The following is a 72,089-nucleotide window of genomic DNA, read 5'->3' on the forward strand; positions in this document are numbered from 1 at the left end:
AAGCAAGGAACCATCTAGAAGGGTCAAGTCCTGCTCAGGAGAGCGGTGGAGGAGGTCCAGGCTCCTGGCTCCAGTGCTTGGAACAGGAGTTGAGAGGAGTGGGACCTAGTCTGAGAGGCCCAGGAGAGAGAGTGAGAGAGGACGGGAGCAGAGGGAAGGCTCCAGAGACAGAGGGGATCCCAGAGGCACGGTGAGTGCAGGAAGCCACCTGTGCGCCCGAATCTACACAGACGTGGAGGGATCAGGCCGCAGAGGGGACCGGCCTCTAAACTAGTGGAAAACTACAAGGCTCAGCAAGCAAACAGGAGGCTGCTGTACTCGCAAGGTGCAGCTGCCAACCACCACAATTATATCGCCTAAAAGGTGGCCACAGAGGGTCCAGGGGACCGCAGGTCGCCCGACAAGATCCGAGGCCAGCGGCTTGGGACACTGATTGTGAGGCGCAGGGCAGGAGGGCGAGATCCAGTGCAGGAAAACGACCGTGGAAGGCACATAGAACGGGGTCCCGTTTAAGTACTCCTGAGTTACTTGAGAGATTGCTGAACCCCTTCCTTGGTGAACGCAGGACGACGTGGGAGGTTACTCTAGTAGTGGTAACCTGGAGTTCAACAACTGTGAGTAAACCTTAAAGACTGCACCCCACTGTGTCCTGGAATTATTATCGGCGCCATCACCTGCACTACACTGCACAGAAACATCTACCTCATCTATAACATCACTGCACCGCTCTGGAGCTAAGCTCTGCCTGTGGAGAGCTGAACCAACTCTGCTGCGTCACCATCAGCTCCAGGGGATCTGCACCGCAGCGGCAGCCCCATATAGCCACATACCATAGGTGGCATCACGATTCATGAACATTAAACTATAAAAGCTATAATCCCCTTTTTATTGACCGCCCTGGGTCACGGACCGGGTCACCGCCACTGTGACATCCCCCAGCACCGATCAGCCCGGCTACAGAGTACCCCACGGCCCAGGGTGCGCGTCATACTTAGCATCACGAACAGGATTTGAAGCCCGGTATACAGGGTCCTGTGTGCCACAAAGACTGTGTATAACTGTATAAACTGCAGCCATTACTGTAGCACATTGTGGGCGGAGCCTCAGAAACGGTGCCAAAATAGGCCCCTCCCACTTGCATAGACTGTACCAGAGTTGTCTGTTACTTAGGCTGAAAGGTGGCATCCTTCCCGTTTGCATCAGACTGAGGGGGGAGATTGTTGCCTCCCCCTGCAGAGGGCTGTGTGATCCCATCCATCCATCCATCCCAGCTGCTGCAGCCCTGTGCTGTGTGATCCCATCCATCCATCTGCTGCAGCCCTGTGCTGTGTGATCCCATCCATCCAGCTGCTGGAGCCCTGTGATGTGTGATCCCATCCATCCCATCTGCTGCAGCTCTGTGCTGTGTGATCCCATCCATCCCATCTGCTGCAGCTCTGTGCTGTGTGATCCCATCCATCCCATCTGCTGCAGCCCTGTGCTGTGTGATCCCATCCATCCAGCTGCTGCTGCCCTGTGATGTGTGATCCCATCCATCCAGCTGCTGCAGCCCTGTGCTGTGTGATCCCATCCATCCATCTGCTGCAGCTCTGTGCTGTGTGATCCCATCCATCCCATCTGCTGCAGCTCTGTGCTGTGTGATCCCATCCATCCAGCTGCTGCTGCCCTGTGATGTGTGATCCCATCCATCAAGCTGCTGGAGCCCTGTGATGTGTGATCCCATCCATCCAGCTGCTGCAACTCTGTGCTGTGTGATCCCATCCATCCCATCTGCTGCAGCTCTGTGCTGTGTGATCCCATCTATCCAGCTGCTGCAGCCCTGTGCTGTGTGATCCCATCCATCCAGCTGCTGAAGCTCTGTGCTGTGTGATCCCATCCATCCCAGCTGCTGCTGCCCTGTGCTGTGTGATCCCATCCGTCCATCTGCTGCAGCCCTGTGCGGTGTGATCCCATCCATCCAGCTGCTGGAGCCCTGTGATGTGTGATCCCATCCATCCCATCTTCTGTTGCTCTGTGCTGTGTGATCCCATCCATCCATCTGCTGCAGCCCTGTGCTGTGTGATCCCATCCATCCAGCTGCTGCAGCCCTGCGCTGTGTGATCCCATCCATCCCATCTTCTGCAGCTCTGTGCTGTGTGATCCCATTCATCCATCTGCTGCAGCCCTGTGCTGTGTGATCCCATCCATCCAGCTGCTGGAGCCCTGTGCTGTGTGATCCCATCCATCCCATCTTCTGTTGCTCTGTGCTGTGTGATCCCATCCATCCAGCTGCTGCTGCCCTGTACTGTGTGATCCCATCCATCGAGCTGCTGCAGCCCTGTGCTGTGTGATCCCATCCATCCCATCTGCTGCAGCTCTGTGCTGTGTGATCCCATTCATCCATCTGCTGCAGCCCTGTGCTGTGTGATCCCATCCATTCATCTGCTGCAGCCCTGTGCTGTGTGATCCCATCCATTCATCTGCTGCAGCCCTGTGCTGTGTGATCCCATCCATCCAGCTGCTGCAGCCCTGTGCTGTGTGATCCCATCCATCCAGCTGCTGGAGCCCTGTGCTGTGTGATCCCATCCATCCCATCTGCTGCAGCTCTGTGCTGTGTGATCCCATCCATCCAGCTGCTGCTGCCCTGTGCTGTGTGATTCCATCCATCCCATCTGCTGCAGCCCTGTGCTGTGTGATCCCATCCATCCAGCTGCTGCTGCCCTGTGCTGTGGGATTCCATCCATCCCATCTGCTGCTGCCCTGTGCTGTGGGATTCCATCCATCCCATCTGCTGCAGCTCTGTGCTGTGTGATCCCATCCATCCAGCTGCTGCAGCCCTGTGCTGTGTGATCCCATCCATCCAGCTGCTGCTGCCCTGTGCTGTGTGATCCCATCCATCCAGCTGCTGCAGCCCTGTGAATACAACACAAGTGTGAGAAGCTGTGCAGCAAGAGTGCGGCTGTACAGTGACCTGCAGAGCAGTCTCGGTGACCAGCTGTGCAAGGAGCGAACATATAAGTATCTAGAGCGGTGAGTCAAACCCCGGGAGGGTGAACTAGGGGGGAAGAAAGATGCCCTCCATAGGAGAAGCTCCAACAGCGGGTGCTGCCGCAGCCCTCATAATGCAACTGTCTATGCCATACATCCCAGGAGCGGCCTGGTTACCACAATACTCAGGAGCGAGGGGGTGGTACGCGCTTGATGTACAGAAGGCGAGCGCAGAGGACATGCCCCTGACTTCTGGTGTCGCTGACCGTGGCCGTCCACAAGCAGCTTCTGCTCCGGCTGCAGCTAAGTACCCTGGAGACAGGGTCACCTACACCCGTCACCATGGAGAACGTGGGTGGTACGCCCTGAATGTGTGCAGAATGGAGGAGGAGGAGAACGCACCCCTGCCATCTAGAGCTGACGACGCGGCTGGGCCAGCCTATGCAGGACAGGTGTCTCCCAGGAGGGAGCACCATTATTGAGCTCCCTGTTTGCTTTAAAAGTTGAAGACAGTAAATAGTTACCCGGAAGGGTACATCATTGTTGAGTGAACTGGAAAAGTTTGTGTGTGTCTACTTAGTTACCCGTTAAGGGTATAAAAACTGACAGGCTGAGGACTGTGAGCAGCAAAAACTTTAAACCGTAAATAGTTTGCACTTCTTAAGGTGCTTCTTATTGGTTTTATACAGACCACAGAATAAAAACCCGTTTGGCGTGGCCGAAGAGGTGGTCCAACTGCTGGATCACCTATGCCCTGCTGCCACGCCCAGGACCTACGTTGAGGGTTTCCGGACGGGCCCCTCATGTTGCTCATGTTGCACCTTCTTCAGTGAGATGGACACCCGGTTATGGATCTCACTGTAGTTTGCTGAAAATGTATTTATTATGAAAATGTTTGATTGGTGTGAAGAGAATTTAATTGGAAAAAGTTTTATAATGTTTTATAAGCTGATAAGAAACATGTAACGTTCAAGAGATGAGCCTCCCATAAAGGGAAGAAAAAGTTGTGTATTATTCTGCTATGTGATGCATCTAAAATTTTATGTCTAAAACACCTGTGTTTTTACTCTGTTCCAGCCCACGGACGTGCTGTGTTTTACCAGAGGGGTATGTGGCGCCCCTGCGGGTTCAGTCACCACAGAGGTACTGCATCTCATCCAGAGGTGTGGTATCCCACTCTCAGGTAAGGATGGAGTACTACCCGGGACCCACCCACTTGCATCTATTACACTCCACTTCAGAGGGAAGGGCGAGATTGCTCCTAAGGGAGAGCACAGCCCTGGTCCCTGGCTGGAGGGCGGAACCATGTAATGGGTGTGGGTGGAGGAAGTAGTTTAGGGGAGCACTTCAGTAGGAGTATAAGAAAGCTAGGAACTATCTAGAAGGGTCGAGTCCTGCTCAGGAGAGCAGTGGAGGAGGTCCAGGCTCCTGGCTCCAGTGCTTGGAACAGGAGTTGAGAGGAGTGGGGCCTAGTCTGAGAGGCCCAGGAGAGAGAGTGAGAGAGGACGGGAGCAGAGGGAAGGCTCCAGAGACAGAGGGGATCCCAGAGGCACGGTGAGTGCAGGAAGCCACCCGTGCGCCCGAATCTACACAGACGTGGAGGGATCGAGCCGCAGAGGGGACCGGCCTCTAAACTAGTGGAGAACTACAAGGCTCAGCTAGATAACCGGAGGCTGCTGTACTCGCAAGGTGCAGCTGCCAACCACCTCAATTATATCGCCGAAAAGGTGGCCACAGAGGGTCCAGGGGACTGCAGGTCGCCCCCGAAAAGATCCAAGGCCAGCGGCTTGGGACACTGATTGTGAGGCGCAGGGCAGGAGGTAGCCCAGTATCAGCATCAAGATGGAAAACTGAGAGTCATCGGTTATGGTTCTAGAACGTTGATAGATGCCGAGAAGTATTACCATCTACATTCCGGAAAATTGGAGTTCCTGGCACTGAAATGGGCTATCTGTGAATGATTTAGAGATTATCTCTACTACAAAAAGTTTGAGGTATACACTGACAACAACCCTTTGACCTATGTCCTTGCTACAGCCAAACTGAATGCAACGGGTCAGAGATGGGTCGCTGAACTAGCTGACTTCAATTTCAGCATCAAGAACAGGCCAGGAAAATGCAATGTGGATGCTGATGGATTGTCAAGAATGCCTCTAGAGCCTGAGGAGTTCATGCAAGAATGCTCGGAGGAAGTCAGTCTGGAAGTAATTGAGACCACTACCCAAGCAGTGCAAGCTTATCAGGAGGTAGACACACCATTGTAGTGTCCGTTGACGGTGGAAACCACCATAAAAGCAAGAGAACAAGATCACCCCCGGTCTATTCAACAACTACCAAAAGGAAAAATCTATAGAGCACAACAGGATGATCAGATAATTGGTACTACTTATGTGGACCAAAATCGGTTTCCAAGTAAACGGGAGAGAGACAATGAGTCACCAGCAGTATCTGTTTTAATTAAAGAATGGACAAAGCTCTACCTCAGCGAAGACGGTATCCTGTATCGTAAAGGAGGACAAAACCGGCAGTTGGTACTACCCAGAGTATCCGTAGGTTGGTCTTCAAAGAACTCCAAGAAAACATGGGACACCTGGGAGTGGAAAGGACAACAAATTTCATCCGTGAGCGTTTCTTCTGGCCGTACATGCAGAGAGATATTGAGAGGTACGTGACCAGGGAGTGTGGGTGTCTGAAAGATAAATGTCCCAACACATCAACCCGGGCACCTATGGGCAACATCCAAACTACGTATCCATTTGAGGTGGTCTCAATAGACTTTCTACATCTCGAGACGTGCAAGGGTGGTTACGAATGCATCTTGGTGGTGATGGACCATTTCACTCGATTTGCTCAAGCATATGCCACCACCAATAAATCAGGTCGAACAGCGGCAGAGAAGATCTTCAATGATTTTGCTTTGAGGTTTGGGTTCCCTAGGAGGTTACACCACGACAAATAAAAAGAATTTGAGAACCAACTCTTTGCCAAGCTAGGAAAGTACTGTAGAATTCAGAGATCCCACACAACGCCCGATCACCCAGAGGGTAATGGACAAGTGGAACGTCTTAACCGGACTGTGACGCGAGTCACTACAGAAATAACAGTCTCAGAAGAGGAGAGAAGAGACTAATATTACTGAAAGAAATATTATGTAAGTGCTACTTACTGGATAAATAGAGGGAGGTCAAACAATCCAAAGTCAAGTCCAGGAAAATGGCGCAGTACAAAGGGAGCAGACAAAAGAGTAGTCAGATAACAGGCAAATGGTCAAAATCCAGGGAAGGGAAAATAGTCAGGCTGGGTCAGGCACAGAGTACAGAGAGATCAGTCCTACACAGGCAACAGCAATTGACACTGGGTGAAGGAGCTAGCATGCTTAAGTAGAAGACTAATCAAGGGAAGTGAACACAGATGATTGCAGAAACGACCCAACAAAACCAAAACAGACTGACAGCCTCCACACAATAGTAACATAGCAGACAAGGAAAGTGTGCAGACCGTGACACGGACATTATTGTTGATATTGCACACGTTAACAGCTGACGAGAAGAAAGACTGGAAGAGTTCTGTGTCAAAAGTGGTACATGCCTATAACTGTACAAAGAGCGATGCAACGGGTTACACACCCTAATTCCTATTGTATGGACGATCGCCAAGACTGACAATCGACATCATGTTCGATACTCCGGTGTCCGAGACTTACAGAATGTATTCAGAGTACGTTCGGAAATGGAAGGAACGGATGGCAGAGGCATACAACATAGAGTCCAAAGTGGTTACGCAAGGACAGAGCAAGAGTAAGGAGTACTATGATCGAAAATGTTATGGAGCAGAATTGGCCCCGGGAAGCCGGGTGCTAGTCAAGAACGTACGAAAGAAAGGCGGTCCAGGAAAACTTTGTTCGTATTGGGAAGACAAGGTGTATGTGGTTGTAAGGAGGAAAGTCGATGACAGCCCAGTGTATGAAATCCGACTGGAAACGGGAGACAAGAAGACCAGAATAGTCCATTGGAATTTATTACTACCCTGTGATTATCTCCCACCACAACAACACTTCCCAGAAGTAGACCGACATCGACCGAGATTGACTAAGGGACCACCACAGACTGAAGCTCAGGAGGTGGATAGTGACCTTGAAAGTTCCGATGAAGAAGAACACATCGTTGTATTTCTCAGACCGGCAAGGAGAGGGATGTACCATCCTCAGGAGAGTGAACTAAGTCCTGAGGCTCCAGAGTTTGTACCAAGGAGTACAGATGAAGTCCGATTCAGATCTAATCCCTGAACACCGGTCCTTGAAGAGACCGATCGACACTCAGGAGGAGCGGAATTACCAGACCGTGTGGAAACAAGCGACAGAAGTACAGGAACTTACAGAGGCAGCTCCAAGAGCATCTGAGGAAGCACGGGAAATGAGTGCGGTGGAAGAAACTCCTGTAACCGAAGAACCCGTGGTATCTGAGGAACTACCCACCAGGAGGATCTCGACTCGAGAAGTGAGGAGGCCTGTGATGCTGACGTATGAGACACTTGGTGAACCGAGTCAAGTGCCAAGGACTGTCGACTGGAAACAGGTATCTCTGCCTGCGGACCAGGTAAGCCCACTTGAGTGGTATTCACCACCGAGAGGCAGTATGGAAGATGTTGCCTGGTGGAAAGACTTGTTTTCATGCTTTGATTTTCCTTAAAAGACTTTGTAGAAACAAAGAACTGTTAAAACCTAGAGAGAGAGAGAGCTGGTTGAAGATGTATGAAAAGCTCCAGCTGAAGAGACGCTGATTGTGTTAATTGTTTATTTCTTACATGCAACCTACAAGAAAAAGGTCGTAAGATTAGGTTGTTATCAATGTTTATGAATGTTATACCAATTTCACAATGCCAATTTGTATATAAATCTTTCCATCTTTCACTATTGTCTCACAATTGGTCAGATTGACCAATTAAGACGAATGTCGAGGACAACATTCACAAAGGAGGGAAGAGTGTGACATGCAGAAGTAGTGCTGTTGCAGAGTGTGACATGCAGAAGTAGTGCTGTTGCAGACTGTGACATGCAGAAGTAGTGCTGTTGTAGAGTGTGACATGCAGAAGTAGTGCTGTTGTAGAGTGTGACATGCAGAAGTAGTGCTGTTGTAGAGTGTGACATGCAGAAGTAGTGCTGTTGTAGAGTGTGACATGCAGAAGTAGTGCTGTTGTAGAGTGTGACATGCTGAAGTAGTGCTGTTGTAGAGTGTGACATGCTGAAGTAGTGCTGTTGTAGAGTGTGACATGCAGAAGTAGTGCTGTTGTAGAGTGTGACATGCAGAAGTAGTGCTGTTGCCGAGTGTGACATGCAGAAGTAGTGCTTTTGTAGAGTGTGACATGCAGAAGTAGTGCTATTGCTTTAAAAGCATTCAGCAACTATTAGAAGTAACACAAGCACATGAGACAGGAAGTTTTGTGCTCCAGAAGCATCCAGCAAATAGAGGGTTTAACACAGTCACAGGAGTAGGGGAGTGTTTTAGCAGAGCCCCAGGGGGATTGTGGGGAAGTTGTTTACTGTCTGGCTGGAGCCAAAGAGAGAGGTGGTGTGTGTGTTCTGTATCTCACAGAAGCCCCCAGCAAGTAAAAAAGATTCAAGTCAGGAGTGAAGCTAAGCACAGGTCAGGTAGAGTTCCTGAACTAACAGTGCAAATTATTGTCAGGCAGAAAGATAAGGACTGGAAGAAATGGTGTCACAGGGATCAACTCCCTCAGCAAACCCCCCCTCCATCTCACGGTGCTGTAAAGAATGCTGTGTTCATTAATGTGCCTTTGCATTAGAACTGTGCTGTCCTGTACTACTGGGAAGACTGTGAACTGCTGTGCTGCTAAGGAAACTGTACTGTTTGTCACTGGAGCCTGTTGCTCATAAGACTTAACTTGCACTGGCTGTGCGGCTTCATATTAAATGCTACTGTTCTACCGTTTATGAGGACTCTTGTCAAGTGTGTCTGGTCAGCAAGTGAAACAACCTACGTGTCTGTGCCTGATGGTCAATACCCCTGTGTGCCTGAGAGAAGCTGCAGCACATGGTCTATGGTCGCCCTGAGTAACGCTTCCCCCAGGATTCCAAAGAATTCATGTAACCTGTCTCGCCCTATCTGACCCTAGTGGCGTGTGTGTAACATGGATTTAAGGGGGGTCTACAATCTGGTAAGAATCAGAGAAGGGGATGAATGGAAGATGGCGTTCAATACCCCGGAAGGGCATATCGAGAGTCTGGTTATGCCTTTCGGTTTTACCAATGCTCCTGCGGTATTCCAGCATTTCATTAATGATATTTTCCATCATTTGGTGGGGAGGTTAGTGGTGGTCTACCTGGATGATATTTTGGTTTATTCACCTGATTTTGAGACCCATCGGGGGCACGTTAAGCAGGTGCTCCAGATATTAAGGGATAACAAACTTTATGCCAAACTAGAGAAATGTGTTTTCGCTGTCCCTGAGGTGCAGTTTTTGGGGTACTTGTCGTCATCTTCAAGTGTTCGGATGAATCTGGAGAAGATCCGTGCACTCCATGATTGAGAACGTCCCGAGAACCTGAAGGCTCTACAACGTTTTCTGGGTTTTACAAATTTTTGCCTGAAATTCATCCAAAATTATTCAGTAATTGTGAAACCCCTCAATGATATGACTAGAGAGGGGTCTGATTTTTCTAAATCATCGGATGCTGCCCTCCAGGCTTTTTCCTCCTTAAAGAACTGTTTTGCCGCTGCTCCTATACTCAGTCACCCCGATGTTTCCCAACCCTTTATTGTGGAGGTCGATGCTTCGGATGTCGGGGTTGGGGCTGTGTTGTCTCAGGGTTCGTCCCCTGGTAAATGGCGTCCATGCACCTTCTTTTCCAAAAAATTGTCTTCGGCTGAGAGAAATTATGATGTGGGAAGAATGGTGACATTGGTTGGAGGGGGCTGTCCACCCTATTACTGTTATCACTTACCATAAGAACCTGTCCTATCTCCAGTCAGCTAAACGTCTCAACCCTAGACGAGCCAGATGATTCCCTGTTTATTACTAGGTTCAATTTTGTTGTCACTTTTCGTCCAAGGGTCAAAAATGTCAAGGCTGATGCTTTGTCCCGGAGCTTCCCTGGTGGTGGTGACCATGAGAACCCTGCCCCGATATTACAGAAGGGGGTAGTTATTTCAGCATTGTACCTTGAACTGGACGTTGAGGAGTTGGAGGCTCAGCGGGACGCCTCTGCCTCCTGCCCTTCAGGAAGGTTACTATACCATCTAATCTGCGCCACAAAGTAATTAGGGAACATCACAACTCTGTGCCCTTTAGTTTATAGTGGGGACTGACCAGTGCTCATCCCAGCCTCCCTATCTAGGGCCTAGCGCTAGGGATTTATAGGGATTAGGTTTCCTGTTCGGCGATAGGTGCGGAACCTATATAGGGACAGTAGGAGAGGTAAGGAGAGGTAGGGTGATATTAGATCTGTCTACGGGTCTCCACTCCCCCTTTGCCTAGCATTTGGGCTACCCTCCCGTCATCCCTTCGTGTTTCACTTAGTCTTTCCCACATTGTGCATGACAGGAATATAGGAGATACATGATAAGATCCTGTCTGCAGCCACCACTAGGGGGAGCTCCCTGTATACAGAGATACATGATAAGATTCTGTCTGCAGCCACCACTAGGGGGAGCTCCCTGTATACAGCGACACATGATAAGATCCTGTCTGCAGCCACCACTAGGGGGAGCTCTCTATATACAGAGATACATGATAAGATTCTGTCTGCAGCCACCACTAGGGGGAGCTCCCTGTATACAGAGATACATGATAAGATCCTGTCTGCAGCCACCACTAGGGGGAGCTCCCTGTATACAGAGATACATGATAAGATTCTGTCTGCAGCCACCACTAGGGGGAGCTCCCTGTATACAGAGATACATGGTAAGATCCTTTCTGCAGCCTCCACTAGGGGGAGCTCCCTGTATACAGAGATAAATGATAAGATTCTGTCTGCAGCCACCACTAGGGGGAGCTCCCTGTATGCAGAGATACATGATAAGATCCTGCCTGCAGCCACCACTAGGGGGAGCTCCCTGTATACAGAGATACATGATAAGATTCTGTCTGCAGTCACCTCTAGGGGGAGCTCCCTGTATACAGAGATACATGATAAGATCCTTTCTGTGGTCACCACTAGGGGGAGCTCCCTGTGTACAGAGATACATGATAAGATCCTGTCTGCAGCCACCACTAGGGGGAGCTCCCTGTATACAGAGATACATGATAAGATCCTGTCTGCAGCCACCACTAGGGGGAGCTCCCTGTATACAGAGATACATGATAAGATTCTGTCTGCAGCCACCACTAGGGGGAGCTCCCTGTATACAGAGATACATGATACGACTCGTTCTGGAGCCACCACTAGGGGGAGCTCCCTGTATACAGAGATACATGATAAGATTCTGTCTGCAGCCACCACTAGGGGAAGCACCCTGTATACAGAGATACGTGATAAGATCCTGTCTGCAGCCACCACTAGGGGGAGCTCTCTGTATACAGAGATACATGATAACATCCTGTCTCCAGCCTCCACTAGGGGGAGCTCCCTGTATACAGAGATACATGATAACATCCTGTCTGCAGCCTCCACTAGGGGGAGCTCCCTGTATACAGAGATACATGATAAGATCCTGTCTGCAGCCACCACTAGGGGGAGCTCCCTGTATACAGAGATACATGATAAGATCCTGTCTGCAGCCACCACTAGGGGGAGCTCCCTGTATACAGAGATATATGATAAGATCCTGTCTGCAGCCTCCACTAGGGGGAGCTCCCTGTATACAGAGATATATGATAAGATCCTGTCTGCAGCCTCCACTAGGAGGAGCTCCCTATATACAGAGATATATGATAAGATCCTGTCTGCAGCCTCCACTAGGGGGAGCTCCCTGTATACAGAGATACATGATAAGATCCTGTCTGCAGCCACCACTAGGGGGAGCTCCCTGTATACAGAGATACATGATAAGATCCTGTCTGCAGCCTCCACTAGGGGGAGCTCCCTGTATACAGAGATACATGATAAGATTCTGTCTGCAGCCACCACTAGGGGGAGCTCCCTGTATACAGAGATACATGATAAGATCCTGTCTGCAGCCTCCACTAGGGGGAGCTCCCTGTATACAGAGATACATGATAAGATTCTGTCTGCAGCCTCCACTAGGGGGAGCTTCCTGTATACAGAGATACATGATAAGATCCTGTCTGCAGCCTCCACTAGGGGGAGCTCCCTGTATACAGAGATACATGATAAGATCCTGTCTGCAGCCACCACTAGGGGGAGCTCCCTGTATACAGAGATACATGATAAGATCCTCTCTGCAGCCACCACTAGGGGGAGCTCCCTGTATACAGAGATATATGATAAGATCCTCTCTGCAGCCACCACTAGGGGGAGCTCCCTGTATACAGAGATACATGATAAGATCCTGTCTGCAGTCACCACTAGGGGGAGCTTCCTGTATACAGAGATACATGATAAGATCATGTCTGCAGCCACCACTAGGGGGAGCTCCCTGTATACAGAGATACATGATAAGATCCTCTCTGCAGCCACCACTAGGGGGAGCTCCCTGTATACAGAGATACATGATAAGATCCTGTCTGCAGTCACCACTAGGGGGAGCTCCCTGTATACAGAGATACATGATAAGATCCTGTCTGCAGCCACCACTAGGGGGAGCTCCCTGTATACAGAGATACATGATAAGATCCTGTCAGCAGCCACCACTAGGGGGAACTCCCTGTATACAGAGATACAGGATAAGATCCTGTCTGCAGTCACCACTAGGGGGAGCTCCCTGTATACAGAGATACATGATAAGATCCTGTCTGCAGCCACCACTAGGGGGAACTCCCTGTAAACAGAGATACAGGATAAGATCCTGTCTGCAGTCACCACTAGGGGGAGCTCCCTGTATACAGAGATACATGATAAGATTCTGTCAGCAGCCACCACTAGGGGGAACTCCCTGTATACAGAGATACAGGATAAGATCCTGTCTGCAGTCACCACTAGGGGGAGCTCCCTGTATACAGAGATACATGATAAGATCCTGTCTGCAGCCACCACTAGGGGGAGCTCCCTGTATACAGAGATACATGATAAGATTCTGTCTGCAGCCACCACTAGGGGGAGCTCCCTGTGTACAGAGATACATGATAAGATTCTGTCCACAGTCACCACTAGAGGGAGCTCCCTGTATACAGAGATACATGATAAGATCCTGTCTTCAGCCACCACTAGGGGGAGCTCCCTGTATACAGAGATACATGATAAGATCCTGTCTGCAGCCACCACTAGGGGGAGCTCCCTGTATACAGAGATACATGATAAGATCCTGTCTGCAGTCACCACTAGGGGGAGCTCCCTGTATACAGAGATACATGATAAGATCCTGTCTGCAGCCACCACTAGGGGGAGCTCCCTGTATACAGAGATACGTGTAGCTGTCAGTAGTAGCTCCTTGTGGTGGGATTTCTCCTTGGTGCCGCGGGGTCAGAGTTTTGAGGATTTATGTTTGGATGTTTCATCTTTTCTTCCATTTGTTCCGTTTTTCTGCTCTTTATTATTGAGGAGTGATGGCGTCCCCTAGTGGTGACTTTTAGATATATCTGTCGTTTCCAGAGATGAAGGACTCTAATGATAACGATGACGATGATGAGGATTATATTTCCACTAATGATATTTATTTCCACAGACGGCGCCATGCGGTGTCATCGTATGTGCAATGCAGCGCAGCGTCCACGACCCCCGGTCAATACGTGCCACCATGTGTGCGAGCGGACCCCCGTCTGAGGGCGAGAAGGATGAAGATGCACGGGACATAGGAGACAAAGTACAAAGCCGAGGGGATCCCAATGTAGAAGAACCTGAAAAAACAGACACAAATCACCTCCAGAGCTGCACTCACTATTCTGCTGTTACATCTAGTCTTATCCCCCAGTCACCTCCAGAGCTGCAGTCACTATTCTGTTGTTACATCATGTCTTACCCTCCAGTCACCTCCAGAGCTGCACTCACTATTCTGTTGTTACATCATGTCTTACCCTCCAGTCACCTCCAGAGCTGCAGTCACTATTCTGTTGTTACATCATGTCTTACCCTCCAGTCACCTCCAGAGCTGCACTCACTATTCTGCTGTTACATCATGTCTTACCCTCCAGACACCTCCAGAGCAGCACTCACTATTCTGCTGTTACATCTAGTCTTATCCTTCAGAGCTGCAGTCACTATTCTGCTGTTACATCATGTCTTATCCTCCAGTCACCTGCAGAGCTGCGGTCACTATTCTGCTGTTACATCCTGTCTTATCCTCTAGTCACCTCCAGAGCTGCAGTCACTATTCTGCTGTTACATCATGTCTTACCCTCCAGACACGTCAAGAGCAGCACTCGCTATTCTGCTGTTACATCTAGTCTTATCCTCCAGAGCTGCAGTCACTATTCTGCTGTTACATCATGTCTTACCCTCCAGACACCTCCAGAGCAGCACTCACTATTCTGCTGTTACATCTAGTCTTATCCTCCAGTCACCTCCAGAGCTGCACTCACTATTCTGCTGTTACATCATGTCTTATCCTCCAGTCACCTCCAGAGCTGCAGTCACTATTCTGCTGTTACATCGTGTCTTGTCCTCCAGTCACCTCCAGAGCTGCAGTCACTATTCTGCTGTTACATTGTGTCTTATCCCCCAGTCACCTCCAGAGCTGCAGTCACTATCCTGCTGTTACATCGTGTCTTATCCTCTAGTCACCTCCAGAGCTGCAGTCACTATTCTGCTGTTACATCATGTCTTACCCTCCAGACACCTCCAGAGCTGCAGTCACTATTCTGCTGTTACATCATGTCTTACCCTCCAGACACCTCCAGAGCAGCACTCGCTATTCTGCTGTTACATCTAGTCTTATCCTCCAGAGCTGCAGTCACTATTCTGCTGTTACATCATGTCTTACCCTCCAGACACCTCCAGAGCAGCACTCACTATTCTGCTGTTACATCATGTCTTATCCTCCAGTCACCTCCAGAGCTGCAGTCACTATTCTGCTGTTACATTGTGGCGCCCCTGAGGGTTCAGTCACTACAGGGGTACTGCACCTCAGGCCGAGGTGTGGTATCTCCTCTCCGAGGTAAGGAAGGAGCACCTCTCAGGACTCAGCTATCCATTCAACACTACACCTCTCCCACCTGAGGGGGGCTTATAGGCAACAGGGTGCTGCCCCAGCCGGGATAAGAGGAGATGGGGGGAACTAAAGTTAGGGGGAATCATGTAGTGGGTGAGGGTGGAGGACGCACTTTAGGTTACACCACAAAATTCATATTTAACAAACGGCCATCTTGGGCTTATGGTCTTTGATTGTGATCTTCATCACTAAACGTGGCTTCCGGTGGAACCTGCAGCTGATGGGGACACGGTCCTCGTGCTCTGGCCTTGAGGCGAGGAGCGGGCGGGAGTTAACCACTGTCTCTACCCGGTCAAGGTCCCTACCTAAGAAGGCCTTGGAGGGGAGCGGAGGAGACAAGCTCCACAGGCAAAAGGATCCCAGGGGGATGCAGACGGAGCGGTATACCCCACCTGTCCTCACTATTCTGGCCTAGTCAGAGGGATTCCTGCTGCAAAAGGGGTACCGGCCCCCGATATCTGACTCTGTCACTTTAAGTCTTAGTCGGAGAAGCCCGGAGGCTCAGTGGATCCCACCGGGTAACGGAGCGGAGTCGCCACCCGTACCCTTGTTCTGTGCATAGTCCAGAGGGAGACCCGGCCTTAGTACACGCACCACATACGGGCAGGAGAGGACCTAGTGGGAGAAGTCTAGGAGCACTCTGGTGCAGGGGTCCTGATTGATGCACCTGAACTACCCGGAGTGTGCTGAACCCCTTCCTGGTGGCCGCAACGCGCCGTGAGGAGCAAGGAGAAGCCTTGAAGCTGACACCTAACAACGTGAGTAAAGCTTGGAAGACTGCATCCCTGCCTCCGGGCCCTTATTTCAGCGCGACACCGCACCGCACCACCCACTACTACCCCCCTCATCCATCTCCTCTGCCCTGAGGCCCTGCTCCGCCTGTGGGGAGTAGTACCATCTTCTGCTGCCACTACATCCCGCCTCAGAGGACTGAACGCAGAGCTGGTGGAGGATCACCAGAAACCACAGGTGGCGTAGTCATTGCATCCACTCGATTAACACCAAACCGTGAAAGCCCATTAAATCTTTTATGTCACGGCCCTGGGCAAGGAACGGGTCAAGGCCACGACTGCAACCCCCAAACATCCGACCCAGCTCCGAGTACCCCCATCTCCCAGGGTGGGCTGCGAGCATCACAACATCATGTCTTATCCTCCAGTCACCTCCAAAGCTGCAGTCACTATTCTCCTGTTACATCATGTCTTATCCTCCAGTCACCTCCAGAGCTGCAGTCACTATTCTGCTGTTACATCATGTCTCATCCTCCAGAGCTGCGCTCTCAGTTCGCTGTCTTCCTCCGGCAGCTCGGTCTCACCTGTAGTGGTCGCTGTCATACATGCGGCAGGCCCCGGGGTCACCACAGCTGTTTGCCCCCCACTTTATACAGGTGGTGTCTATGGCGGCTCCATAATAAATGGGGGAGGGGATTCCGCCTGAAATGCAGAGGGGACATATCAGCCTCGTGTCTCAGGGGCAGACGATTCGGCTTTGGGGGTCTCCTCTGTTCCCCCTCATCACTTACCGAGAGCTCGAGCCGCCAGAAGATGGAGACCGAGACCGAAGGACTTCTCTTGCGGGGTCAGACTCCTACAGGGAGGATGCAATGAGAAGATGAGTCAGTGGCAGCGCAGGTCGGGGGTCCCGCAGGGGTGGATGATGGGGGTGATGTCCGCACCTGACGAGCACCAAATACCCAGGCATGGCCCCCAGCGAGTAGATGAAGCTGCAGGCCAGGTTCAGCACCATGAAGTAGACCAGCATGACACCACAAGCCTCCTCCCGCGGACACTGCCCCCGCACAGCCGAGCCGTTCACCGAGCGCACGCAGCCACAGTCCTGGAAAACCTGCAGGAAAGCAGAGAGAAGAGTCCGAACGCATAACCAGGGCGCGCGCCGCCATCTCACCATGTCTGCCCCGGACCCTGAAGACGACGAGCAGCCGGCCAGGCAGGCGGACACGTAGCCCACCCCGTCATCCCCACACACGGGGTCCCACACGTCAGTGGCGCAGCTGCAGTTTACATTACAACCTGAAGTCACATTGTCCAGATAAGAAATGGCCTCCACCCTGAAAATGCGACAGCAAGAAGTCAGACAGGGTGAAACCCACCGCATCCACAGCCGCAGCATAATGTGAAGCCACCAGCACCCACAGTCGCAGTATAATGTGAAGCCAACAGCACCCACAGCCACAGCATAATGTGAAGCCAATAGCACCCACAGCCGCAGCATAATGTGAAGCTCACTGCACACACAGCCACAGCATAACGTGAAGCCAACAGCACCCACAGCCACAGCATAATGTGAAGCTCACTGCACACACAGCCGCAGCATAATGTGAAGCCAACAGCACCCACAGCCGCAGCATAATGTGAAGCACACTGCACGCACAGCCGCAGCATAATGTGAAGCCACCAGCACCCACAGCCGCAGCATAATGTGAAGCCACCAGCACCCACAGCCGCAGCATAATGTGAAGCCACCAGCACCCACAGCCGCAGCATAATGTGAAGCCACCAGCACCCACAGCCGCAGCATAATGTGAAGCACACTGCACGCACAGCCGCAGCATAATGTGAAGCCACCAGCACCCACAGCTGCAGCATAATGTGAAGCACACTGCACACACAGCCACAGCATAATGTGAAGCCCAATGCACCCACAGCCACAGCATAATGTGAAGCACACTGCACGCACAGCAATAGCATAATATGAAGCCAACAGCACCCACAGCCACAGCATAATGTGAAGCTCACTGCTCACATAGCCGCAGCATAATGTGAAGCCCAATGCACCCACAGCCACAGCATAATGTGAAGCACACTGCACGCACAGCCGCAGCATAATGTGAAGCCACCAGCACCCACAGCCGCAGCATAATGTGAAGCACACTGCACACACAGCCGCAGCATAATGTGAAGCCAACAGCACCCACAGCAACAGCATAATGTGAAGCTCACTGCACACACAGCCGCAGCATAATGTGAAGCCCACTGCACCCACAGCCACAGCATAATGTGAAGCCAACAGCACCCACAGCAACAGCATAATGTGAAGCTCACTGCACACACAGCCGCAGCATAATGTGAAGCCAACAGCACCCACAGCCACAGCATAATGTGAAGCACACTGCACACACAGCCGCAGCATAATGTGAAGCCAACAGGACCCTCAGCCACAGCATAATGTGAAGCCAACAGCACCCACAGCCGCAGCATAATGTGAAGCCACCAGCACCCACAGCCGCAGCATAATGTGAAGCTCACTGCACACATAGCCACAGCATAATGTGAAGCCACCAGCACCCACAGCCGCAGCATAATGTGAAGCCACCAGCACCCACAGCTGCAGCATAATGTGAAGCCCACTGCACCCACAGCCACAGCATAATGTGAAGCCAACAGCACCCACAGCTGCAGCATAATGTGAAGCCACCAGCACCCACAGCCGCAACATAATGTGAAGCCACCAGCACCCACAGCCGCAGCATAATGTGAAGCCACCAGCACCCACAGCCGCAGCATAATGTGAAGCCCAATGCACCCACAGCCACAGCATAATGTGAAGCCACCAGCACCCACAGCCGCAGCATAATGTGAAGCCCACTGCACCCACAGCCACAGCATAATGTGAAGCCAACAGCACCCACAGCCGCAGCATATTGTGAAGCCAACAGCACCCACAGCCGCAGAATAATGTGAGGCCCACTGCACCCACAGCCGCAGCATAATGTGAAGCCACCAGCACCCACAGCCGCAGCATAATGTGAAGCCCAATGCACCCACAGCCACAGCATAATGTGAAGCCAGCAGCACCCACAGCCACAGCATAATGTGAAGCCAACAGCACCCACAGCCACAGCATGATGTGAAGCCCAGATCACGGGGGATGGGACACTGACACTGGGGGAAAGGGACGCCAACACTGGGGAGAAGGGAAACTGATAATGGGGAGAGGGACACTGACAATGGGAGGAAGGGAAACCAGCACTTGGGATAAAGACACTGACACAGGGGGGAGAAGCCACTCTGACAATGGGGGAATAAGGGTTGCAGAAACTGGGGAGAAGGCAAACCGACACTGGGGAGAGGGACACTGCCACTGGGGGGAAGGGACGCCAACACTGGAAGGAATGGACACCGACACTGGGGGGAGAAAGGACACCGACACTAGGGGGAGAAAGGACACCAACACTGGGGGGCAGAAGGGACACCAACACTGGAGGAAGAAAGGGACACCGACACTGGGGGGCAGAAGGGACACCGACACTGGGGGGAGAAAGGGACACAGACACTGGGGGGAAGGAACGCCGACACTGGAGGGAAGGAACGCCGACACTGGAGGGAGATGCAACACTGACACTGGGGGGAGAAGTGACACCGACACTAGGAAGGAAGAGACACCGAGACTGGGAGGAAAGGACGCCGACACTTGGGGGAGAAGAGACACCGACACTGGGGGGAAAAGGGACAACCACACTGGGGGGAGAAGCAACACTGACACTAGGGGGAAAAGGGACAACCACACTGGGGGGAGAAGAGACAAAGACACTGGGGGGAAAAGGGACATTGACACTGGGGAGAAGGGACACTGACACTAGTAAGGAAGGTACACTGAAACTGAGGGGGAGAGTGGACACTGACACTGGGGGGAGAAGGGACACCGACACTGGGTAGAAGGGACACCAACACTGTGGGGAATGAACGCCGATACTGGGGGGAAAAGGGACACCGACACTGGGGGGGGGGGAGGGACATCGACACTGGGGAGGAAAGGAAACCAATACTGGGGGGAAGGGACACTGACCCTGGGGGGAGAAGGGACACCGACACTGGGGGGAGAAGGGACACCGACACTGAGGGGATAATGACACTGACACTGGGGGTTCAGCATAATGACACTCAGGGTACAGGATAATGACACTGACACTGGGGGTACAGTATAATGACACTGACACTGGAGGTACAGGATAATGACACTGGGGGTAAGGAATAATGACACTGGGGGTACAGGATAATGACACTGGGGGTACAGGATAATGACACTGGGGTACGAAATAATGACACTGGGGGTACAGGATAATGACACTCGGGGTACAGGATAATGACACTCGGGGTACAGGATAATGACACTCGGGGTACAGGATAATGACACTGGGGGTACAGGATAATGACACTCGGGGTACAGGATAATGACACTCGGGGTACAGGATAATGACACTGGGGGTATAGGATAATGACACTGGGGGTACAGGATAATGACACTGGGGGTACAGGATAATGAAGCTGACACTGGTGGTACAGGATAATGACACTCGGTGTACAGGATAATGACACTCGGGGTACAGGATAATGACACTGGAGGTACAGGATAATGACACTGGGGGTACAGGATAATGACACTCGGGGTACAGGATAATGACACTGGGGGGTACAGGATAATTGCCACTCGGGGTACAGGATAATGACACTGGAGGTACAGGATAATGACACTGGGGGTACAGGATAATGACACTCGGGGTACAGGATAATGACACTGGGAGTACAGGATAATGACACTGGGGGTACAGGATAATGAAGCTGACACTGGTGGTACAGGATAATGACACTCGGTGTACAGGATAATGACACTCGGGGTACAGGATAATGACACTTGGGGTACAGGATAATGACACTGGGAGTACAGGATAATGACACTGGGGGTACAGGATAATGACACTGGGGGTACAGGATAATGACACTGGAGGTACAGGATAATGACACTGGGAGTACAGGATAATGACACTGGGGGTACAGGATAATGAAGCTGACACTGGTGGTACAGGATAATGACACTCGGTGTACAGGATAATGACACTTGGAGTACAGGATAATGACACTTGGGGTACAGGATAATGACACTGGGAGTACAGGATAATGACACTGGGGGTACAGGATAATGACACTCGGGGTACAGGATAATGACACTGGAGGTACAGGATAATGACACTGGGGGGTACAGGATAATGACACTCGGGGTACAGGATAATGACACTGGAGGTACAGGATAATGACACTGGGGGGTACAGGATAATGACACTCGGGGTACAGGATAATGACACTGGAGGTACAGGATAATGACACTGGGGGTACAGGATAATGACACTGGGGGTACAGGATGATGATACTGGGGGTACAGGATAATGACACTCGGGGTACAGGATAATGACACTGGAGGTACAGGATAATGACACTGGGGGTACAGACTACAGATAGTGAGTGCTTCGCCCTCTCACCCGTCGTAGGTCACGGTCAGCCCGGCCATGGCCGCGTTCTTACACACCATGGTGAACGCCAGCAGATAAAGCAGATATTCGGTGACCGAGGTGCCGAACCCCAACTTTGCGGCCATGAATGTTGATGTTTTGTATTTTTTCATGAGGAAACCCCCCAGGAAGTAGCCGACCGCAACAATGGGGAGACTGTAGACTCCTGCGGAGAGAGGAGATGTGAGGCCGCTCGTCCTCTGCCATATTACCGCCATCTTGTGCTCCGCTCTCACCTATCAGGAATATGGCCTCGGACGCGGATTTCCCGTACTGCTGCTCCAGGTATTTGGGCAGGAACGTCATGAACCCCACAAAGGAGCTGAACTGCAGCACCGTCACCAGCAGGTACAGCACGTACACGCGGTTCTTCAGGAGGTTCTGCAGCAGCGTGAGGAATCCTGGGAGAAAGAAAACATGTCAGTAAAAGCACGAGGGACAAACCTCCCCTATCACCCTCGTGTCCACGGAGGGCACCGCTATGCTCTGTGTGGGTGCTATATGGCAGTACACTGTGGATACCACTACTATATACAGTATACTCCCTGTATACACTGTGTACAAAATTATCAGCAGCTTGTTCTCCTCAGGCAAAATGGCGAAAAAAGAGATTTCCCAGAATGTTCCCGGTCTACAGAGGACGCGTGAAGGCGTGGAGAAGCTGTCGACACCCCCGTGAAGACCCTATGCTTATATCCTGCATTATACTGTTTTATATGTTGCTTTATCTGGTTTGGGGCCTGCAGGGTTAACTAATTGGACCACCCATGAAGGGAGGAGATAAGTGGGCACAAGGAACTAGGTTCCTATTGTTAGGCAGATAGGGACCAGCACTAAAGGAGAAGGACCTATGGTCCTGATGTTCTCAGACCTGCATCGTTCCCTGGGTGTTGTGTTTGAAGAATGGAGACCATTCTCAGATAGCACGTTCTGAAAGAAACAAGGTGTGGAGACACGGGGTCTTCCGTGGGCGTAATACTACTCAGACAACGCAGGGTGGGGGTAAAACAGCGTGGTGATACTTTACTGAACCATCAAACGGACAATAAACAGATAGAACAGTCCCAGCAAATACACAAGATGGTGCAAGTCATAGAGTCTCACTCTTCCACTGACCGACCGGGAATAGAGCAGTGAGATCTGTGGTCAGGTGACCTGATTGTCCCAACCTGGATTTCTACATAACGTCTCTGAGAGTTCAGCGATGGTCAATGGGATCTGTTTCCCTCTTGATGGAGCCATGTGTCCTGGTTGCTGTCCTGAAGAGTCTCTCTCGGCTGTCTTTTTGTAAAGTCTATTTGCTACAGAGCCATATGTCCCTTAAATAGTTTACAACTGTCCTTTGAAGCTTACATCCACAGGTCAAGGATAAGGGCGCATGATATTATTCCACAGTGCTCGAGAATCCGCAGCTCATCCCCCAAGGTTACAATAAGAAGTGGATGAAGGTGGCACTCTGTAACATGGTTGGTGCATTGAAAAAGACTGTATTCAAAAGGCACATGGATAAAACATGGAGCCAGGGAAGTGGGAGTCCTCATGGAAGTGTCCCTGAGGACTCCTGCTTCCCGGGCTCCATGTTTTATCTGTGTGCCTTTTGAATAAAGTCTTTTGCAACGCTCCAACAGAGTGCCACCTTCATCCACTTCTTATTGTATTCAGGATATCCTTCCTTCGGTTAGAGCACCTGTTTGTCACGGCGCTGGCCAGCAGCAGTCTGACTATCCTCTGATCTCCAGCAAGGTATGCGGTCTGAATAGTGCTGTTTTTTTCTTTCCTTCCCATTGATTGCATCCCCCAAGGTTGACTGGCAAACACCCCACAATGGTATTTAAAATATCTAGCACACATCCATTGTTCAAAGATACTGAGTCCCTGTATTGAAAAACTGGCAGACGATACATTATAGGAGCTGATATAAGATGTAGATAACAGCCATTCATCAATTACCAAATATCACCTCAAGTGATCAACATTGAGGTTTACACAAATAATAGTCTGTGTTGAGCAACCAAAGAAGAACACAAATTCAAAAGTCAACATAAAAATAAAGGTGTATGGCTCCTGGCCTACTGGAGGAGAAGACGGCCCGGGTGGGACACGAGCTCTGCTATGGGAAATTGAAAATGCAGCGGCACAGCAAGGAGCGTGTGGCCACACCAAATAGATATTGAGAATAGTTGTGAGGGGTCGTAGCAACACACCTTGGGGCATGCAGCCGACTCTCGTGAAACTGTGAAGTTCCTGCCTCTGGATTGTGCAGAAGATGTATTCTCCAAGTGTCACACTTGCTGTGTGATGTACAAATGTTTCATCGGTTTCTTCGTTAAAGAAAAAATTATGTTTAGACTTTGGTCTCCCTTGTTCTTCTCTACCTAATCGGGTCCTGGCCTGCCATATCCAACGGCAGCATGGGGCCTCCAGAGGCGTATCACTAAGGTAACAGCACACACACCCAGACAGGATCCCCATTTTTCTGTAGCATGGAGGGTCGCGGATGTGATCCTCAGCTATGGCCATCCCACCCGTTACATTTGGCGTAGTCAACAGGATTGAGTCTTGCAGAAAATAAATGTGGGGAAGATGGAGTCTGAAGCATGTTTAATGATGGTGCCTGAATGGTATCTCAAGATGGAGATTAGTGTCGCAGTACAGAAAGAAGAAACCCACCCACTGTGGGAGCAGAGGGTGCCGAAAAGAGGAAAGGTTTGCCCAGCCCATCAATGGTTCAACCCAAAGTCGGGAATGTCCTGTGAAGAGAAACCTGTGGGAAGTGCGAGACAGAGGAACGCGCGTTGAAAGGAGAAGGTCTGCCCACTGAGAGGTGACGGAAGAACATAGGAGGAGGCACCAGGAAAGAGGCAAGACATGTGTAATTCAGGAGAAGGACAGCTCATGGAAGGATGGACCTACAGAAGGAAGAGCGTCATCACACTGTTGGGAATCGAAGAAGCAGCAATGTGAGACAAGAAGGTTCATCATGGAGGAACCAAAAGCCCTGTTCCAAGGATCAGAAAGCAACGAAGAAGACCTAGGCTGGCCTGGTCTGTTTGTGAGGAAGTGGAAGCCCATTAAGAAAATCCACAAAGGGTAACTTGAACCACCTGGAGCGGTAACTGAAGAATAGCCCATGTCCCGATTTCCTTAGACGAGTGAAAGAGGTCGGGAAAGGTTCCATCAAATCAAGGGGCAACTCTACATGGCGGATGTGTCAAATGCAGTGAGGGCAGACGAAGTCTTGGCCCAAGAGTGGTTGGTGGGCCCCAAGGTGGAGTGATTTGAGGAACAGTACTCCCACGGAGAAATAATTTGTTTCAAATGGAGGAAGGGTTTCAGATTCATTCATGACCTTCGGACTGGTCACAATGTGTATGCCAACAGGAGTGTGGTGAAAATGGAAAAACGACCACCAAGGCTACACAAACTCTCTCCTGGTGAGTGGGTAACATTCCTGAGGCTGGGTGGCCCACATGGGTGGAATGAAGTTGGAGTGACACAGTCATGCACGGTGGCAGATGTGGAATGATGGAAGGAAGAAAGGCCGCTTGTCTTAGAAAATATTAAAAATTTCTCTCTCCCTCAAACCCCTCTTACCCCTCCACTATACTATTTGTCAAAGGAACAAAAGCTGATGCTCTAGAGAAGTGGCTTCTAAGCAAATAGCAGGAGCCACCAACTGTCCAGGCTAATTAACATATCAAATGGAGAGACAGGGGTGGTGAATAGACACCTGGGTGAGGGGGATACAGCTCCTAAGCTTCAAAGGAATTTTATTTCACACCAAGACATCACCATTTGCATATGTGTTCAATCTGCAGTCTTGCAGACACCAAAATAAAATATGGAATATTGGAGTTTCTATAACTCCGATTATGATGGGACACATCTTTTTAGCTGCAGGGTTAGCCAAGGAACGATACGCATATTTTTTCTAGATCTGTGAGCCCTTCCGGTGAGCTGTGGCGCAAAAGTACCAAAATAACGGACAACAGCCATGTCATGTCTGGTCTCTACAGAAAGGTAAATTCGTAATAAAAAATATGGTGTCACTTGCAAACTTCTCCGATCAACCAGCAAGAAGTTATCGCAGAAATTAGGGATTTTAATAAAAACATGAAGGGTGGAGCCCACCCCACGTGAGGTCATCACAGGGGAATGTGTATTCAGGTCCCCACTTCGACATAAAAGACCCAGCTGACCCACGCTCATGCCGGGAGGTATATATTCTAGAAGCACGGGTCCTGTTGGATAACTGCCAAATCAATTGGAGCGCCTCCCCTCCAGCTAAACTGAATCGTCTCTGCGATCGGTCTAGTAAGTCTTTTATTAATCCCTTTTATTTTGTGTAACTGTATATGCTGTATTATCTTGTCCCCCTTTGTAAAATCTTTGTATATTTTTCAGAAACACTGCCTCCCTTTTGGATTAAATCTAAAATGTAATAGTCCTGTTTATTTTGCTCTTTTCCTTCCCCGAAATCATATATGCTACCAGAAAGCAGGCGTCCAATCAGGCCTGTATTATATCTTCAAACTGATTGGTGGTGGCAGCAAATAATCTTAATTGGGCTATCGTGAAGCTGGCAGTGACTATACGGGGGCGTATACACATTTTCCATGCATTGGAATCCGGAAGTGTGTACGCCATATGCTCACTGCTCACTTGTCGATAGCTATGTAGTGAGTAATCGCGATTGTGTGTGCGAGAATCCCTGACGTTCCTGACAAAGTGACAGCAGCGGTGGGATATTGTATGGTCCTGCCGATGTCGTTTCTGATACCACTACAGAAATCTGGAACTCAAACTATAAGGAAGGTCAAGTTGGAGAGGTGGCCATGGTTGGTATCAAGGTACCAAAACCCTCCACTCAGGACCAATCTGGTTTGAAGTGCATCTGTTGTGCAAGAGACAATCTGTTAAACGGCTTCTCAAGGGTCTGCTGCAGTCCAAGTAGCGCAAGGGGTTATATCTTTGGTCTCTGTGTCGGGGATGTCCTTGGCACAAGAGTCTGGGCAACGTGCAGACCAACCCCGGGGAGAACAAAGCCCAGTAGGGGGACAGAGATCATCCTCTAAGCCTTCACCGGAGCATAGTGAGTAGAGACAGGGTCCCAATGTTGGGCTGGTTGGCCAAAGCTGTTAAACGGCACAGCGGGGGTACTGCCAGTTATGATCCTGATACCCCTGCTGTGATCCGTCCTGGGCCTTTGTGATGAGAAGGACTGTTGGGGTTCGGAAAAACGCATGTGGCCTAGTGGCCCTGAAGAAGCTGTATAGGCTGGACTGTGCTTTCGTTTTGTTTTCTTTGTGCTTGTTGCTCTCTATTTTGCTGGATTGAGGACGCTTAGGTGGCTGCAGGGTCCTTCACCCCCAGCTATGGACTGAGCCGTATACTGGACTATCATTGCACTGCATAGACTGTGTTTGTTCCTGTTCCTTAGTCCGTACCAAGAAGGACAAAATCAACTCTATGCGGCCTATGCATGCAGCTTCATAAAGTGCAACTATTAAGTGCATATAAGAAATATACCAGAAATGAGCCAGAAAGAAAGAGCTACAACTGCTTATTAACCGTACTTACCGCCTTATCTTCCCACACTTACATTGGTCCATACAGTTCAGTTATTGCTCCACTAATACTACCTCTCCTTCATTATCCCCAAACCCAGCACTCTCCAACGAAATAATTATCTCACCTTCCCTCTTACCCCCACCTCCTCTCCTTCTCCTTCCCCCACCTCCTCTCCCCCTCTCTCCATCCCCCACCTCCTCTCCCTCTCTCTACTTCCCCCACCTCCTCTCCCTCTCTCTCCTTCCTCCACCTCCTCTCCCCCTCTCTCCTTCCCCCACCTCCTCTCCCTCTCTCTCCTTCCCTCACCTTCTCTCCCTCTCCCACCTCCTCTCCCCCTCTCTCCTTCTCCAACTCCTCTCCCCATCTCTCCTTCCCCCACCTCCTCTCCCTCTCTCTCCTTCCCTCACCTTCTCTCCCTCTCCCACCTCCTCTCCCCCTCTCTCCTTCTCCAACTCCTCTCCCCATCTCTCCTTCCCCCACCTCCTCTCCCTCTCTCTCCTTCCCTCACCTTCTCTCCCTCTCCCACCTCCTCTCCCTCTCTCCTTCTCCAACTCCTCTCCCCATCTCTCCTTCCCCCACCTCCTCTCACTCTCTTTCCTTCCCCCACCTCCTCTCCCCCTCTCTCCTTCCCTCACCTCCTCTCCCTCTCCCACCTCCTCTCCCCCTCTCTCCTTCTCCAACTCCTCTCCCCCTCTCTCCTTCCCCCACCTCCTCTCCCTCTCTCTCCTTCCCTCACCTTCTCTCCCTCTCCCACCTCCTCTCCCCCTCTCTCCTTCTCCAACTCCTCTCTCCATCTCTCCTTCCCCCACCTCCTCTCCCTCTCTCTCCTTCCCCCACCCCCTCTCCTTCTCCTTCCCCCACCTCCTCTCCCTCTCTCTCCTTCCCCCACCTCCTCTCCCCCTCTCTCCTTCCCCCACCTCCTCTCCCTCTCTTTCCTTCCCAAATGTCCTCTCCCTCTCCTTCCCCCACCTCCTCTCCCCCTCTCTCCTTCTCCAACTCCTCTCCCCCTCTCTCCTTCCCCCACCTCCTCTCCCTCTCTCTCCTTCCCCCACCTCCTCTCCCTCTCCTTCCCCCATCTCCTCTCCCCCTCTCTCCTTCTCCAACTCCTCTCCCCCTCTCTCCTTCCCCCACCTCCTCTCCCTCTCCTTCCCCCACCTCTTCTCCCCCTCTCTCCTTCTCCCACCTCCTCTCCCCCTCTCTCCTTCTCCCACCTCCTCTCCCCCTCTCTCCTTCCCCCACCTCCTCTCCCTCTTTCTCCTTCCCTCACCTCCTCTCCATCTCCCACCTCCTCTCCCTCTCTCTCCTTCTCCCACCTCTTCACTCTTTCTCTCCTTCTCCCACCTCCTCTCCTCCCACCTTCTCTCTCTTTCTCCAACCTCCTCTCCCTCTCTCTCTCATTCTCCAACTTGTCTCCCTCTCTCCTTCTCAGGGGTAACGTTTCTCCTTGTAGAGAATGACACACTGGCTCTGGCATGTCCAATAGGTGGTGCTAAAGAGTTCAAGTCCTCTTTTTCTCTGAAGAGGCAATTTGCATATTAAATTTCCCAGTGGAGCATTGCATGGCAAATAAGCCTCCTTACCTTGACGTTCCAGAGCCGGTGTGTCACTCTCCACAAGGAGAAACGTCCCCCCTTAGACCTCAGTCCAGAGCATCTCAACTAGCCAAATCAGTTCTCATACTTTGCACTGACGAGGGCCAACAGCCCGAAACGCCGTGTCTGCAAATTGAGATTCTGATTTGACTTTTATCCTAAGTCATATTGCACGACTCGTTAGAGGGTTGATTGTAGCTTCTAGGATTGCTGCTTCCAATAGGTGGCGCTATAGAGTTCAAGTCCTCTTTTTCTCTCTCATTCTCCAACTCCTCTACTTCTCTCCCCTTCTCCCACCTCCTCTTCCCCTCTTTCCAACTCCTCTCCCTCTGTCACGCACAGTGTAGGAAAGACAAAGTGCAACACGATGGGATGAGGGGAAGGGAGCCCAGACACTAGGGAGAGGGGGAGTGGAGACCTCCTAGGCTAACCTAATATTACCCTGTGTCCCCTACCGTCCCTATATTGGTTCCTCTCCAATCGCCGAACAGGAAAACTAAGCCCTGTATATCCCTAGAACTTGGCCCTGGATAGGAAAGTGGGGTGGGGGTGAGCACTGGTCATTCCCCACTAAACAACTAAAGACAACAAGGGACACAAACACAGGGGCAAGCAACTTAGCTTGAGCCGACTTCAGAGAGATTACACCAAACGTCCTCCAAGCACCAGAGAAGAAGTAAGCAGACTGCAATAGCTCTATGCCTTCACAAGGGAACATGTGAATATCTCTGGCGCCTCCCTGTAGCAAACTGAAAGCATTTAAACACCCAGGCCAGTGTATCAATCAGAGCAGGAGGGAGGTAGCCACTGGGTCCAAAAGTAAGACAGATTTAGAAAGAGATCTTCTGCAGCCAACTGCAGAGTGACTGACTGTCACATCTGACACACCCATGACACCCTCTCTCTCCTAACCTCACCTGCTCTCCCTCTCTTTCTCCTCCCACCTCCTCTCCTTCTCTCTCCTTCTCCCACCTCCTCTCCCTCTTTCCTTTCCCACCTCCTCTCCTTCTCTTTCCTTTTCCCACCTCCTTTCCCTCTCTCTCCTTCCCCCACCTCGTCTCCCTCTCTCTCCTTCTCCCACCTCCTCTACCTCTTTCTCTCCTTCTCACACCTCCTTCTCTTTCTCTCCTTCTCCCTCCCCCTCCCCCTCCCTCTCCTTCCTCCTTCTCTTTCTCTCCTTCTTCCACCTCCTCTCCCTCTCTCTCCTTCTCCACCTCATCTCCCTATATCTTTCCTTCTCTCTCCTCCTCTCACTCTCTCATTCTCCCACCACCTCTCCCTCCCTCTCCTTCCTCCTCCTCTTTCTCTACTTCTTCCACCTCCTCTCCCTCTCTCTGTACTTCTCACACCTCCTCTCCCTCTCTCTCTCCTTTTTCCACTGTAATGGTGGGTATGGGAAGAACCCAGCGTATAACAACAGAAAAAGGGAAGGGTGCTCTACAAATAGGGAAAGTGGGAGGGCAGACCCCTAAACAGCTCAAACAACAAACCCTGACCCCCATATGGACCCTATATGGGTTCTGCACCTATCGCTGAGCAGGAAACCTGGCCCTAGCTGACCCTAAAGTTATGCCCTAGGTAGGGAGGGGGAGGGGTGAGCACTAGTCAGCCTCACTGCAAACTAAAGTAGAAACAAGGGAATACACTTAGCTTCAAGGTGACAGCAGAGAGAAAACGGCAACAATCCACAAAGGAACTCCAAGAAAATTTTAGCCGACTACTAGAATTCCAGGCCTGAACCGAATCAGAACACTCCATCACCAGCAACTCTCTGGAGAAATTGAGTGTATTTAAGGATACAGCAAAGGCGTGCTAATTGGCAGCAGAAGGTGAGGATCACCTCTGGGTCCTAAAGGTATAATCCCCAAGCAAGGTGAGGATCACCGCTGGGTCCTAAAGCGAGAGGGATCAAAAAAGGATCAAGAAGATGTTTGCAAGGCCAGATGCAGCGACCTTCTACAGCCGGACCCCGTATGACTGTCTATCAAACCTGACACACCCGTGACATCCACCTTTCCTTTCTGTCCTTCTTCCACCTCCTCTCCCTCTCTCTGTACTTCTCGCACCTCCTCTCCCTCTCTCTGTCCTTCTTCCACCTCCTCTCTCTGTTCTTTTTGCACCTCCTCTACCTCTCTCTCTCCCCTTCCTTCACCTCCTCTCCTTCTCTGTCCTCCTTCCACCTCCTCCCCCTCTCTCTGTCTTCTTCCACCTCCTCTCTCTGTACTTCTTGCACCTCCTCTCCCTCTCTCTCTCCCCTTCCTCCACCTCCTCTCCCTCTCTCTGTCCTTCTTCCACCTCCTCTCCCTCTCTCTGTATTTCTTGCACCTCCTCTCCCTCTAACTGCTTCTCCTCACTGCTGGTGATACAGTATAAGGTACTGATAATACAGGGGTGTACTCAGTTATGACAGGTGTTTTCTTGGGGTTGTTGCAGATGTTAGATGTTATTTCTGGGTCACATGATCACCCTGCAGACCCTCCGCACCTTGTGCCGCGATTTCTTCCTTCTTGCCGCTCTCTGTGCCATCCTCCATTTTTGGGGGGCGCATCGTCTCCCGCAGCTCACTCTGATCACTCTGATCCTCTTGTCCTTCTTTGGGCAGAGACCTTGGGAGGAAGCAGAAGGGGACGGCAGCAAGGAGGCTCAAGACCCCACTAACCAGGAAGCCCATCCACCAGGCCCCAACCCAGCGAGCATCTGACGCAGTGAGGAAAATGTCATCTGTGAGAACCAGAACAGAGAAATCACCATCCGCTACATAACCCCGAGGGTCTACAGGGACAGAGAAGTCTACAGGGAGGGAGGGGCTACAAAGAGGGAGGAGGGGCTACAATGAGGGAGGAGGGGCTACAATGAGGGAGGAGTCTACAGATCTACAGGGAGGGTGGAGCCTATAGAAATTGGAGGATCTATAGGGAAGGAGGAGACAACAGGGAGGGAGGAGCTGGCAGGGAAGGAGGGGCTACAAAGAGGGAGGGGTTTACAGGGAGAGAGGGATTTACAGGGAGCAAGGAGCCTACAGAGAGGGGCTTCAAAGAGGGAGGAGTCTACAGTCTGAAAGATTGGAGGATCTACAAGGAAGGAGTAGCCAATAGGGAGAGAGGAGCTGAAAGGGAAGGAGGTGCTATAAAGAGGGAGGAGTTTACAGATCTACAGGGAGGGTGGAGCTGACAGAGAGGGAGTGATCTACATAGAAGGAGGAGCCTAAAAGAAGGGAGGAGCTTACATAGAGCGAGGAGCCTACAGGAAGGGATGGGTCTACAGGAATGAAGGAGCTGTTATAGAGGGAGGAGCTTCCAGAAAGGTTGGAACCTATAGGGAGGTTGAAGACTACAGGAAGGGAGGAGTCTACAGGTAGCGAAGGGTCCACAGGGACGGTGCAGATTATTAGGAGTGTCATAAAAATATGGAAAATCTCTCCCTCTCTCTCTTTTCCTCCTCCCCTATCTACCATTTGTCAGAGTAGAAGAGCTGACAATCTAAGGAACAATTGCTTCTATGCAAATAGCAGTATAGGCCTGAGGTGGCAAACTCATTACCATACAAATGGAGCTTATAGTAGCAGAGGCCTGTGATAAATATACACCTAGGTGAGAAGGATGCAGTCCCTGGCTTCAAAAGAACTCTCTCTCACCCCCAGGGCGTGCCCCATTTGCTGAAACAGATATCTACAGTCTCACCGGCACCGACACGAAATATAGAATATCGGAAGTTCTATACTTCCAATAATCATGGGACACATATTTTTAGTGGCAGGGTCAGCTAAGGAACCCAAAAGCATAATCTTCCAAATCTGTACGCCCTTCCGGTGAGCTGTAATGCAAAAGTACAAAATGACAGACCGCAGCTGTGCCATGTGTGGTCTCTAAAGAAAGGTAAATTCGTAATACAAAATATGGCGTCACTTGCGAGCTTCTGCGATCAATCAGCGAGAAGTTATCATGGAAGTTAGATGTTTAAATAAAAACATATAGGGTGGAGCCACGCCCACATGATGTCATCACAGGGGGTGTTTGGGCAGGTCCCCCCTTCGGCATAAAAGACCCAGCTGAAGATGGGTCCATACTCCTTGCAGAGAGGTATATATTCTATAAGAAAGGGGTCCCGTTCGATAACAGTCGAATTGGAGCGCCTCCCCTCCAGCTAAACTGAATTGTCTCTGCGATCCATATAGTAAGTTCTTCTTTAATCCCATTTTATTTGTGTAACTGTATATTCCGTATTGTAATGTCTAATTTTGTAAAACCTTTTATATATTTTTCCTAAACACTGCCTCCTTTTTGGGATTAAATATAAAATTTAATAGTCCTGTTTCTTTTGTCCTGTAATCGTTCCTCCCCCGAAGCCATATACGCTACCAGAAAGCAGGCAACCGATCAGGCCTGTATTTCAAATCTGATTGGTGGTGGCAGCGAATGATATTAATTGGGCTATCGTGAAGCTGGCAGTGACTATACGGGGGCGTATACACATATTCCATGCATTGGAATCCAGAGGTGTGTACGCCATACGCTCTCTGCTCACTTGCTGATAGCTATGTAGTAAGTAATCAGGATCGTGTGTGCGTGAATATCTGACAATCCTGACAGAGTGACGGCAGCGGTGGGATATTGTGTGATCTCCCCGGTGTCGCCCCTGTCAATCCCTGACAAGAAAGGAACCTACAGGGTTGGTGCAGGATTCTACAGGCAAGGAGGGGTCTACAGAGAGGGAAGACACTACAGGGAGGAATGAGCATACAGGAATTGAGGGGTCAACAGAGAGGAAGAGGTTTATTAGAAGGGAAGAGCCAGCAGGGAGGAGACTGCAGAGGGCGGAGTCTACACTGTTACAACAACTACAATTTTAGGTTAGTTGCCCTTTAAGATTACAACAAAACAATTACCAAGATTTACAAAACCGATGTCCACATAGAGCTGTGCAAAGAAGGAGGCGAGGAGCGACCCGAGGAGCGGCCCCAGGATGGACAGCGTCTGTATGATCCCTGCAGAGGAGACAACAACGCCATCAACATCAGTAGTGTCATTATCCTCATCATCACCATCCATAATCACCACCATTAACATCATCACCTCCTCCATAATCATCCATCCCCATTATCATCATCACCACCATCATCATCACCACCATCCATAATCACCACCATCATCATCATCCATCACCATCATTCATCCCCATTATCATCATCATCACCATCCATAATCACCACCATCTTCATCATCACCACCATTCATAATCACCACCATTAACATCATCACCTACTCTATCATCACCACCACCCATCCCCATTATTATCATCACCACCATCCATCACCATCATCACCCATAATCATCATCATCATCCATCACCACCAGCATCATCATCACCACCATCAATCACCATCATCATCCATCTCCACCACCATCATCATCATCACTATCCATCACCTCCTCCATAATCATCCATCCCCATTATTATCCTCACCACCATCCATCACAATCACCACCACTATCATCATCCATCCCTATCATCATCATCACCACCATCAATCACCATCACCATCCATAATCATCATCATCATCATCATCCATCATCACCATCATCATCATCCACCACTATTATCACCACCACCTTCCTGGCCGCTCCGCACCACATTTGTTACATTATATCTTTTCGTCACTTTCTAGGTTCTCGTTCTCATGTGACTTTTTCTCACAATAACAAACGAGAATGAGGAAATGAGGCAGCGACGTCACCAGAGAGAAGCAGAACCTGCGGCAGAGCGACACCATGGCGGGAGCTGAGTGCATCAGCCTCGTACTATCTTATATGGGAATGTCTCCTCCATTACTGTCCTCCCAGAGATCACAGGTGTGAACAGTGGCCGACGGCCGCCTCTGTGACTGGACACTGGGAACGTTTCATCACGTGTCGCTAACTGGCAGAATAATGGATGATTAATATACAGAGGTAATGAAAGAGGTGAATAAAACGGACAAGTCACAGTGATACATTGTATATAAACCATCATCATCTCCCCGCAACACTGCGGAGTATGTGCAGAGACTATTATATCATGTAATATGGAAGAACCCAACCAATAACAGCAGAATACAGAGCGCAGCTCTGGAGGTGTCTGGAGGATAAGACATGATGTAACAGCAGAATAGTGACTGCAGCTCTGGAGGTGACTGGAGGACAAGACACGAAGTAACAGCAGAATAGTGACTGCAGCTCTGGAGGATGACACAATGTAACAGCAGAATAGTGACTGCAGCTCTGGAGGTGACTGGAGGACAAGACACGATGTAACAGCAGAATAGTGACTGCAGCTCTGGAGGATGACACAATGTAACAGCAGAATAGTGACTGCAGCTCTGGTGGTGACTGGAGGACAAGACATGATGTAACAGCAGAATAGTGACTGCAGCTCTGGAGGTGACTGGAGGACAAGACACGATGTAACAGCAGAATAGTGACTGCAGCTCTGGTGGTGACTGGAGGACAAGACACGAAGTAACAGCAGAATAGTGACTGCAGCTCTGGAGGATGACACAATGTAACAGCAGAATAGTGACTGCAGCTCTGGAGGTGACTGGAGGACAAGACACGATGTAACAGCAGAATAGTGACTGCAGCTCTGGAGGATGACACAATGTAACAGCAGAATAGTGACTGCAGCTCTGGTGGTGACTGGAGGACAAGACATGATGTAACAGCAGAATAGTGAGTGCAGCTCTGGAGGTGACTGGAGGACAAGACACGATGTAACAGCAGAATAGTGACTGCAGCTCTGGAGGTGACTGGAGGATAAGACACCATGTAACAGCAGAATACTGAGCGCAGCTCTGGAGGTGACTGGAGGATAAGACACGAAGTAACAGCAGAATAGTGAGTGCAGCTCTGGAGGTGACTGGAGTATAAGACACGATGTTACAGCAGAATAGTGACTGCAGCTCTGGAGGATGACACAATGTAACAGCAGAATAGTGACTGCAGCTCTGGTGGTGACTGGAGGACAAGACATGATGTAACAGCAGAAAAGTGACTGCAGCTCTGGAGGTGACTGGAGGACAAGACACGATATAACAGCAGAATAGTGAGTGCAGCTCTGGAGGTGACTGGAGGACAAGACACGACGTAACAGCAGAATAGTGAGTGCAGCTCTGGAGGACAAGACACGATGTAACAGCAGAATAGTGAGTGCAGCTCTGGAGGTGACTGGAGGATAAGACACGATGTAACAGCAGAATAGTGAGTGCAGCTCTGGAGGTGACTGGAGGATAAGACACGATGTAACAGCAGAATAGTGACTGCAGCTCTGGAGGGGACTGGAGGATAAGACATGATGTAACAGCAGAATAGTGACTGCCGCTCTGGAGGTGACTGGAGGATAAGACACGATGCAACAGCAGAATAGTGACTGCAGCTCTGGAGGATAAGACACAATGTAACAGCAGAATAGTGACTGCAGCTCTGGAGGATAAGACACAATGTAACAGCAGAATAGTGAGTGCAGCTCTGGAGGATAAGACACAATGTAACAGCAGAATAGTGAGTGCAGCTCTGGAGGTGACTGGAGGATAAGACACGATGTAACAGCAAAATAGTGAGTGCAGCTCTGGAGGTGACTGGAGGATAAGACATGATGTTACAGCAGAATAGTGAGTGCAGCTCTGGAGGTGACAGGAGGACAAGACACAATGTAACAGCAGAATAGTGAGTGCAGCTCTGGAGGTGACTGGAGGACAAGACACAATGTAACAGCAGAATAGTGAGTGCAGCTCTGGAGGTGACTGGAGGACAAGACACGATGTAACAGCAGAATAGTGAGTGCAGCTCTGGAGGTGACTGGAGCATAACACAGGATGTAACAGCAGAATAGTGACTGCAGCTCTGGCGGTGACTGGAGGACAAGACATGATGTAACAGTAGAATAGTGAGTGCAGCTCTGGAGGTGACTGGAGGACAAGACACGATGTAACAGCAGAATAGTGACTGCAGCTCTGGAGGTGACTGGAGGACAAGACACGATGTAACAGCAGAATAGTGACTGCAGCTCTGGAGGTGACTGGAGGACAAGACATGAAGTAAGAGCAGAATACTGAGCGCAGCTCTGGAGGTGACTGGAGGATAAGACACAATGTAACAGCAGAATTCTGAGCGCAGCTCTGGAGGAGACTGGAGGATGAGACACAATGTAACAGCAGAATAGTGAGTGCAGCTCTGGAGGTGACTGGAGGATAAGACACAATGTAACAGCAGAATAGTGAGTGCAGCTCTGGAGATGACTGGAGGATAAGACACAATGTAAGAGCAGAAGAGTGACTGCAGCTCTGGAGGTGACTGGAGGATAAGACGCGATGTAACAGCAGAATAGTGAGTGCAGCTCTGGAAGTGACTGGAGGATAAGACACAATGTAACAGCAGAAGAGTGACTGCAGCTCTGGAGGTGACTGGAGGATAAGACACCATGTAACAGCAGAATAGTGAGTGCAGCTCTGGAGGTGACTGGAGGGTAAGACACGATGTAACAGCAGAATAGTGACTGCAGCTCTGGAGGTGGCTGGAGGATAAGATACCATGTAACAGCAGAATAGTGACTGCAGCTCTGGAGGTGACTGGAGGATAAGACATGATGTAAGAGCAGAATACTGAGCGCAGCTCTGGAGGTGACTGGAGGATAAGACACAATGTAACAGCAGAATAGTGACTGCAGCTCTGGAGGTGACTGCAGGATAAGAGATGATGTAACAGCAGAATAGTGACTGCAGCTCTGCAGGATAAGACACAATGTAACAGCAGAATCGTGAGAGGAGCTTTGGAGGTGACTGGAGGATAAGACACAATGTTAGAGCAGAATAGTGAGTGCAGCTCTGGAGGTGACTGGAGGATAAGACACAATGTAACAGCAGAATAGTGAGTGCAGCTCTGGAGGTGACTGGAGGACAAGACACGATGTAACAGCAGAATAGTGACTGCAGCTCTGGAGGTGACTGGAGGATAATTCATGATGTAACAGCAGAATAGTGACTGAAGCTCTGGAGGATAAGACACGATGAAACAGCAGAATAGTGAGTGCAGCTCTGGAGGTGACTGGAGGACAAGACATGATGTAACAGCAGAATAGTGACTGCAGCTCTGGAGGTGACTGGAGGATAAGACACGATGTAACAGCAGAATAGTGACTGCAGCTCTGGAGGTGACTGCAGGATAAGACATGATGTAACAGCAGAATAGTGAGTGCAGATCTGGAGGATAAGACATGATGTAACAGCAGAATAGTGACTGCAGCTCTGGAGGTGACTGGAGGATAAGACACGATGTAACAGCAGAATAGTGACTGCAGCTCTGGAGGGGACTGGAGGATAAGACACGATGTAACAGCAGAATAGTGACTGCAGCTCTGGAGGTGACTGCAGGATAAGACATGATGTAACAGCAGAATAGTGACTGCAGCTCTGGAGGTGACTGGAGGATAAGACACGATGTAACAGCAGAATAGTGACTGCAGCTCTGGAGGGGACTGGAGGATAAGACATGATGTAACAGCAGAATAGTGAATGCCGCTCTGGAGGTGACTGGAGGATGAGACACAATGTAACAGCAGAATAGTGAGTGCAGCTCTGGAGGTGACTGGAGGATAAGACATGATGTTACAGCAGAATAGTGAGTGCAGCTCTGGAGGTGACTGGAGGACAAGACACGATGTAACAGCAGAATAGTGAGTGCAGCTCTGGAGGTGACTGGAGGACAAGACACAATGTAACAGCAGAATAGTGAGTGCAGCTCTGGAGGTGACTGGAGGATAAGACATGATGTAAAAGCAGAATAGTGACTACAGCTCTGGAGGTGACTGGAGGATAAGACATGATGTAACAGCAGAATAGTGACTGCAGCTCTGGAGGTGACTGGAGGACAAGACATGATGTAACAGCAGAATAGTGAGTGCAGCTCTGGAGGTGACTGGAGCATAACACAGGATGTAACAGCAGAATAGTGACTGCAGCTCTGGAGGTGACTGCAGCATAAGAGATGATGTAACAGCAGAATAGTGACTGCAGCTCTGCAGGATAAGACACGATGTAACAGCAGAATCGTGAGAGGAGCTTTGGAGGTGACTGGAGGATAAGACACAATGTTAGAGCAGAATAGTGAGTGCAGCTCTGGAGGTGACTGGAGGATAAGACACGATGAAACAGCAGAATAGTGAGTGCAGCTCTGGAGGTGACTGGAGGACAAGACATGATGTAACAGCAGAATAGTGACTGCAGCTCTGGAGGTGACTGGAGGATAAGACACGATGTAACAGCAGAATAGTGACTGCAGCTCTGGAGGTGACTGCAGGATAAGACATGATGTAACAGCAGAATAGTGAGTGCAGATCTGGAGGATAAGACATGATGTAACAGCAGAATAGTGACTGCAGCTCTGGAGGTGACTGGAGGATAAGACACGATGTAACAGCAGAATAGTGACTGCAGCTCTGGAGGGGACTGCAGGATAAGACATGATGTAACAGCAGAATAGTGACTGCAGCTCTGGAGGTGACTGGAGGATAAGACACGATGTAACAGCAGAATAGTGACTGCAGCTCTGGAGGGGACTGGAGGATAAGACACGATGTAACAGCAGAATAGTGACTGCAGCTCTGGAGGTGACTGCAGGATAAGACATGATGTAACAGCAGAATAGTGACTGCAGCTCTGGAGGTGACTGCAGGATAAGACATGATGTAACAGCAGAATAGTGACTGCAGCTCTGGAGGTGACTGGAGGATAAGACACAATGTAACAGCAGAATAGTGACTGCAGCTCTGGAGGTGACTGCAGGATAAGAGATGATGTAACAGCAGAATAGTGACTGCAGCTCTGGAGGTGACTGGAGGATAAGACACGATGTAACAGCAGAATAGTGACTGCAGCTCTGGAGGTGACTGCAGGATAAGACATGATGTAACAGCAGAATAGTGACTGCAGCTCTGGAGGTGACTGCAGGATAAGACATGATGTAACAGCAGAATAGTGACTGCAGCTCTGGAGGTGACTGGAGGATAAGACACAATGTAACAGCAGAATAGTGACTGCAGCTCTGGAGGTGACTGCAGGATAAGAGATGATGTAACAGCAGAATAGTGACTGCAGCTCTGGAGGTGACTGGAGGATAAGACACAATGTAACAGCAGAATCGTGAGAGGAGCTTTGGAGGTGACTGGAGGATAAGACACAATGTTAGAGCAGAATAGTGAGTGCAGCTCTGGAGGTGACTGGAGGATAAGACACAATGTAACAGCAGAATAGTGAGTGCAGCTCTGGAGGTGACTGGAGGACAAGACACGATGTAACAGCAGAATAGTGACTGCAGCTCTGGAGGTGACTGGAGGATAATTCATGATGTAACAGCAGAATAGTGACTGAAGCTCTGGAGGATAAGACACGATGAAACAGCAGAATAGTGAGTGCAGCTCTGGAGGTGACTGGAGGACAAGACATGATGTAACAGCAGAATAGTGACTGCAGCTCTGGAGGTGACTGGAGGATAAGACACGATGTAACAGCAGAATAGTGACTGCAGCTCTGGAGGTGACTGCAGGATAAGACATGATGTAACAGCAGAATAGTGAGTGCAGATCTGGAGGATAAGACATGATGTAACAGCAGAATAGTGACTGCAGCTCTGGAGGTGACTGGAGGATAAGACACGATGTAACAGCAGAATAGTGACTGCAGCTCTGGAGGGGACTGGAGGATAAGACACGATGTAACAGCAGAATAGTGACTGCAGCTCTGGAGGTGACTGCAGGATAAGACATGATGTAACAGCAGAATAGTGACTGCAGCTCTGGAGGTGACTGGAGGATAAGACACGATGTAACAGCAGAATAGTGACTGCAGCTCTGGAGGGGACTGGAGGATAAGACATGATGTAACAGCAGAATAGTGAATGCCGCTCTGGAGGTGACTGGAGGATGAGACACAATGTAACAGCAGAATAGTGAGTGCAGCTCTGGAGGTGACTGGAGGATAAGACATGATGTTACAGCAGAATAGTGAGTGCAGCTCTGGAGGTGACTGGAGGACAAGACACGATGTAACAGCAGAATAGTGAGTGCAGCTCTGGAGGTGACTGGAGGACAAGACACAATGTAACAGCAGAATAGTGAGTGCAGCTCTGGAGGTGACTGGAGGATAAGACATGATGTAAAAGCAGAATAGTGAGTGCAGCTCTGGAGGTGACTGGAGGACAAGACATGATGTAACAGCAGAATAGTGAGTGCAGCTCTGGAGGTGACTGGAGCATAACACAGGATGTAACAGCAGAATAGTGACTGCAGCTCTGGAGGTGACTGCAGGATAAGAGATGATGTAACAGCAGAATAGTGACTGCAGCTCTGCAGGATAAGACATGATGTAACAGCAGAATCGTGAGAGGAGCTTTGGAGGTGACTGGAGGATAAGACACAATGTTAGAGCAGAATAGTGAGTGCAGCTCTGGAGGTGACTGGAGGATAAGACACGATGAAACAGCAGAATAGTGAGTGCAGCTCTGGAGGTGACTGGAGGACAAGACATGATGTAACAGCAGAATAGTGACTGCAGCTCTGGAGGTGACTGGAGGATAAGACACGATGTAACAGCAGAATAGTGACTGCAGCTCTGGAGGTGACTGCAGGATAAGACATGATGTAACAGCAGAATAGTGAGTGCAGATCTGGAGGATAAGACATGATGTAACAGCAGAATAGTGACTGCAGCTCTGGAGGTGACTGGAGGATAAGACACGATGTAACAGCAGAATAGTGACTGCAGCTCTGGAGGGGACTGCAGGATAAGACATGATGTAACAGCAGAATAGTGACTGCAGCTCTGGAGGTGACTGGAGGATAAGACACGATGTAACAGCAGAATAGTGACTGCAGCTCTGGAGGGGACTGGAGGATAAGACACGATGTAACAGCAGAATAGTGACTGCAGCTCTGGAGGTGACTGCAGGATAAGACATGATGTAACAGCAGAATAGTGACTGCAGCTCTGGAGGTGACTGGAGGATAAGACACGATGTAACAGCAGAATAGTGACTGCAGCTCTGGAGGGGACTGGAGGATAAGACATGATGTAACAGCAGAATAGTGAATGCCGCTCTGGAGGTGACTGGAGGATGAGACACAATGTAACAGCAGAATAGTGACTGCAGCTCTGGAGGATAAGACACGATGTAATAGCAGAATAGTGAGTGCAGCTCTGGAGGTGACTGGAGGATAAGACACGATGTAACAGCAGAATAGTGAGTGCAGCTCTGGAGGTGACTGAGGATAAGACATGATGTTACAGCAGAATAGTGAGTGCAGCTCTGTAGGTGACTGGAGGACAAGACACGATGTAACAGCAGAATAGTGAGTGCAGCTCTGGAGGTGACTGGAGGACAAGACACAATGTAACAGCAGAATAGTGAGTGCAGCTCTGGAGGTGACTGGAGGATAAGACATGATGTAAAAGCAGAATAGTGAGTGCAGCTCTGGAGGTGACTGGAGGACAAGACATGATGTAACAGCAGAATAGTGAGTGCAGCTCTGGAGGTGACTGGAGCATAACACAGAATGTAACAGCAGAATAGTGACTGCAGCTCTGGCGGTGACTGGAGGACAAGACATGATGTAACAGTAGAATAATGAGTGCAGCTCTGGAGGTGACTGGAGGACAAGACACGATGTAACAGCAGAATAGTGACTGCAGCTCTGGAGGTGACTGGAGGACAAGACACGATGTAACAGCAGAATAGTGACTGCAGCTCTGGAGGTGATTGGAGGACAAGACATGATGTAAGAGCAGAATACTGAGCGCAGCTCTGGAGGATAAGACAATGTAACAGCAAAAAACTGAGCGCAGCTCTGGAGGTGACTGGAGGATAAGACACAATGTAACAGCAGAATTCTGAGCGCAGCTCTGGAAGAGACTGGAGGATGAGACACAATGTAACAGCAGAATAGTGAGTGCAGCTCTGGAGGTGACTGGAGGATAAGACACAATGTAACAGCAGAATAGTGAGTGCAGCTCTGGAGGTGACTGAAGGAGGAGATGATGTATGAGCAGAATAGTGAGTGCAGCTCTGGAGGTGACTGGAGGATAAAACATGATGTATGAGCAGAATATCGAGCACAGCTCTGAAGGTGACTGGAGGATGAATTAATGTATGAGCAGAATAGTGAGCGCAGCTCTGGAGGTGACTGGAGGATGAGATGATGTATGAGCAGAATAGTGAGTGCAGCTCTGGAGGTGACTGGAGGATGAAATGATGTATGAGCAGAATAGTGAATGCAGCTGTGGAGGTGACTGGAGGATAAGACATGATGTAACAGCAGACTAGTGACTGCAGCTCTGGAGGTGACTGGAGGATAAGACATGATGTAACAGCAGAATAGTGAGTGCAGCTCTGGAGGTGACTGGAGGACAAGACATAATGTTAGAGCAGAATAGTGAGCGCAGCTCTGGAGGTGACTGGAGTATAAGACACAATGTAACAGCAGAATTGTGACTGCAGCTCTGGAGGTGACTGGAGGATAACACAATGGAAGAGCAGAATATTGACTGCAGCTCTGGAGGATGACACAATGTAACAGCAGAATAGTGACTGCAGCTCTGGAGGTGGCTGGAGGATAAGACACCATGTAACAGCAGAATAGTGACTGCAGCTTTGGAGATGACTGGAGGATAAGACACGATGTAAGAGCAGAATACTGAGCGCAGCTCTGGAGGTGACTGGAGGATAAGACACAATGTAACAGCAGAATAGTGAGTGCAGCTCTGGAGGAGACTGGAGGATAAGAGATGATGTAACAGCAGAATAGTGAGTGCAGCTCTGGAGGTGACTGGAGGACAAGACACGATGTAACAGCAGAATAGTGACTGCAGCTCTTGAGGTGACTGGAGGATAAGACACAATGTAACAGCAGAATAGTGAGTGCAGCTCTGGAGGAGACTGGAGGATAAGAGATGATGTAACAGCAGAATAGTGAGTGCAGCTCTGGAGGAGACTGGAGGATAAGACATGATGTAACAGCAGAATAGTGACTGCAGCTCTGGAGGTGACTGGAGGATAAGAGATGATGTAACAGCAGAATAGTGAGTGCAGCTCTGGAGGTGACTGGAGGACAAGACACGATGTAACAGCAGAATAGTGACTGCAGCTCTGGAGGTGACTGGAGGATAAGACACGATGTAACAGCAGAATAGTGAGTGGAGCTCTGGAGGTGACTGGAGGATAAGACACAATGTTAGAGCAGATTAGTGAGTGCAGCTCTGGAGGTGACTGGAGGATAAGACACAATGTAATAGCAGAATAGTGACTGCAGCTCTGGAGGTGACTGGAGGATAAGACACAATGTAAGAGCAGAATACTGAGCGCTGCTCTGGAGGTGACTGGAGGATAAGACATGATGTAACAGCAGAATAGTGAGTGGAGCTCTGGAGGTGACTGTAGGATAAGACACAATGTTAGAGCAGATTAGTGAGTGCAGCTCTCGAGGTGACTGGAGGATAAGACACAATGTAACAGCAGAATAGTGACTGCAGCTCTGGAGGTGACTGGAGGATAAGAGATGATGTAACAGCAGAATAGTGAGTGCAGCTCTGGAGGTGACTGGAGGACAAGACACGATGTAACAGCAGAATAGTGACTGCAGCTCTGGAGGTGACTGGAGGATAAGACACGATGTAACAGCAGAATAGTGAGTGGAGCTCTGGAGGTGACTGGAGGATAAGACACAATGTTAGAGCAGATAAGTGAGTGCAGCTCTGGAGGTGACTGGAGGATAAGACACAATGTAATAGCAGAATAGTGACTGCAGCTCTGGAGGTGACTGGAGGATAAGACACAATGTAAGAGCAGAATACTGAGCGCTGCTCTGGAGGTGACTGGAGGACAAGACACGATGTAACAGCAGAATAGTGAGTGGAGCTCTGGAGGTGACTGTAGGATAAGACACAATGTTAGAGCAGATTAGTGAGTGCAGCTCTCGAGGTGACTGGAGGATAAGACACAATGTAACAGCAGAATAGTGACTGCTGCTCTGGAGGATAAGACACAATGCAACAGCAGAATACTGACTGCAGCTCTAGTGGTAACTGGAGGACAAGACACGATGTAACAGCAGAATAGTGACTGCAGCTCTGGAGGTGACTGGCGGATAAGACACGATGTAACAGCAGAATAGTGACTGCAGCTGTGGAGGTGACTGGAGGATAAGACATGATGTATGAGCAGAATATCAAGCACAGCTCTGAAGGTGACTGGAGGATGAATTAATGTATGAGCAGAATAGTGAATGCAGCTGTGGAGGTGACTGGAGGATAAGACATGATGTAACAGCAGACTAGTGACTGCAGCTCTGGAGGTGACTGGAGGATAAGACATGATGTAACAGCAGAATAGTGAGTGCAGCTCTGGAGGTGACTGGAGGACAAGACATGATGTTAGAGCAGAATAGTGAGCGCAGCTCTGGAGGTGACTGGAGTATAAGACACAATGTAACAGCAGAATTGTGACTGCAGCTCTGGAGGTGACTGGAGGATAAGACACAATGTAACAGCAGAATACTGATTGCAGCTCTGGAGGTGACTGGAGAACAAGACAAGATGTAACAGCAGAATAGTGAGTGTAGCTCTGGAGGTGACTGGAGGATAAGACATAATGTAACAGTAGAATAGTGAGTGCAGCTCTGGAGGTGACTGGAGGATAAGACAAGATGTAACAGCAGAATAGTGAGTGCAGCTCTGGAGGTGACTGGAGGATAAGACACAATGTAACAGCAGAATACTGATTGCAGCTCTGGAGGTGACTGGAGGACAAGACAAGATGTAACAGCAGAATAGTGAGTGAAGCTCTGGAGGTGACTGGAGGATAAGACACGATGTAACAGCAGAAAAGTGAGTGCAGCTCTGGAGGTGACTGGAGGATAAGACACAATGTAACAGCAGAATACTGATTGCAGCTCTGGAGGTGACTGGAGAACAAGACAAGATGAAACAGCAGAATAGTGAGTGCAGCTCTGGAGGTGACTGGAGAATAAGACACAATGTAACAGCAGAATAGTGACTGCAGCTCTGGAGGATAAGACACAATGTAACAGCAGAATACTGACTGCAGCTCTAGTGGTAACTAGAGGACAAGACACGATGTAACAGCAGAATAGTGACTGCAGCTCTGGAAGTGACTGGAGGACAAGACATGATGTAACAGCAGAATAGTAACTGCAGCTCTGGAGGTGACTGGAGGATAAGACATGATGTAACAGTAGAATAGTGACTGCAGCTCTGGAGGTGACAGGAGGATAAGACACGATGTAACAGCAGAATAGTGACTGCAGCTCTGGAGGTGACTGGAGGATAAGACACGATGTAACAGCAGAATAGTGAGCGCAGCTCTGGAGGTGACTGGAGGATAAGACATGATGTTAGAGCAGAATAGTGAGTGCAGCTCTGGAGGTGACTGAAGGATAAGACACGATGTAACAGCAGAATAGTGAGCGCAGCTCTGGAGGTGACTGGAGGATAAGACATGATGTTAGAGCAGAATAGTAAGTGCAGCTCTGGAGGTGACTGAAGGATAAGACACGATGTAACAGCAGAATAGTGAGTGCAGCTCTGGAGGTCACTGGAGGGCAAGACATGATGTTAGAGCAGAATAGTGAGCGCAGCTCTGAAGGTGACTGGAGGATAAGACACAATGTAACAGCAGAATAGTGACTGCAGCTGTGGAGGTGACTGGAGGATAAGACACAATGTAAGAGCAGAATAGTGGGTGCAGCTCTGGAGGTGACTGGTGGATAAGACACAATGTAAGAGCAGAATAGTGACTGCAGCTCTGAAGGATGACACAATGTAAGAGCAGAATAGTGGGTGCTGCTCTGGAGGTAACTGGAGGATAATAAGACACAATGTAACAGCAGAATAGTGACTGCAGCTCTGGAGGTGACTGGAGGTATAAGAAACAATGTAACAGCAGAATAGTGAGTGCAGCTCTGGAGGTGACTGAAGGATAAGACATGATGTAACAGCAGAATAGTGACTGCAGCTCTGGAGGTGACTGGAGGATAAGACACGGTGTAACAGCAGAATAGTGAGTGCAGCTCTGGAGGTGACTGGAGGTATAAGAAACAATGTAACAGCAGAAAAGTGAGTGCAGCACTGGAGGAGACTGGAGGATAAGACACAATGTAACAGCAGAATAGTGACTGCAGCTCTGGAGGTGACTGGAGGATAAGACATGATGTAACAGCAGAATAGGGACTGCAGCTCTGGAGGTGACTGGAGGATAAGACACAGTGTAACAGCAGAATAGTGAGTGCAGCTCTGGAGGTGACTGGAGGAGGAGATGATGTATGAGCAGAATAGTGAGGGCAGCTCTGGAGGTGACTGGAGGATGAGATGATGTATGAGCAGAATAGTGAGTGCAGCTCTGGAGGTGACTGGAGGAGGAGATGATGTATGAGCAGAATAGTGAGTGCAGCTCTGGAGGTGACTGGAGGATAAAACATGATGTATGAGCAGAATAGCGAGCACAGCTCTGAAGGTGACTGGAGGATGAATTAATGTATGAGCAGAATAGTGAGCGCAGCTCTGGAGGTGACTGGAGGATGAGATGATGTATGAGCAGAATAGTGAGTGCAGCTCTGGAGGTGACTGGAGGAGGAGATGATGTATGAGCAGAATAGTGAGTGCAGCTCTGGAGGTGACTGGAGGATGAGATGATGTATGAGCAGAATAGTGAATGCAGCTGTGGAGGTGACTGGAGGATAAGACATGATGTAACAGCAGACTAGTGACTGCAGCTCTGGAGGTGACTGGAGGATAAGACATGATGTAACAGCAGAATAGTGAGTGCAGCTCTGGAGGTGACTGGAGGACAAGACATGATGTATGAGCAGAATAGTGAGTGCAGCTCTGGAGGTGACTGGAGTATAAGACACAATGTAACAGCAGAATTGTGACTGCAGCTCTGGAGGTGACTGGAGGATAACACAATGGAAGAGCAGAATATTGACTGCAGCTCTGGAGGATGACACAATGTAACAGCAGAATAGTGACTGCAGCTCTGGAGGTGACTGGAGGATAAGACACAATGTAACAGCAGAATACTGATTGAAGCTCTGGAGGTGACTGGAGGACAAGACAAGATGTAACAGCAGAATAGTGAGTGCAGCTCTGGAGGTGACTGGAGGATAAGACATAATGTAACAGCAGAATAGTGAGTGCAGCTCTGGAGTTGACTGGAGGATAAGATAAGATGTAACAGCAGAATAGTGAGTGTAGCTCTGGAGGTGACTGGAGGATAAGACACGATGTAACAGCAGAATAGTGAGTGCAGCTCTGGAGGTGACTGGAGGATAAGACAAGATGTAACAGCAGAATAGTGAGTGCAGCTCTGGAGGTGACTGGAGGATAAGACACAATGTAACAGCAGAATACTGATTGCAGCTCTGAAGGTGACTGGAGGACAAGACAAGATGTAACAGCAGAATAGTGAGTGCAGCTCTGGAGGTGACTGGAGAATAAGACATAATGTAACAGCAGAATACTGACTGCAGCTCTAGTGGTAACTAGAGGACAAGACACGATGTAACAGCAGAATAGTGACTGCAGCTCTGGAGGTGACTGGAGGATAAGACACGATGTAACAGCAGAATAGTGACTGCAGCTCTGGAGATGACTGGAGGATAAGACACGATGTAACAGCAGAATAGTGACTGCAGCTCTGGAGGTGACGGGAGGATGAGACGATGTATGAGCAGAAAAGTGAATGCAGCTCTGGAGGTGGCTGGAGGATAAGACTTGATGTATGAGTAGAATAGTGAATGCAGCTCTAAAGGTGACTGGAGGATGAATTGATTTATGAGCAGAATAGTGAGCGCAGCTCTGGAGGAGACTGGAGGATGAATTGATGTATGAGCAGAATAGTGAGCGCAGCTCTGGAGGTGACTGGACGATGAATTGATGTATAGCAGAATAGTGAGCGCAGCTCTGGAGGTGACTGGAGGATGAGACGATGTATGAGCAGAATAATGAGTGCAGCTCTGGAGGTGACTGGTGGATGAGATGATGTATGAGCAGAATAGTGAGCGCAGCTCTGGAGGTGACTGGAGGATGAGACGATGTATGAGCAGAATAATGAGTGCAGCTCTGGAGGTGACTGGAGGATGAGATGATGTATGAGCATAATAGTGAGTGCAGCTGTGGAGGTGACAGGAGGAGGAGACGATGTATGAGCAAAATAGTGAGTGCAGCTCTGGAGGTGACTGGAGGATGAGATGATGTATGAGCAGAATAGTGAGCGCAGCTCTGGAGGTTACTGGAGGATGAGATGATGTATGAGTAGAATAGTGAGCGCAGCTGTTGAGGTGACTGGAGGATGGGATGATGTATGAGCAGAATAGTGAGTGCAGCTGTGGAGGTGATTGGAGGAGGAGATGATGTATGAGCAGAATAGTGAGTGCAGCTCTGGAGGTGACTAGAGGAGGAGATCATGTATGAGTAGAATAGTGAGCGCAGCTCTTGAGGTGACTGGAGGATGAGATGATGTATAAGCAGAATAGTGAGTGCAGCTGTGGAGGTGACTGGAGGAGGAGACGACGTATGATCAGAATAGTGAGTGCAGCTGTGGAGGTGACTGAAGGAGGAGATGATGTATGAGCAGAATAGTGAGTGCAGCTCTGGAGGTAACTGGAGGATAAGACATGATGTAACAGCAGAATAGTGACTGCAGCTCTGGAGGTGACTGGAGTATAAGACACGATGTAACAGCAAAATAGTGACTACAGCTCTGGAGGTGACTGGAGAATAAGACACGATGTAACAGCAGAATAGTGACTGCAGCTCTGGAGGTGACTGGAGGACAAGACACGATGTAACAGTAGAATAGTGAGTTCAGCTCTGGAGGTGACTATAGGATAAGACATAATGTAACAGCAGAATAGTGAGCGCAGCTCTGGAGGTGACTGGAGGATAAGACACAATGTAACAGCAGAAAAGTGAGCGCAGCTCTGGAGGTGACTGGAGGATGAGATGATGTATGAGCAGAATACGTAGTGAGTGCAGCTCTGGAGGTGACTGGAGGATGAGATGATGTATGAGCAGAATAGTGAGTGCAGCTCTGGAGGTGACTGGGGGATGAGATGATGTATGAGCAGAATAGTGAGTGCAGCTCTGGAGGTGACTGGGGGGTGATATGATGCATGAGCAGAATAGTGAGAGCAGCTCTGGAGGTGACTGGAGGATGAGATGATGTATGAGCAGAATAGTGAGTGCAGCTCTGGAGGTGACTGGAGGATAAGACACAATGTAACAGCAGAATAGTGACTGCAGCTCTGGAGGTGACTGGAGGATGAGATGATGTATGAGCAGAATAGTGAGCGCAGTTCTTGAGGATGAGATGATGTATGAGCAGAATAGTGAGTGCAGCTCTGGAGGTGACTGGAGGATGAGATGATGTATGAGCAGAATAGTGAGTGCAGCTCTGGAGGTGACTGGAGGAGGAGATGATGTATGAGCAGAATAGTGAGTGCAGCTCTGGAGGTGACTGGGGGATGAGATGATGCATGAGCAGAATAGTGAGTGGAGCTCTGGAGGTGACTGGGGGATGAGATGATGTATGAGCAGAATAGTGAGTGCAGCTCTGGAGGTGACTGGAGGATGAAATGATGTATGAGCAGAATAGTGAGTGCAGCTCTGGAGGTGACTGGGGGATGAGATGATGTATGAGCAGAATAGTGAGCGCAGCTCTGGAGGTGACTGGAGGATGAGATGATGTATGAGCAGAATAGTGAGTGCAGCTGTGGAGGTGACTGGAGGATGAGATGGTGTATGAGCAGAATAGTGAGCGCAGCTCTTGAGGATGAGATGACGTCATGGTCTGGGATGTGCATTTCCCTTTGTTGGTCGTTAGTTACCGATGTAGAACGGAGAGTTTTCCTCTTTGGCGAAGTCGTCCACATAGGAGAGTCCGAGGGGCTCTATGGGGGTCTCTCCGATGCCTTGTAGAATATTCCCCATGAGAACGAAGATCCACATCAGAGACTCGGAGGATCCGGCCTGGCAGACTGGGGAGAAAAGAGAAAATCAGAAGAGCGGCCCCTGTGTGTGAGAAAGACCGTCCTGCCGCCCCTCCCCCGCAGATACATATTATATATGACATCACAGCCCCCTCCCCCGCAGATACATATTTATATATGACATCACAGCCCCCTCCCCCGCAGATACATATTATATATTACACCACAGCCCCCTCCCCCGCAGATACATATTATATAATACACCGCAGCCCCCTCCCCCGCAGATACAGATTATATATTACATCACAGCCCCCTCCCCCGCAGATACATATTATATATTACACCACAGCCCCCTCCCCCGCAGATACATATTATATAATACACCACAGCCCCCTCCCCCGCAGATACATATTATATATTACACCACAGCCCCCTCCCCCGCAGATACATATTATATATTACACCACAGCCCCCTCCCCCGCAGATACATATTATATATTACACCACAGCCCCCTCCCCTGAAGATACATATTATATATTACACCACAGCCCCCTCCTCCGCAGATACATATTATATATTACACCACGGCCCCCTCCCCCGCAGATACATATTATATATTACACCACAGTCCCCTCCCCCACAGACACATATTATATATTACACCACAGCCCCCTCCCCTGAAGATACATATTATATATTACACCACAGCCCCCTCCCCCGCAGATACATATTATATATTACACCACAGCCCCCTCCCCCGCAGATACATATTATATATTACACCACAGCCCCCTCCCCCGCAGATACATATTATATATTACACCACAGCCCCCTCCCCTGAAGATACATATTATATATTACACCACAGCCCCCTCCTCCGCAGATACATATTATATATTACACCACGGCCCCCTCCCCCGCAGATACATATTATATATTACACCACAGTCCCCTCCCCGACAGATACATATTATATATTACACCACAGTCCCCTCCCCAGCAGATACATATTATATATTACACCACAGCCCCCTCCCCCGCAAATACATATTATATATTACACCACAGCCCCCTCCCCACAAATACATATTATATATTACACCACAGCCCCCTCCCCCGCAGATACATATTATATATTACACCACAGTCCCCTCCCCCGCCGATACATATTATATATTACACCACAGCCCCCTCCCCCACAGATACATATTATATATTACACCACAGTCCCCTCCCCCGCAGATACATATTATATATTACACCACAGCCCACTCCCCCGAAGATACATATTATATATTACACCACAGCCCCCTCCCCCGCAGATAAATATTATATATTACACCACAGCCCCCTCCCTCGCAGATACATATTATATATTACACCACAGCCCCCTCCCCTGAAGATACATATTATATATTACACCACATTCCCCTCCCCCGAAGATACATATTATATATTACACCACATTCCCCTCCCCCTCAGATACATATTATATATTACACCACAGTCCCCTCCCCCACAGATACATATTATATATTACACCACAGTCCCCTCCCCCGCAGATACATATTATATATTACACCACAGTCCCCTCCCCCACAGACACATATTATATATTACACCACAGCCCCCTCCCCCGCAGATACATATTATATATTACACCACAGCCCCCTCCCCCGCAGATACATATTATATATTACACCACAGCCCCCTCCCCCGCAGATACATATTATATATTACACCACAGTCCCCTCCCCCGCAGATACATATTATATATTACACCACATTCCCCTCCCCCACAGATACATATTATATATTACACCACAGTCCCCTCCCCCGCAGATACATATTATATATTACACCACAGTCCCCTCCCCGCAGATACAGATTATATATGACATCACAGCCCCCTCCCCCGCAGATACATATTATATATGACATCACAGCCCCCTCCCCCGCAGATACATGTTATATATTACACCACAGCCCCCTCCCCCACAGATACATATTATATATTACACCACAGTCCCCTCCCCCACAGATACATATTATATATTACACCACAGCCCCCTCCTCCACAGATACATATTATATATTACACCTAGCCCCCTCCCCCGCAGATACATATTATATATTACACCACAGCCCCCTCCCCCACAGATACATATTATATATTACACCAGAGCCCCCTCCCCCGCAGATACATATTATATATTACACCGCAGCCCCCTCCCCCAGAGATACATATTATATATTACACCACAGCCCCCTCCCCCAGAGATACATATTATATATTACACCACAGTCCCCTCCCCCGCAGATACATATTATATATTACACCACAGACCCCTCCCCCGCAGATACATATTATATATTACACCACAGTCCCCTCCCCCGCAGATACATATTATATATTACACCGCAGCCCCCTCCCCCAGAGATACATATTATATATTACACCACAGTCCCCTCCCCCGCAGATACATATTATATATTACACCACAGACCCCTCCCCCGCAGATACATATTATATATTACACCAGAGCCCCCTCCCCCGCAGATACATATTATATATTACACCGCAGCCCCCTCCCCCAGAGATACATATTATATATTACACCACAGTCCCCTCCCCCGCAGATACATATTATATATTACACCACAGCCCCGTCCCCCGCAGATACATATTATATATTACACCACAGCCCCCTCCCCCACAGATACATATTATATATTACACCAGAGCCCCCTCCCCCGCAGATACATATTATATATTACACCACAGTCCCCTCCCCCAGAGATACATATTCATATTATATATTACACCACAGCCCCCTCCCCCACAGATACATATTATATATTACACCTAGCCCCCTCCCCGCAGATACATATTATATATTACACCACAGTCCCCTCCCCCACAGATACATATTATATATTACACCACAGTCCCCTCCCACACAGATACATATTATATATTACACCACAGCCCCCTCCCCCACAGATACATATTATATATTACACCTAGCCCCCTCCCCCGCAGATACATATTATATATTACACCACAGCCCCCTCCCCCACAGATACATATTATATATTACACCACAGTCCCCTCCCCCACAGATACATATTATATATTACACCACAGCCCCCTCCCCTACAGATACATATTATATATTACACCACAGCCCCCTCCCCCACAGATACATATTATATATTACACCTAGCCCCCTCCCCAACAGATACATATTATATATTACACCACAGCCCCCTCCCCCACAGATACATATTATATATTACACCACAGCCCCCTCCCCCACAGATACATATTATATATTACACCACAGCCCCCTCCCCGCAGATACATATTATATATTACACCTAGCCCCCTCCCCCGCAGATACATATTATATATTACACCACAGCCCCCTCCCCCACAGATACATATTATATATTACACCACAGTCCCCTCCCCCACAGATACATATTATATATTACACCACAGCCCCCTCCCCTACAGATACATATTATATATTACACCACAGCCCCCTCCCCCACAGATACATATTATATATTACACCTAGCCCCCTCCCCAACAGATACATATTATATATTACACCACAGCCCCCTCCCCCACAGATACATATTATATATTACACCTAGCCCCCTCCCCCACAGATACATATTATATATTACACCACAGCCCCCTCCCCCACAGATACATATTATATATTACACCACAGCCCCCTCCCCCACAGATACATATTATATATTACACCACAGCCCCCTCCCCCGCAGATACATATTATATATTACACCACGGCCCCCTCCCCCGCAGATACATATTATATATTACACCACAGCCCCCTCCCCCGCAGATACATATTATATATTACACCACAGTCCCCTCCCCCACAGATACATATTATATATTACACCACAGCCTCCTCCCCTGAAGATACATATTATATATTACACCACAGCCCCCTCCTCCGCAGATACATATTATATATTACACCACAGCCCCCTCCCCCGCAGATACATATGATATATTACACCACAGCCCCCTCCCCCGCAGATACATACTATATATTACACCAAAGCCACCTCCCCCGCAGATACATATTATATATTACACCACAGCCCCCTCCCCCGCAGATACATATTATATATTACACCACAGCCCCCTCCCCTGCAGATACATATTAAATATTACACCACAGTCCCCTCCCTCGCAGATACATATTATATATTACACCACAGCCCCCTCCCCCGCAGATACATATTATATATTACACCACAGCCCCCTCCCCTGCAGATACATATTATATATTACATCACAGCCCCCTCCCCCACATATACATATTATATATTACTCCACAGTCCCCTCCCCTGCAGATACATATTATATATTACACCACAGCCCCCTCCCCCACAGATACATATTATATATTACACCTAGCCCCCTCCCCCGCAGATACATATTATATATTACACCACAGTCCCCTCACCCACAGATACATATTATATATTACACCACAGTCCCCTCCCCCACAGATACATATTATATATTACACCACAGCCCCCTCCCCCACAGATACATAATATATATTACACCTAGCCCCTCCCCCGCAGATACATATTATATATTACACCACAGCCCCCTCCCCCACAGATACATATTATATATTACACCACAGTCCCCTCCCCCACAGATACATATTATATATTACACCACAGCCCCCTCCCCTACAGATACATATTATATATTACACCACAGCCCCCTCCCCCACAGATACATATTATATATTACACCTAGCCCCCTCCCCAACAGATACGTATTATATATTACACCACAGCCCCCTCCCCCACAGATACATATTATATATTACACCTAGCCCCCTCCCCCACAGATACATATTATATATTACACCACAGCCCCCTCCCCCACAGATACATATTATATATTACACCACAGCCCCCTCCCCCACAGATACATATTATATATTACACCACAGCCCCCTCCCCCGCAGATACATATTATATATTACACCACGGCCCCCTCCCCCGCAGATACATATTATATATTACACCACAGCCCCCTCCCCCGCAGATACATATTATATATTACACCACAGTCCCCTCCCCCACAGATACATATTATATATTACACCACAGCCTCCTCCCCTGAAGATACATATTATATATGACACCACAGCCCCCTCCTCCGCAGATACATATTTTTTACATTACACCACAGCCCCCTCCCCCGCAGATACATATGATATATTACACCACAGCCCCCTCCCCCGCAGATACATACTATATATTACACCACAGCCGCCTCCCCCGCAGATACATATTATATATTACACCACAGCCCCCTCCCCCGCAGATACATATTATATATTACACCACAGCCCCCTCCCCTGCAGATACATATTAAATATTACACCACAGTCCCCTCCCTCGCAGATACATATTATATATTACACCACAGCCCCCTCCCCCGCAGATACATATTATATATTACACCACAGCCCCCTCCCCTGCAGATACATATTATATATTACATCACAGCCCGCTCCCCCACAGATACATATTATATATTACTCCACAGTCCCCTCCCCCGCAGATACATATTATATATTACACCACAGCCCCCTCCCCCGCAGATACATATTATATATTACACCACAGTCCCCTCCCCCGCAGATACATATTATATATTACACCACAGCCCCTTCCCCGCCGATACATATTATATATTACACCACAGCCCCCTCCCCCGCAGATACATATTATATATTACTCCACAGTCCCCTCCCCCGACGATACATATTATATATTACACCACAGCCTCCTCCCCCACAGATACATATTATATATTACACCACAGTCCCCTCCCCCGCAGATACATATTATATATTACACCACAGCCCCCTCCCCCACAGATACCTATTATATATTACACCACAGTCCCCTCCGCGGCAGATACATATTATATATTACACCACAGCCCCCTCCCCCGCAGATACATATTATATATTACTCCACAGTCCCCTCCCCCGCAGATACATATTATATATTACACCACAGCCCCCTCCCCCGCAGATACATATTATATATTACACCACAGTCCCCTCCCCCGCAGATACATATTATATATTACACCACAGCCCCTTCCCCCGCCGATACATATTATATATTACACCACAGCCCCCTCCCCCGCAGATACATATTATATATTACTCCACAGTCCCCTCCCCCGACGATACATATTATATATTACACCACAGCCTCCTCCCCCACAGATACATATTATATATTACACCACAGTCCCCTCCCCCGCAGATACATATTATATATTACACCACAGCCCCCTCCCCCGAAGATACATATTATATATTACACCACAGTCCCCTCCGCGGCAGATACATATTATATATTACACCACAGTCCCCTCCCCCGCAGATACATATTATATATTACACCACAGCCCCCTCCCCTGAAGATACATATTATATATTACACCACATTCCCCTCCCCCGAAGATACATATTATATATTACACCACATTCCCCTCCCCCGCAGATACATATTATATATTACACCACAGTCCCCTCCCCCACAGATACATATTATATATTACACCACAGTCCCCTCCCCCGCAGACACATATTATATATTACACCACAGTCCCCTCCCCCACAGACACATATTATATATTACACCACAGCCCCCTCCCCCGCAGATACATATTATATATTACACCACAGCCCCCTCCCCCACAGATACATATTATATATTACACCACAGCCCCCTCCCCCGCAGATACTTATTATATATTACACCACAGTCCCCTCCCCCGCAGATACATATTATATATTACACCACATTCCCCTCCCCCACAGATACATATTATATATTACACCACAGTCCCCTCCCCCGCAGATACATATTATATATTACACCACAGTCCCCTCCCCGCAGATACAGATTATATATGACATCACAGCCCCCTCCCCCGCAGATACATATTATATATGACATCACAGACCCCTCCCCCGCAGATACATGTTATATATTACACCACAGCCCCTCCCCCGCAGATACATGTTATATATTACACCACAGCCCCTCCCACGCAGATACATATTATATATTACACCACAGTCCCCTCCCCCGCAGATACATATTATATATTACACCACAGCCCCCTCCCCCGCAGATACATATTATATATTACACCACAGCCCCCTCCCCCGCAGATACATATTATATATTACACCACAGCCTCCTCCCTCGCAGATACATATTATATATTACACCACAGCCCCATCCCCCGCAGATATATATTATATATGACATCACAGCCCCCTCACCGGCAGATACATATTATATATTACACCACAGCCCCCTCCCCCGCAGATACATATTATATATTACACCACAGCCCCCTCCCCCGCAGATACATATTATATATGACATCATAGCCCCCTCCCCAGCAGATACATACTATATATTACACCGCAGCCCCCTCCCCAGCAGATACATTTTATATATTACACCACAGCCCCCTCCCCCGCATATACATATTATATATTACACCACAGTCTCCTCCCCCACAGATACATATTATATATTACACCACAGCACCCTCCCCCACAGATACATATTATATATTACACCACAGCCCCCTCCCCCACAGATACATATTATATATTACACCACAGCCCCCTCCCCCGCAGATACATATTATATATTACACCACAGCCCCCTCCCCCACAGATACATATTATATATTACACCACAGCCCCCTCCCCCGCAGATACATATTATATATTACACCACAGCCCCCTCCCTCGCAGATACATATTATATATTACACCACAGCCCCCTCCCCCGCAGATACATATTATATATTACACCACAGCCCCCTCCCCCACAGATACATATTATATATTACACCACAGTCCCCTCCCCTGCAGATACATATTATATATTACACCACAGCCCCCTCCCCCGCAGATACATATTATATATTACACCACAGCCCCCTCCCCCGCAGATACATATTATATATTACACGACAGTCCCCTCCCCCGCAGATACATATTATATATTACACCACAGTCCCCTCCCCCGCAGATACATATTATATATTACACCACAGCCCCCTTCCCAGCAGATACATATTATATATTACACCACAGCCCCCTCCCGGCAGATACATATTATATATTACACCACAGCCCCCTCCCCCGCAGATACATATTATATATTACACCACAGCCCCCTCACTGCAGATACATATTATATATTACACCACAGCCCCCTCCCCCACAGATACATATTATATATTACACCACAGCCCCCTCCCCGCAGATACATATTATATATTACACCACAGCCCCCTTCCCCCGCAGATACATATTATATATTACACCACAGTCCCGTCCCCCGCAGATACATATTATATATTACACCACAGCCCCCTCCCTCGCAGATACATATTATATATTACACCACAGCCCCCTCCCCCGCAGATACATATTATATATTACACCACAGCCCCCTCCCCCGCAGATGCATATTATATATTACACCACAATCCCCTCCCCCGCAGATACATATTATATATTACACCACAGCCCCCTCCCCCACAGATACATATTATATATTACACCACAGCCCCCTCCCCCGCCGATACATATTATATATTACACCACAGTCCCCTCCCCCGCCGATACATATTATATATTACACAACAGTCCCCTCCCCCGCAGATACATATTATATATTACACCACAGCCCCCTCCCCCGCAGATACATATTATATATTACACCATAGCCCCCTCCCCCGCAGATACATATTATATATTACACCACAATCCCCTCCCCCGCAGATACATATTATATATTACACCACAGCCCCCTCCCCCGCCGATACATATTATATATTACACCACAGCCCCCTCCCCCGCAGATACATATTATATATTACATCACAGCCCCTTCCCCCACAGATACATATTAAATATTACACCACAGCCCCCTCCCCCGCAGATACATATTATATATTACACTACAGCCCCCTCCCCCGCAGATACATATTATATATTACACCACAGCCCCCTCCCCCGCAGATACATATTATATATTACACCACAGCCCCCTCCCTCGCAGATACATATTATATATTACACCACAGCCCCCTCCCGGCAGATACATATTATATATTACACCACAGCCCCCTCCCCCGCAGATACATATTATATATTACACCACAGCCCCCTCACTGCAGATACATATTATATATTACACCACAGCCCCCTCCCCCACAGATACATATTATATATTACACCACAGCCCCCTCCCCGCAGATACATATTATATATTACACCACAGTCCCGTCCCCCGCAGATACATATTATATATTACACCACAGCCTCCTCCCCCACAGATACATATTATATATTACACCACAGCCCCCTCCCGGCAGATACATATTATATATTACACCACAGCCCCCTCCCCAGCAGATACATATTATATATTACACCGCAGTCCCCTCCCACGCAGATACATATTATATATTACACCACAGTCCCCTCCCCCACAGATACATATTATATATTACACCACAGCCCCCTCCCCGCAGATACATATTATATATTACACCACAGCCCCCTCCCCCGCAGATACATATTATATATTACACCGCAGTCCCCTCCCCCGCAGATACATATTATATATTACACTACAGTCCCCTCCCCCGCAGATACATATTATATATTAAACCACAGCCCCCTCCCCCACAGATACATATTATATATTACACCACAGCCCCCTCCCCCGCAGATACATATTATATATTACACCACAGTCCCCTCCGCCGCAGATACATATTATATATTACACCACAGCCCCCTCCCCCCGCAGATACATATTATATATTACACTACAGCCCCCTCCCCCGCAGATACATATTATATATTACACCACAGCCTCCTTCCCCGCAGATACATATCATATATTACACCACAGCCCCCTCCCCCACAGATACATATTATATATTACACCACAGCCCCCTCCCCCGCAGATACATATTATATATTACACCACAGACCCCTCCCCCGCAGATACATATTATATATTACATCACAGCCCCTCCCCCACAGATACATATTATATATTACACCACATCCCCCTCCCCCGCAGATACATATTATATATTACACCAGAGCCCCCTCCCCCACAGATACATATTATATATTACACCACAGCCCCCTCCCCCGCAGATACATATTATATATTACACCACAGCCCCCTCCCCCACAGTTACATATTATATATTACACCACAGCCCCCTCCCCCCGCAGATACATATTATATATTACACCACAGCCCCCTCCCCGCAGATACCTATTATATATTACACCACAGCCCCCTCCCCCCGCAGATACATATTATATATTACACCACAGCCCCCTCCCCCCGCAGATACTTATTATATATTACACCACAGCCCCCTCCCCGCAGATACCTATTATATATTACACCACAGTCCCCTCCCCCGCAGATACATATTATATATTACACCAAAGTACCCTCCCCCGCAGATACATATTATATATTACACCACAGTCCCCTCCCCCGCAGATACATATTATATATTACACCACAGCCCCCTCCCCCGCAGATACATATTATATATTACACCACAGTCCCCTCCCCCGCAGATACATATTATATATTACACCACAATCCCCTCCACCGCAGATACATATTATATATTACACCACAGCCCCCTCACCCGCCGATACATATTATATATTACACCTCAGCCCCCTCCCCCAAAGATACATATTATATATTACACCGCAGCCCCCTCCCCTGCAGATACATATTATATATTACACCACACTCCCCTCCCCCACAGATACATATTATATATTACACTACAGCCCCCTCCCCCGCAGATACATATTATATATTACACCACAGCCCCCTCCCCCGCAGATAAATATTATATATTACACCACAGCCCCCTCCCTCGCAGATACATATTATATATTACACCACAGCCCCCACCCCCACAGATACATATTATATATTACACCACAGCCCCCTCCCCTGCAGATACATATTATATATTACACCACAGACCCCTCCCCCGCAGATACATATTATATATTACACCACAGACCCCTCCCCCGTAGATACATATTATATATTACACCACAGTCCCCTCCCCCGCAGATACATATTATATATTACACCACAGCCCCCTCCCCCACAGATACATATTATATATTACACCGCAGCCCCCTCCCCCGCAGATACATATTATATATTACACCGCAGCCCCCTCCCCTGCAGATACATATTATATATTACACCGCAGTCCCCTCCCCCACAAATACATATTATATATTACACTACAGTCCCCTCCCCCACAGATACATATTATATATTACACCACAGCCCCCTCCCCCGCAGATACATATTATATATTACACCACAGCTCCCTCCCCCAGATACATATTATATATTACACCACAGCCCCCTCCCCCGCAGATACATATTATATATTACACTACAGCCCCCTCCCCCGCAGATACATATTATATATTACACCACAGCCCCCTCCCCCGCAGATACATATTATATATTACACCACAGCCCCCTCCCTCGCAGATACATATTATATATTACACCACAGCCCCCTCCCCCACAGATACATATTATATATTACACCACAGCCCCCTCCCCCACAGATACATATTATATATTACACCACAGCCCCCTCCCCCACAGATACATATTATATATTACACCACAGCCCCCTCCCCCACAGATACATATTATATATTACACCACAGCCCCCTCCCCCGCAGATACATATTATATATTACACCACAGCCCCCTCTCCCGCAGATACATATTATATATTACACCACAGTCCCATCCCCGCAGATACATATTATATATTACACCACAGCCCCCTTCCCTGCAGATACATATTATATATTACACCACAGCCCCCTCCCCCACAGATACATATTATATATTACACCACAGCCCCCTCCCGGCAGATACATATTATATATTACACCACAGCACCCTCCCCCGCAGATACATATTATATATTACACCACAGCCCCCTCACTGCAGATACATATTATATATTACACCACAGCCCCCTCCCCCACAGATACATATTATATATTACACCACAGCCCCCTCCCCGCAGATACATATTATATGTTACAACACAGCCCCCTCCCCCGCAGATACATATTATATATTACACCACAGCCCCCTTCCCTGCAGATACATATTATATATTACACCACAGTCCCGTCCCCCGCAGATACATATTATATATAACACCACAGCCCCCTCCCCCACAGATACATATTATATATTACACCACAGCCCCCTCCCGGCAGATACATATTATATATTACACCACAGCCCCCTCCCCCGCAGATACATATTATATATTACACCACAGTCCCCTCCCCCGCAGATACATATTATATATTACACCACAGTCCCCTCCCCCACAGATACATATTATATATTACACCACAGCCCCCTCCCCGCAGATACATATTATATATTACACCACAGCCCCCTCCCCCGCAGATACATATTATATATTACACCACAGCCCCCTCCCCTGCAGATACATATTATATATTACAACACAGCCCCTCCCCCTGCAGATACATATTATATATTACACCGCAGTCCCCTCCCCCGCAGATACATATTATATATTACACTACAGCCCCCTCCCCCGCAGATACATATTATATATTACACCACAGCCCCCTCCCCCACAGATACATATTATATATTACACCACAGCCCCCTCCCCCCGCAGATACATATAATATATTACACCACAGTCCCCTCCGCCGCAGATACATATTATATATTACACCACAGCCCCCTCCCCCGCAGATACATATTATATATTACACCACAGCCCCCTCGACCACAGATACATATTATATATTACACCACAGCCCCCTCCACCGCAGATACATATCATATATTACACCACAGCCCCCTCCCCCACAGATACATATCATATATTACACTACAGCCCCCTCCCCCGCAGATACATATTATATATTACACCACAGCCCCCACCCCCACAGATACATATTATATATTACACCACAGCCCCCTCCCCCCGCAGATACATATAATATATTACACCACAGTCCCCTCCGCCGCAGATACATATTATATATTACACCACAGCCCCCTCCCCCCGCAGATACATATTATATATTACACCACAGCCCCCTCCCCCGCAGATACATATTATATATTACACCACAGCCCACTCCCCCGCAGATACATATTATATATTACATCACAGCCCCTCCCCCACAGATACATATTATATATTACACCACAGCCCCCTCCTCCACAGATACATATTATATATTACACCAGAGCCCCCTCCCCACAGATACATATTATATATTACCACAGCCCCCTCCCCCGCAGATACATATTATATATTACACCACAGCCCCCTCCCCCACAGATACATATTATAGATTACACCGCAGTCCCCTCCCCCGCAGATACATATTATATATTACACCACAGCCCCCTCCCCCGCAGATACATATTATATATTACACCAAAGCTCCCTCCCCCAGATACATATTATATATTACACCACAGCCCCCTCCCCCGCAGATACATATTATATATTACACTACAGCCCCCTCCCCCGCAGATACATATTATATATTACACCACAGCCCCCTCCCCCGCAGATACATATTATATATTACACCACAGCCCCCTTCCCTGCAGATACATATTATATATTACACCACAGTCCCGTCCCCCGCAGATACATATTATATATTACACCACAGCCCCCTCCCCCACAGATACATATTATATATTACACCACAGCCCCCTCCCGGCAGATACATATTATATATTACACCACAGCCCCCTCCCCCGCAGATACATATTATATATTACACCACAGTCCCCTCCCCCGCAGATACATATTATATATTACACCACAGTCCCCTCCCGCACAGATACATATTATATATTACACCACAGCCCCCTCCCCGCAGATACATATTATATATTACACCACAGCCCCCTCCCCCGCAGATACATATTATATATTACACCACAGCCCCCTCCCCAGCAGATACATATTATATATTACAACACAGCCCCTCCCCCACAGATACATTTTATATATTACACCGCAGTCCCCTCCCCCGCAGATACATATTATATATTACACTACAGCCCCCTCCCCCGCAGATACATATTATATATTACACCACAGCCCCCTCCCCCACGGATACATATTATATATTACACCACAGCCCCCTCCCCCCGCAGATACATATAATATATTACACCACAGTCCCCTCCGCCGCAGATACATATTATATATTACACCACAGCCCCCTCCCCCCGCAGATACATATTATATATTACACCACAGCCCCCTCCTCCGCAGATACATATTATATATTACACCACAGCCCCCTCCCCCGCAGATACATATTATATATTACATCACAGCCCCTCCCCCACAGATACATATTATATATTACACCACAGCCCCCTCCCCCAGAGATACATATTATATATTACACCACAGCCCCCTCCCCCACAGATACATATTATATATTACACCACAGCCCCCTCCCCCCGCAGATACATATTATATATTACACCGCAGCCCCCTCCCCCCGCAGATACCTATTATATATTACACCACAGTCCCCTCCCCCGCAGATACATATTATATATTACACCACAGCCCCCTCCCCCACAGATACATATTATATATTACACCACAGCCCCCTCCCCCGCAGATACATATTATATATTACACCACAGCCCCCTCCCCCGCAGATACATATTATATATTACACCACAGCCCCCTCCCCCCGCAGACACTTATTATATATTACACCACAGCCCCCTCCCCGCAGATACCTATTATATATTACACCACAGTCCCCTCCCCCGCAGATACATATTATATATTACACCACAGTCCCCTCCCCCGCAGATACATATTATATATTACACCACAGCCCCCTCCCCCGCCGATACATATTATATATTACACCACAGTCCCCTCCCCCGCAGATACATATTATATATTACACCACAGTCCCCTCCCCCGCAGATACATATTATATATTACACCACAGCCCCCTCCCCCACGGATACATATTATATATTACACCACAGCCCCCTCCCCCCGCAGATACATATAATATATTACACCACAGTCCCCTCCGCCGCAGATACATATTATATATTACACCACAGCCCCCTCCCCCACAGATACATATTATATATTACACCACAGCCCCCTCCCCCCGCAGATACATATAATATATTACACCACAGTCCCCTCCGCCGCAGATACATATTATATATTACACCACAGCCCCCTCCCCCCGCAGATACATATTATATATTACACCACAGCCCCCTCCCCCACAGATACATATTATATATTACACCACAGCCCCCTCCACCGCAGATACATATCATATATTACACCACAGCCCCCTCCACCGCAGATACATATCATATATTACACCACAGCCCCCTCCCCCACAGATACATATCATATATTACACTACAGCCCCCTCCCCCGCAGATACATATTATATATTACACCACAGCCCCCTCCCCCACAGATACATATTATATATTACACCACAGCCCCCTCCCCCCGCAGATACATATAATATATTACACCACAGTCCCCTCCGCCGCAGATACATATTATATATTACACCACAGCCCCCTCCCCCCGCAGATACATATTATATATTACACCACAGCCCCCTCCCCCGCAGATACATATTATATATTACACCACAGCCCACTCCCCCGCAGATACATATTATATATTACATCACAGCCCCTCCCCCACAGATACATATTATATATTACACCACAGCCCCCTCCCCCACAGATACATATTATATATTACACCAGAGCCCCCTCCCCACAGATACATATTATATATTACCACAGCCCCCTCCCCCGCAGATACATATTATATATTACACCACAGCCCCCTCCCCCACAGATACATATTATAGATTACACCGCAGTCCCCTCCCCCGCAGATACATATTATATATTACACCACAGCCCCCTCCCCCGCAGATACATATTATATATTACACCAAAGCTCCCTCCCCCAGATACATATTATATATTACACCACAGCCCCCTCCCCCGCAGATACATATTATATATTACACTACAGCCCCCTCCCCCGCAGATACATATTATATATTACACCACAGCCCCATCCCCCGCAGATACATATTATATATTACACCACAGCCCCATTCCCTGCAGATACATATTATATATTACACCACAGTCCCGTCCCCCGCAGATACATATTATATATTACACCACAGCCCCCTCCCCCACAGATACATATTATATATTACACCACAGCCCCCTCCCGGCAGATACATATTATATATTACACCACAGCCCCCTCCCCCGCAGATACATATTATATATTACACCACAGTCCCCTCCCCCGCAGATACATATTATATAATACACCACAGTCCCCTCCCCCACAGATACATATTATATATTACACCACAGCCCCCTCCCCGCAGATACATATTATATATTACACCACAGCCCCCTCCCCCGCAGATACATATTATATATTACACCACAGCCCCCTCCCCAGCAGATACATATTATATATTACAACACAGCCCCTCCCCCACAGTTACATTTTATATATTACACCGCAGTCCCCTCCCCCGCAGATACATATTATATATTACACTACAGCCCCCTCCCCCGCAGATACATATTATATATTACACCACAGACCCCTCCCCCACGGATACATATTATATATTACACCACAGCCCCCTCCCCCCGCAGATACATATAATATATTACACCACAGTCCCCTCCGCCGCAGATACATATTATATATTACACCACAGCCCCCTCCCCCCGCAGATACATATTATATATTACACCACAGCCCCCTCCTCCGCAGATACATATTATATATTACACCACAGCCCCCTCCCCCGCAGATACATATTATATATTACATCACAGCCCCTCCCCCACAGATACATATTATATATTACACCACAGCCCCCTCCCCCAGAGATACATATTATATATTACACCAGAGCCCCCTCCCCACAGATACATATTATATATTACACCAAAGCCCCCTCCCCCGCAGATACATATTATATATTACACCACAGCCCCCTCCCCCGCAGATACATATTATATATTACACCACAGCCCCCTCCCCCACAGATACATATTATATATTACACCGCAGCCCCCTCCCCCCGCAGATACATATTATATATTACACCACAGCCCCCTCCCCGCAGATACCTATTATATATTACACCACAGTCCCCTCCCCCGCAGATACATATTATATATTACACCACAGCCCCCTCCCCCACAGATACATATTATATATTACACCACAGCCCCCTCCCCCCGCAGATACATATTATATATTACACCACAGCCCCCTCCCCCCGCAGACACTTATTATATATTACACCACAGCCCCCTCCCCGCAGATACCTATTATATATTACACCACAGTCCCCTCCCCCGCAGATACATATTATATATTACACCACAGTCCCCTCCCCCGCAGATACATATTATATATTACACCACAGCCCCCTCCCCCGCCGATACATATTATATATTACACCACAGTCCCCTCCCCCGCAGATACATATTATATATTACACCACAGCCCCCTCCCCCGCAGATACATATTATATATTACACCACAGCCCCCTCCCCCGCAGATACATATTATATATTACACCACAGCCCCCTCCCCCGCAGATACATATTATATCTTACACCACAATACCCTCCTCCGCAGATACATATTATATATTACACCACAGCCCGCTCCCCCGCCGATACATATTATATATTACACCTCAGCCCCCTCCCCCGCAGATACATATTATATATTACATCACAGCCCCCTCCCCCACAGATACATATTATATATTACACCACAGCCCCCTCCCCCGCAGATACATATTATATATTACACCACAGCCCCCTCCCCCGCAGATACATATTATATATTACACCACAATACCCTCCTCCGCAGATACATATTATATATTACACCACAGCCCCCTCCCCCGCCGATACATATTATATATTACACCTCAGCCCCCTCACCCGCAGATACATATTATATATTACATCACAGCCCCCTCCCCCACAGATACATATTATATATTACACCACAGCCCCCTCCCCCGCAGATACATATTATATATTACACCACAATCCCCTCCCCCGCAGATACATATTATATATTACAGCAGTCCCCTCCCCAGCAGATACATATTATATATTACACCATAGCCCCCTCCCCCGCAGATACATATTAAATATTACACCACAGCCCCCTCCCCGACAGATACATATTATATATTACACCACAGCCCCCTCCCCCACAGATACGTATTATATATTACACCACAGTCCCCTCCCCCACAGATACATATTATATATTACACCACAGTCCCCTCCCCCGCAGATACATATTATATATTACACCAGAGCCCCCTCCCCCGCAGATACATATTATATATTACACCACAGCCCCCTCCCCCGCAGATACATATTATATATTACACCACAATCCTCTCCCCCGCAGATACATATTATATATTACACCACAGCCCCCTCCCACGCAGATACATATTATATATTACACCACAGTCCCCTCCCCCGCAGATACATATTATATTACACCACAGTCCCCTCCCCCGCAGATACATATTATATTACACCACAGTCCCCTCCCCCGCAGATACATATTATATATTACACCACAGCCCCCTCCCCCGCAGATACATATTATATATTACACCACAGCCCCCTCCCCCGCAGATACATATTATATATTACACCACAATCCTCTCCTCCGCAGATACATATTATATATTACACCACAGCCCCCTCCCACGCAGATACATATTATATATTACACCACAGCCCCCTCCCCCGCAGATACATATTATGTATTACACCACAGCCCCCTCCCCCGCAGATACATATTATATATTACACCACAGTCCCCTCCCCCGCAGATACATATTATATATTACATCACAGCCCCTCCCCCACAGATACATATTATATATTACACCACAGCCCCCTCCTCCGCAGATACATATTATATATTACACCACAGCCCCCTCCACCGCAGATACATATCATATATTACACCACAGCCCCCTCCCCCACAGACACATATTATATATTACACCACAGCCCCCTCCCCCGCACATACATATTATATATTACACCACAGCCCCCTCCCCCGCAGATGCATATTATATATTACACCACAATCCTCTCCCCCGCAGATACATATTATATATTACACCACAGCCCCCTCCCACGCAGATACATATTATATATTACACCACAGCCCCCTCCCCCGCAGATACATATTATGTATTACACCACAGCCCCCTCCCCCGCAGATACATATTATATATTACACCACAGTCCCCTCCCCCGCAGATACATATTATATATTACATCACAGCCCCTCCCCCACAGATACATATTATATTTTACACCACAGCCCCCTCCTCCGCAGATACATATTATATATTACACCACAGCCCCCTCCACCGCAGATACATATCATATATTACACCACAGCCCCCTCCCCCACAGATACATATTATATATTACACCACAGCCCCCTCCCCCGCAGATACATATTATATATTACACCACAGCCCCCTCCCCCGCAGATACATATTATATATTACATCACAGCCCCTCCCCCACAGATGCATATTGTATATTACACCACAGCCCCCTCCCCCAGAGATACATATTATATATTACACCAGAGCCCCCTCCCCACAGATACATATTATATATTACACCACAGCCCCCTCCCCCGCAGATACATATTATATATTACACCACAGCCCCCTCCCCCGCAGATACATATTATATATTACACCACAGCCCCCTCCCCCACAGATACATATTATATATTACACCGCAGCCCCCTCCCCCCGCAGATACATATTATATATTACACCACAGCCCCCTCCCCGCAGATACCTATTATATATTACACCACAGTCCCCTCCCCCGCAGATACATATTATATATTACACCACAGCCCCCTCCCCCACAGATACATATTATATATTACACCACAGCCCCCTGGCCCCGCAGATACATATTATATATTACACCACAGCCTACTCCCCCCGCAGACACTTATTATATATTACACCACAGCCCCCTCCCCGCAGATACCTATTATATTTTACACCACAGTCCCCTCCCCCGCAGATACATATTATATATTACACCACAGTACCCTCCCCCGCAGATACATATTATATATTACACCACAGCGCCCTCCCCCGCAGATACATATTATATATTACACCACAGCCCCCTCCCCCGCCGATACATATTATATATTACACCACAGTCCCCTCCCCCGCAGATACATATTATATATTACACCACAGCCCCCTCCCCCGCAGATACATATTATATATTACACCACAGCCCCCTCCCCCGCAGATACATATTATATATTACACCACAACCCCCTCCCCCGCAGATACATATTATATATTACACCACAATACCCTCCCCCGCAGATACATATTATATATTACACCACAGCCACCTCCCCCGCCGATACATATTATATATTACACCTCAGCCCCCTCCCCCGCAGATACATATTATATATTACATCACAGCCCCCTCCCCCACAGATGCATATTATATATTACACCACAGCCCCCTCCCCCGCAGATACATATTATATATTACACCACAATCCCCTCCCCCGCAGATACATATTATATATTACAGCACAGTCCCCTCCCCAGCAGATACATATTATATATTACACCATAGCCCCCTCCCCCGCAGATACATATTAAATATTACACCACAGCCCCCTCCCCGAGATACATATTATATATTACAAAAACAGCCCCCTCCCCCGCAGATACATATTATATATTACACCAAAGCTCCCTCCCCCAGATACATATTATATATTACACCACAGCCCCCTCCCCCGCAGATACATATTATATATTACACTACAGCCCCCTCCCCCGCAGATACATATTATATATTACACCACAGCCCCCTCCCCCGCAGATACATATTATATATTACACCACAGCCCCCTCCCTCGCAGATACATATTATATATTACACCACAGACCCCTCCCCCGCAGATACATATTATATATTACACCACAGCCCCCTCCCCCGCAGATACATATTATA

The 72,089-nt window shown here is 48.5% G+C and overlaps 1 protein-coding gene across 1 annotated transcript; it reads right to left on the reverse strand.

Annotated features, from left to right (window-relative positions):
* Positions 1 to 13,673: 13,673 nt before the first annotated feature.
* Positions 13,674 to 50,725, reverse strand: LOC141245030 (solute carrier organic anion transporter family member 1A2-like). The gene is made up of 10 exons (XM_073669034.1): positions 50,576 to 50,725; positions 33,541 to 33,639; positions 31,140 to 31,376; positions 21,729 to 21,893; positions 21,463 to 21,658; positions 17,094 to 17,256; positions 16,864 to 17,033; positions 16,711 to 16,775; positions 16,504 to 16,621; positions 13,674 to 13,878 (listed from the first exon to the last, which is right to left on the reverse strand). Exons 1-10 carry the CDS (start codon positions 50,694 to 50,696, stop codon positions 13,764 to 13,766), a joined length of 1,449 nt encoding a protein of 482 aa, XP_073525135.1. The 5' UTR covers positions 50,697 to 50,725; the 3' UTR covers positions 13,674 to 13,763.
* Between the last annotated feature and the right edge of the window lie 21,364 nt (positions 50,726 to 72,089).

This window comes from Phyllobates terribilis, unplaced genomic scaffold, assembly GCF_046119375.1.
Source record: "Phyllobates terribilis strain yellow unplaced genomic scaffold, ASM4611937v1 Scaffold_1728__1_contigs__length_221790, whole genome shotgun sequence".
NCBI lineage: Eukaryota > Metazoa > Chordata > Amphibia > Anura > Dendrobatidae > Phyllobates > Phyllobates terribilis.

Excerpts from the sequence above, each read along its gene's own strand:
- LOC141245030 (XM_073669034.1), bottom strand. The coding sequence starts at position 50,696 with ATGTGGATCTTCGTTCTCATGGGGAATATTCTACAAGGCATCGGAGAG. Across the intron at positions 17,257-21,462 it reads CTGACCGTGACCTACGACGG|GGTGGAGGCCATTTCTTATC; the intron begins GTGAGAGGGCGA and ends TCGCATTTTCAG. Across the intron at positions 16,776-16,863 it reads GGGTATTTGGTGCTCGTCAG|GAGTCTGACCCCGCAAGAGA; the intron begins GTGCGGACATCA and ends TCCTCCCTGTAG.